General features: G+C 46.5%; 2 protein-coding genes, 1 long non-coding RNA gene and 2 pseudogenes across 4 annotated transcripts; 3 read left to right on the top strand and 2 right to left on the bottom strand.

Moving 5' to 3' along the window:
- The first annotated feature begins 26,944 nt into the window (after positions 1–26,944).
- On the top strand, positions 26,945–28,879 carry LOC123079644 (F-box/LRR-repeat protein At5g02910-like). The gene is made up of 4 exons (XM_044502445.1): positions 26,945–28,096; positions 28,176–28,310; positions 28,451–28,674; positions 28,777–28,879. Exons 1-4 carry the CDS (start codon positions 26,945–26,947, stop codon positions 28,877–28,879), a joined length of 1,614 nt encoding a protein of 537 aa, XP_044358380.1.
- A 1,424-nt stretch (positions 28,880–30,303) lies between these two features.
- LOC123151380 (uncharacterized) lies at positions 30,304–30,442 on the top strand (annotated as a pseudogene).
- Positions 30,443–37,665: 7,223 nt separating this feature from the next.
- On the top strand, positions 37,666–39,747 carry LOC123094555 (putative F-box/FBD/LRR-repeat protein At5g44950). The gene is made up of 3 exons (XM_044516534.1): positions 37,666–38,702; positions 38,787–38,921; positions 39,055–39,747. The coding sequence occupies exons 1-3, from the start codon at positions 37,767–37,769 to the stop codon at positions 39,478–39,480; spliced, it is 1,497 nt and encodes a 498-aa protein (XP_044372469.1). The 5' UTR covers positions 37,666–37,766; the 3' UTR covers positions 39,481–39,747.
- A 2,492-nt stretch (positions 39,748–42,239) lies between these two features.
- On the bottom strand, positions 42,240–46,774 carry LOC123094544 (uncharacterized). Of its 2 annotated transcripts, none has more exons than XR_006445871.1 (7): positions 46,595–46,774; positions 45,758–46,461; positions 44,486–44,642; positions 44,021–44,122; positions 43,563–43,936; positions 42,694–42,906; positions 42,240–42,573 (listed from the first exon to the last, which is right to left on the bottom strand). It is a non-coding gene; the product is annotated as an uncharacterized lncRNA (long non-coding RNA). The 2 variants fall into 2 exon arrangements; XR_006445873.1 differs by having other exon boundaries at positions 42,242–42,573; positions 43,720–43,936.
- A 9,698-nt stretch (positions 46,775–56,472) lies between these two features.
- LOC123079637 (patatin-like protein 3) lies at positions 56,473–61,986 on the bottom strand (annotated as a pseudogene).
- Between the last annotated feature and the right edge of the window lie 10,103 nt (positions 61,987–72,089).

The raw sequence follows: 72,089 nt of genomic DNA, 5'->3' as shown, positions 1-72,089 counted from the left end.
GCAGCCGATGTTGACTTCGACCACGGTGGGCCCTGGTTGACTCCGATGAGTCAATGACAGGTGGGGCCCAGCCCTGTTAACTAAATAGGTTTAGTTTTAATTAAACTTTAATTAAACTAATTACCCTGACACCCTGGACCCATAGTCAGGTTTGACCTGGACGTCTCCGTTGACCCTGACGTCATTCTGACGCATGGCTGACGCAATAAATTAATTTCTGGATTTATTCTAATATAGGAAATTCCAGAATATAGTTTAAACTTCAAAAATTCATAACTTTTAATCTGTAACTCCAAATCAAACAAGTTATATATGAAAAATGATCAGAAAAATCCAATCTATCCATCTGTACTGTTTTCATGCATGTTTAAACAAGTTAACTTGCTGTTTAGTGCAGAACAAGATAAAACACTTTAAAGGGCCATTTATGAGTTTGAAATTTGAATCTTTGGTTCAAATTGATTCAAACCCATCTGGTTTTAGTTGCATTAGCCCAACACACTCATATTGCCATGTTTCATGCATGCATCATATTGTCGCACATTGTTTGGTGATGGTTGTGTATCGGTGTTCTTTGCGGCAGGTTCTGCCTCCGAGGAGTACCGTGATTACCCTAGCGAAGAATCGTATCCGTGCATCGATCCATCAGGCAAGCAACCAACCATTTGATCATATCGATACAATCCCATGTTCTCGCTCTTGCTCTCTTTTACTGCATTAAGACAACGCGTTTCAAACTGCTCTGTGCTACGGTAGTTGAACCCATTTCCTCTGCATGACCTGTCATTGCCACAGTAACTAGATGAAACCCACTAGCATGTGTAGGAGTTGTTTGAGCCATATGTATGTGTTGTTCCTACCTTGCCATGCCTGCTATGCGTAGAGTCGTGTCAGGTCTGGTTCATCTGGGTGATGGGCTAGAGTGAAATGATTATGCCGGTATTGAGAGTGATGTGGTGAACACGATTTGGTAAAGGTATCGATGAGAGGCCATGTAGGAGTACATGGTGGGTTGTTTCATTGAAGTCGACCTTAAGCACTGAGATCTGTATGTGTGATCTAAGAATCAGCTACTACCATGCATTGGGCCCGAAACCAATGGACCCTCTCGGCTTCTTATTCACCCTAGTTCTCTGTCCAGGAGTTGCAAGTAGTTTCTGGTGTTTGTAGCCTACTGGAGGCCGTGGGCAGCGCTGACCGTAGGGGTGGGCTGTGATGCGGTAGGTACGTGGCACGGTGTATCGAATACCCGTTAGGTATCTCAAGAACCCTGTACACATCGTTCGGGGCCGTATGGGAAACCTCGGCCGGACTCCCTGCGGATGGAACCTGGATAGGCGATAAACCTGGATTGGAGGCTTAGGTGATTAGGTAGGTCGTGGCCGACACCCACATTGGGCTTCCGCTTGAAGGTTGCCGAGTACATGTCGTGTAAACGGCGGTAAGTGGTGAGAGCGTGTATGAAGAAGTACACCCCTGCAGGGTTAACATGATCTATTCGAATAGCCGCGTCCCGGTGAAGGACTACTTGGTTGCCTATACAGTTCATAGATAAGTAAACTGGAAACTACTAAAAGCTTCAAGATAAGCGTGAGTGCCGAGGATGGCCCCTCCGTAGGAAGACGGAGGTGGATTCTCGGTTGTGTATTGAAGTGGTGAGTAGTGGACTCGTGTGCGCAAAACCATTTCAAGTTGGAGTCTCGTAGGATAGTTTAGCCAAGAGTCAAAGCCGGCTTGCTGCAATAACTCCACCAACCCTTCTTGATAATGTGCATGTATGTAGGATCTGACGTAAGTCTTGCTGGGTACCTTTGTACTCATGTTGCTATAATTTACATTTTACAGAAGACGCTGCAACCCCTTCTGACGGGTTCTTCGTAGACATTGACATCGACGAGTAGACTAAGGCCCAAGTGGTGATCCTGAGCACGTGAAGGACCATGTAGTATAGCTAGGCTTTCCAAGCCTCTTTTATTTTACTAGTTGTCTGTACTCAGACAAATTACTTCCGCTGCTGGTTTGTATGACTGTATGACTTGAATGTGGGTCGTGTGACCCGTACTTGTATGTATGTTATGTATGGCTCTCTGAGCCTTTAAATAAAGTACTTGTGTCGTAGAGTCATGTTGTGATGCCTTGTTGTATTTGCACATATCGAGCATATTGTGTGTATGATTGAAATGCTTGGTATGTGTGGGATCTGACTATCTAGTTGTTTATCTTTAGTAGCCTCTCTTACCGGGAAATGTCTCCTAGTGTTTCCATTGAGCCATGGTAGCATGCTACTGCTCCGGAACACTTAGGCTGGCCGGCATGTGTCCTTCTTCATTCCTGTGTCTGTCCCTTTGGGGAAATGTCACACATTGAGTACCGGAGCCCTGTTAGCCCGCTACAGCCCGGTTTACTAGAGTCCTGCTAGCCCAGTGCTACAGCCCGGACCCACTTGCTGATGACCAACACGTTCGATGCTGGGTCATGGATGCCTGTCCCTGTAAGTCTGTGCCACTTTGGGTTTACGACTAGTCATGTCAGCCCGGGCTCCTTATCATATGGATGCTAGCGACATCATCATATACATGAGCCAAAAGGCGCAAACGGTCCCGGGCAAAGGTGAGGCGACACCCGTGGGAATACCGTGCGTGAGGCCGCAAAGTGATATGAGGTGTTACAGGCTAGATCGATGTGACACTGAGTCGGGGTCCTGACAGCGTTGGCATCAGAGCCGGACTGCCTGTAGGTTCTCCAAGCCAAACTGGTCGATGTTGAGTCTAGAAATGCTTTAGTTATATGTAGGGGAATTGATTGTGGGATGGTACGTAAGGCTCTTTTTACTTCTTTACCTCATGGCATTCTGATCTGAGTCAATCCATTCTTCTACCGGGGATTAAGGATTAGGATCTTCTCTCTCTATCAGGTTCACGTGTTACGAATCAGTAGTACCTTATAGGTTTGATGACTACAAGCCTAGTTCAGTTCTACTACCTTGTTATGTTGATAAGTTGAATCCTAGAACCTTGATATGATATTGTTGAGTGTCTATGCAACTTTTTTGATAAATGTCTCAAACCCTTCTTGAGCATTTACAGCCGTCATGCTGTCGAAATTTTGCTAGAAATTCTAATGCCTTTGCATTATGGTTGTGCTTTCATATGGCCACTCGCGACCAAAATCAAGTGGTTCTCCTGACCTGATGCATTGGTGTGACCGGTCATACGTCTATGTTAGTCCGAGTGATGATCGAGACGGGTTACCGTTGGTATCCCGAATACACGGTCGAAGAGCAGTTTCGAGATTTTAACCAAAGCTAGTATCTTTGCACCGTCCGGATATTTCCCTCTTATCCTGGTTCTACCGAGGCTCTTCACTGTTCCTATGGGCTCGGTGTTACTATTGAGATGGCTGTGCAAGATGCGGCTTATTCTATGATGACCATCATGCGAGTCAGGTCTGGCCTGCTTCGCAACACCGACTTTCGGTATATGCCAGCTTCACTTCCTGGAGCGCACGGTTATCTCCGGGCTATCTATGCTGACCCAGCCAAGAGGACTCACTAACTCGCACCACTGCTGAGTTGCTCGAGGATAAGGACCGAGAGAATCGGGCCTTGAGAATGGAGCTTTTCAACACCCGCGCTGATCATTGGGCCACCTTGACTCGGTTTGCACCGGCTGTGCAAGCTGGATGCATGGATATGAGAGATCTGTATCCTGTTAGGTCTGCTCTGCCGGACATGATGGATTGGCGTGATGTGGGAGGCATCACCCCACCTCGTGGTCCTCGCAGGCCACCGTTTGTTGGTCCAAGACCCCACCCTAGCCCTTTTGGTCCACAGGCTCCTCAGGACCGTTTGTTTCCGGATGCTCACGTTGAACTTCCAGGCTATGGAGGGGACTTCTATGAGAACTACTACGGAGATGACTGAGATAGTAGTAGTTCCACTAGGTATTGTAATAGTTGTATTTCCACCGTCCTGCGTGACTTGTGGAATATGACTTAGCATGTAGTAATCCCGGGGTGTAGGAAAAATAATGTATAGGAGCTTGGGATGCCTTTGGTGAGATGTAATCCTCTTTTCACCATAGTAGTACTTGTTGGTCTTGTACTAAACCTCGTATGGTGTGTATGACGATGGAATAAAAGAAGTAGTTTCTGTATCTACCATGTCATACGGATGATCATCTTGCATTCTGAGTTGTCCATTACATTCTACATTCTATGTCAGAATCTTGTCATGTTGGACTAAACCATTGTCTTGTTTTCCTAGGATGGTCAACACCCGCAACAACCCTGCTTCCCTAGAGCAGGCCGAAGGCAGCAGAGTTGGGGATACAAATCCGCCTCACCCTCCCTCTCTGGCAGAAGTTATGCTAGAGGCTGAGAGAAACAAGCGGGAGACCAACCGTTTGTTGGAGCGTATTGAACAGAACACAGCACACCATCAGAGGACTAACTTGGTGTCACTCAGTGATTTCATCAAGTTACATCCACCCACGTTCCACCACTCCGTCGAGCCTCTCGACGCTGATGACTGGCTTCGCAGTATTCCCACAAACTACGTTCTGCGCTAGTAGCTTTGGTTGACAAGGTCACCTTTGCTGCATATCATCTTGAAGGCCCCGCCAGTCTCTGGTGGGAGAATTATGGAGCTATGCGCCCAGCGGACCATGTCACTACTTGGGCTGAATTCAGCGAGGCTTTCCGTGAACACCACATTCCGGAGGGTCTCATGGACCGTAAACGTGAGGAATTTTGCAGTTTCACTCAAGGTCGACTCTCTGTTGACGCTTACAGCAGGGAGTTTGGTAACCTTGCCCGTTATGCGACGGAGGAAGTTTCTACTGATGCCAAGAAGCAAGCAAGGTTCCGTAAGGGACTTAGTCCTGAGCTTCGCCGCGACCTCCATCTGCATGAGTGCACCTCTTTTCAGAAGCTTGTTAACAAGGCCATCAGTGCTGAGACTGGTCAGACTGATTATGAAGCAACACGCAAGCATGGCCGTGACTTGGGTTCCTCATCCGGTGCTGGTCCTCAGAAGCGCCGCGTGTGGGTGCCTAATACTGCCCTGCCACCCAGGTTCACACCGAGGCCATCCTTCCAGGCACCTCGCCCAGCTCAGTCATATGCACCAGCCAAGCCCTATGGTGGTCCAACCAACAATGCTCCCTCACGCACCAGCTCCGTGACTTGTTTCAAGTGTGGGGAATCAGGCCACTATATGCGCGAGTGTCCCCAAACCAACCCCAACCAGACAGCAAAAACTGTTGGCCGCGGCAAGTCGACAGGGAAAGTGTTCCACGCCAAGCCGGCCACCGCTGCACGTGGCCATGTCAACTATATCTCTGCTGAGGAAGCTCAAGAGGATCCCAACGTCGTTCTCGGTACGCTCCTTGTTAATTGCCACCCGGCATCTGTTCTTTTCGATACAGGAGCATCTCATTCATTTATATCCAAGAGCTATGCTCGTCTGCATAACACCACATTCTGTGAGATGCCCACCTCTATGGTAATTCAAACTCCGGGATCCAAATGGCAAACCTCTAGAGTAAGCCATGGAAATGAAATTCAAGTCGACAAACTTGTTTTTCTCGCATCTTTGATAGCCCTCAAATCTTCGGATATTAATATCATCTTGGGTATGGACTGGATGTCAGCCCATCATGCCAAAATTGATTGCTTTTCTAGGACTGTTCAACTCACCCATCCTTCGGGGAAGATAGTTAATGTCTTGACCCGAGTAGCCAAGCGACAGCTATATTCTCTTAACGCCAGCCCATTGCCAGACCTCGAAGACGTTCCGGTAGTCCGTGACTTTCCGGATGTCTTTCCAGAGGAATTTCCAGGTGTTCCACCTGACAGAGATGTCGAGTTCGTAATAGATCTCATTCCAGGAACTGTCCCGATTTCCAGAAGACCCTACAAGATGGCACCTTTTGAACTAGCCGAGCTTAAGAAACAACTTGATGAGTCCTTGCAAAAGGGTTTCATCCGACCTAGTTCATCTCCTTGGGCTTGCCCCGTCCTCTTCGTCAAGAAGAAGGATGGTACGGACCGGATGGTTGTAGATTATCGACCTGTCAACTTGGTCACAATTAAGAACAAGTATCCGCTCCCCAGGATCAATGACCTGTATGACCAGCTCGCTGGATCCTCAGTCTTCTCTAAAATGGATTTGAGGTTGGGTTACCATCAAATCAAAATCAGAAATGGGGACATTCCGAAAACAGCCTTTGTTACTCGTTATGGCCAATACGAGTACACCGTCATGTCCTTTGGCCTAACCAACGCCCCAACCACATTCTCCCGCTTGATGAACTCGATCTTCATGGAGTACTTAGATAAGCTCGTCGTGGTTTACCTCGATGATATTCTTATTTACTCGAAGAACGAGGAAGAGCATGCCGAACATCTTAGACTTGTGTTGGAAAAACTCAGAGAGCACCGTCTTTATGCCAAGTTCTCCAAGTGCGAGTTTTGGTTGCCAGAAGTGACCTACCTAGGCCACGTAATTTCTGGTAAGGGCATTGCTGTCAATCCCGAGAGAGTCAAGGCTATTCTCGATTGGACTCCACCTGAGACCGTTAAACAAGTTAGGAGTTTCCTTGGTCTAGCCAGCTATTGTCGCCGCTTTGTTGAAAATTTCTCCAAAGTAGCCAAACCCCTCACGGAACTTCTCAAGAAAGATAAAAAGTTCGAGTGGACTCCACAATGTGAGCACAGCTTTCAGGAACTGAAAAGGCGTTTAACCTCTGCTCCCGTATTGGTACCGCCAGATTTCTCTAAGGACTTTGTTATCTACTGCGACGCCTCGCGACAAGGACTAGGTTGTATTCTCATGCAAGATCGACACGTAATTGCTTATGCCTCATGGCAATTGCACCCACATGAGGAGAATTATCCTACTCATGATCTAGAGCTTGCAGCTGTAGTCCATGCACTCAAAACATGGCGACATTACCTTCTCGGTAATCGTTGCGAAATCTACACTGATCATCAAAGTCTGAAGTACATATTCACCCAACCGGATTTAAATCTCAGGCAAAGACGTTGGGTTGAGTTGATCACAGATTTCGACTTAGGAATAACTTACACCCCAGGGAAGACCAACGTCATGGCTGATGCGCTAAGTCGTAAATCTTATTTTAACAACCTGATGTTACAACAAAGTCAACCGCTTCTCCATGAGGAATTTCGGAAGCTTAACCTTCACATTGTTCCTCAAGGATTTCTTTCCACCTTGGTGGCGAAACCTACCCTTACGGATCAGATCATCAAAGCACAGAAAGTAGATCCGGGAATTTCCTGCATTAAGAGAAACATCAAGAAAGGAGTTGCGAATTGTTTCTCCATCGATGATCAAGGAGTCGTATACTTCGGGAATCGGCTAGTGGTCCCCAAGGTGCGAAACCTGAGGTGATTGATCCTTAAGGAAGCTCATGAATCTCCTCTCACTATTCATCCCGGTAGCACTAAGATGTATCAGGACCTACGCCAGAGGTTCTGGTGGACTAGGATGAAGAGAGAAATTGCTCAGTATATTGCTAATTGCGACGTCTGCCGTCGTGTAAAAGCAGAGCATCAACGGCCTGCTGGCACCCTTCAACCCCTAGCTATTCCTGAATGGAAATGGGATAAAATTGGTATGGACTTCATTACCGGTTTTCCCAGGACCAAGAGAGGGAATAATGCTATCTTTGTCGTTATCGATCGTCTTTCCAAAGTAGCCCATTTCCTACCTGTTCGCGAGAATATAACCGCTAGTCAATTGGCAGACTTATACATCTCCCGAATAGTGTCTCTCCATGGTGTTCCTTTGGAAATCAACTCGGATCGAGGAAGTCTTTTCACCTCTTGATTTTGGGAAAGTTTCCAAAATGCTATGGGAACCCGCCTTTCTTTTAGTACCGCTTTCCACCCTCAATCAAGTGGTCAAGTGGAACGCGTCAACCAGATTCTAGAAGACATGCTTCGAGCTTCTGTTATCTCATTCGGAATGGAGTGGGAGAAATGCCTTCCATTTGCCGAATTTGCTTATAACAACAGCTATCAATCCAGCTTGGGCAAAGCCCCTTTTGAAGTTCTCTATGGATGAAGGTGTCGAACGCCTCTTAACTGGTCAGAAACCGGGGAAAGACAATTCTTTGGCCCGGATATGATTCAGGAAGCAGAAGAGCAAGTTCGCATAGTTCGTGAGAAGTTGAAAACAGCCCAATCTCGTCAAAAGAGTCAATATGACCGAAAACATAAGGCTATGACTTTTGAGGTTGACGAGAAGGCTTACCTTCGGGTTACTCCTCTGAAGGGAACCCATCGCTTCGGTATCAAGGGCAAATTGGCTCCTCGTTACATTGGACCCTTTCGCATTCTCGCAAAACAAGGAGAAGTTGCCTACCAATTGGAACTACCTCCGCATCTCTCCAGAGTCCACGATGTCTTCCACATTTCTCAACTCAGGCGTTGCTTCTCGGATCCTATCCATGGAGTGGACCACGAAACGCTTGATCTCCAAGATAATCTCACGTATCGAGAGTACCCCGTTCGTATCCTCGATCAAGCTGAGCGTACCACTCGACGTCATAATATCAAGTTTCTCAAGGTTCAATGGTCGCACCATTCTGAGAATGAAGCAACTTGGGAAAGGGAGGATCGTCTTCGACTCGAGTATCCCGCCTTCTTCCCGGAGGAACCCAAATCTCGGGACGAGATTCTTATGAGTGGGGGTGAGTTGTCACATCCTAGCTAGTCCCTGCATTAGTGTGTGCATCATGTTTAAATATCATTTGAATTTGAAATGGGGAAGGACAGAAACCCCCAGAATCCCTTTTAATCCAACTAGGGTTTACTAAAAATTATTTCAATGAACCTGAAAGGCCCTTAAAAATGCTCATCACCTTTGTTTTGGTTCAGAGCCTCTGCCAAAAGTGGTGCACCATTTTCTAGGTCATCCTAAGGTCTTTGAATTAATTCATTAGTATTTGAATTTGAGCAGTTCAAATTATATAAAATATTGCAAATGCCCAAATATTCCCAAACAGAAATGTTTCATGTTGGAAATAATCCAACTATGGACCAGGAGCAGTTTGGTGATTTTTGGAGCCATTTAAGTATTTTTAAAAACTCCACAAAGTTGCAGAAAAATAGAAAAGGGAAATAACAGAAAACTTACCTGGCGCCGCTAACCGGCCCACCTGCCGGCCCAGCCCAGCGCCGCGCCAGCGAGCTGCTTGCCGGCCAGGCAGGCAGGCAGGTGCCCAACGGCGGCCGCAGCGTGCGCCACGCAGCTGGCCGTCGCCCTGCTTCACCTCCTCGCCTCGTTGCTGGCTTGGATGAACTCCACGTCGAGCCGTGAACCCCCAGGACACCTCCATTCCCCCCCCCAACTCCTCTCCCTCGCTCTCCCACGCCATGGCCGACGCCATCGCCGCCACCCCCTCGCCGTAGCCACGCCCTCCGTCAACCCCACGCCGTGCCGCCGTGTCCAGGAGCTCCGCCACCCTCCTCTCCTTCGAGCAAGCCGAGCCCCGAGCGCTCGCAAGGCCCGAGTCCATCGCACCGACCTCGACCAAACCGCCGTCGCCGGAGATCCCCTTCAACACCGTCGTCGCTCCGGCCCGTCCCCGGCTGCACCAAGTGTTTCGTCGAGTTCCCTGTGAGCTTAACCATCTTCCCCTCCCTTCCTTTCTTGCCCCCGAGCTGTGTAGTGACCTCCCGGAGCTCAACCGCACCCACCGCCACGGAGCTCGTTGTCGACGTGCTCCCGGTCACCCTCCGGCCACCACTTGGTGTCCATCGTGCTCACCACGTCACGTAGCACCTAACCAACTACTCCCCGCACCTCACCGACCCCTCTAGCCTCAAGTTCGCCTTCGGCCGAACTCCGGCGGCCGCCTAGGTCGTCGCCGGCGCCGATTCCGGCCGCCCCGACCCCAACCGACTCCACCAGAAGCTGCGGCATGTTCCCAACTATTCATAGCCACCCTCCGCGGCTCGTTTGGTTGCCGAAACGGCCAAACTCACTTCCGCCGCCGCGTTGGGCTCGCCGGCGGCTAGACGCCGGTGCAGCCGACGTTGACTTCGACCACGGTGGGCCCTGGTTGACTCCGATGAGTCAATGACAGGTGGGGCCCAGCCCCGTTAACTAAATAGGTTTAGTTTTAATTAAACTTTAATTAAACTAATTACCCTGACACCCTGGACCCACAGTCAGATTTGACCTGGACGTCTCCGTTGACCCTGACGTCATTCTGACGCATGGCTGACGCAATAAATTAATTTCTGGATTTATTCTAATATAGGAAATTCCAGAATATAGTTTAAACTTCAAAAATTCATAACTTTTAATCTGTAACTCCAAATCAAACAAGTTATATATGAAAAATGATCAGAAAAATCCAATCTATCCATCTGTACTGTTTTCATGCATGTTTAAACAAGTTAACTTGCTGTTTAGTGCAGAACAAGATAAAACACTTTAAAGGGCCATTTATGAGTTTGAAATTTGAATCTTTGGTTCAAATTGATTCAAACCCATCTGGTTTTAGTTGCATTAGCCCAACACACTCATATTGCCATGTTTCATGCATGCATCATATTGTCGCACATTGTTTGGTGATGGTTGTGTATCGGTGTTCTTTGTGGCAGGTTCTGCCTCCGAGGAGTACCGTGATTACCCTAGCGAAGAATCGTATCCGTGCATCGATCCATCAGGCAAGCAACCAACCATTTGATCATATCGATACAATCCCATGTTCTCGCTCTTGCTCTCTTTTACTGCATTAAGACAACGCGTTTCAAACTGCTCTGTGCTACGGTAGTTGAACCCATTTCCTCTGCATGACCTGTCATTGCCACAGTAACTAGATGAAACCCACTAGCATGTGTAGGAGTTGTTTGAGCCATATGTATGTGTTGTTCCTACCTTGCCATGCCTGCTATGCGTAGAGTCGTGTCAGGTCTGGTTCATCTGGGTGATGGGCTAGAGTGAAATGATTATGCCGGTATTGAGAGTGATGTGGTGAACACGATTTGGTAAAGGTATCGATGAGAGGCCATGTAGGAGTACATGGTGGGTTGTTTCATTGAAGTCGACCTTAAGCACTGAGATCTGTATGTGTGATCTAAGAATCAGCTACTACCATGCATTGGGCCCGAAACCAATGGACCCTCTCGGCTTCTTATTCACCCTAGTTCTCTGTCCAGGAGTTGCAAGTAGTTTCTGGTGTTTGTAGCCTACTGGAGGCCGTGGGCAGCGCTGACCGTAGGGGTGGGCTGTGATGCGGTAGGTACGTGGCACGGTGTATCGAATACCCGTTAGGTATCTCGAGAACCCTGTACACATCGTTCGGGGCCGTATGGGAAACCTCGGCCGGACTCCCTGCGGATGGAACCTGGATAGGCGATAAACCTGGATTGGAGGCTTAGGTGATTAGGTAGGTCGTGGCCGACACCCACATTGGGCTTCCGCTTGAAGGTTGCCGAGTACATGTCGTGTAAACGGCGGTAAGTGGTGAGAGCGTGTATGAAGAAGTACACCCCTGCAGGGTTAACATGATCTATTCGAATAGCCGCGTCCCGGTGAAGGACTACTTGGTTGCCTATACAGTTCATAGACAAGTAAACTGGAAACTACTAAAAGCTTCAAGATAAGCGTGAGTGCCGAGGATGGCCCCTCCGTAGGAAGACGGAGGTGGATTCTCGGTTGTGTATTGAAGTGGTGAGTAGTGGACTCGTGTGCGCAAAACCATTTCAAGTTGGAGTCTCGTAGGATAGTTTAGCCAAGAGTCAAAGCTGGCTTGCTGCAATAACTCCACCAACCCTTCTTGATAATGTGCATGTATGTAGGATCTGACGTAAGTCTTGCTGGGTACCTTTGTACTCATGTTGCTATAATTTACATTTTACAGAAGACGCTGCAACCCCTTCTGATGGGTTCTTCGTAGACGTTGACATCGACGAGTAGACTAAGGCCCAGGTGGTGATCCTGAGCACGTGAAGGACCATGTAGTATAGCTAGGCTTTCCAAGCCTCTTTTATTTTACTAGTTGTCTGTACTCAGACAAATTACTTCCGCTGCTGGTTTGTATGACTGTATGACTTGAATGTGGGTCGTGTGACCCGTACTTGTATGTATGTTATGTATGGCTCTCTGAGCCTTTAAATAAAGTACTTGTGTCGTAGAGTCATGTTGTGATGCCTTGTTGTATTTGCACATATCGAGCATATTGTGTGTATGATTGAAATGCTTGGTATGTGTGGGATCTGACTATCTAGTTGTTTATCTTTAGTAGCCTCTCTTACCGGGAAATGTCTCCTAGTGTTTCCATTGAGCCATGGTAGCATGCTACTGCTCCGGAACACTTAGGCTGGCCGGCATGTGTCCTTCTTCGTTCCTGTGTCTGTCCCTTCGGGGAAATGTCACGCATTGAGTACCGGAGCCCTGTTAGCCCGCTACAGCCCGGTTTACCGGAGTCCTGCTAGCCCAGTGCTACAGCCCGGACCCACTTGCTAATGACCGACACGTTTGATGCTGGGTCATGGATGCCTGTCCCTGTAAGTCTGTGCCACTTTGGGTTTACGACTAGTCATGTCAGCCCGGGCTCCTTATCATATGGATGCTAGCGACATCATCATATACGTGAGCCAAAAGGCGCAAACGGTCCCGGGCAAAGATGAGGCGACACCCGTGGGAATACCGTGCGTGAGGCCGCAAAGTGATATGAGGTGTTACAGGCTAGATCGATGTGACACTGAGTCGGGGTCCTGACATTATGTTTATGCATCTTGTTTACTTAGAACAATGATAGTAAATAAGATGATCCCTCATAATAATTTCAAGAAAGTGTTCCCCCTAAATGTGCGCCGTTGCTAAAGTTCGTCGTTTCAAAGCACCACGTGATGATCGGGTGTGATAGATTCCTACGTTCACATACAACGGGTGTAAGACAGTTTTACACATGCAAAACACTTAGGTTAACTTGACGAGCCTAGCATGTACAGACATGGCCTCGGAACACAGAGACCGAAAGGTCGAACATGAGTCGTATGGAAGATACGATCAACATGGAGATGTTCACCGATGATGACTAGTCCGTCTCACGTGATGATCGGACACGGCCTAGTCGACTCAGATCGTGTAACACTTAGATGACTAGAGGGATGTCTAATCTGAGTGGGAGTTCATTAAATAATTTGATTAGATGAACTTAATTATCATGAACTTAGTCTAAAATCTTTGCAAAAATGTCTTGTAGATCAAATGGCCAACACTCATGTCAACATGAACTTCAACGCGTTCCTAGAGAAAACCAAGCTGAAAGATGATGGCAGCAACTATATGGACTGGGTCCGGAACCTGAGGATCATCCTCATAGCTGCCAAGAAAGCATATGTCCTAGAAGGACCGCTAGGTGAAGCACCCATCCCAGAGAACCAAGACGTTATGAACGCTTGGCAGTCACGTGCTGATGATTACTCCCTCGTTCAGTGCGGCATGCTTTACAACTTAGAACCGGGGCTCCAAAAGCGTTTTGAGCAACACGGAGCATATGAGATGTTCGAGGAGCTGAAAATGGTTTTCCAAGCTCATGCCTGGGTCGAGAGATATGAAGTCTCCGACATGTTCTATAGTTGTAAGATGGAGGAAAATAGTTCTGTTAGTGAGCACATACTCAAAATGTCTGGGTTGCACAACCGCCTGTCCCAGCTAGACATTAACCTCCCGGACGAGGCGGTCATTGACAGAATCCTTCAATCGTTCCCACCGAGCTACAAGAGCTTTTTGATGAACTACAATATGCAGGGGATGGTGAAAACTATTCCTGAAGTATTTTCAATGCTGAAGTCAGCAGAGGTAGAAATCAAGAAGGAACATCAAGTGTTGATGGTCAATAAAACCACCAAGTTCAAGAAGGGCAAGGGTAAGAAGAACTTCAAGAAGGACGACAAGGATGTTGCCGCGTCCGGTAAGCCAGTTGCCAGGAAGAAGTCAAAGAATGGACCCAAGCCTGAGACTGAGTGCTTTTATTGCAAAGGGAAGGGTCACTGGAAGCGGAACTGCCCCAAATACTTAGCGGACAAGAAGGCCGGCAACACTAAAGGTATATGTGATATACATGTAATTGATGTGTACCTTACCAGTACTCGTCGTAACTCCTGGGTATTTGATACCGGTGCCGTTGCTCATATTTGTAACTCACAGCAGGAGCTGCGGAATAAGCGGAGACTGGCGAAGGACTAGGTGACGATGCACGTCGGGAATGGTTCCAAGGTTGATGTGATCGCCGTCGGCACGCTACCTATACATTTACCCACGGGATTAGTTTTAAACCTCAATAATTGTTATTTAGTGCCAAGTTTGAGCATGAACATTCTATCTGGATCTCGTTTAATACGAGATGGCTACTCATTTAAATTTGAGAATAATGGTTATTCTATTTATACGAGAGATATGTTTTATGGTCATGCCCCGATGGTCAATGGTTTATTCTTAATGAATCTTGAACGTAATGTTACACATATTCATAGTGTGAATACCAAAAGATGTAAAGTTGATAACGATAGTCCCACATAGTTGTGGCACTGCCGCCTTGGTCACATTGGTGTCAAGCGCATGAAGAAGCTCCATGCTGATGGACTTTTAGAGTCTCTCGATTATGAATCATTTGACACATGTGAACCATGCCTCATGGGAAAAATGACCAAGACTCCGTTCTCCGGAACAATGGAGCGAGCAACCAACTTATTGGAAATCATACATACTGATGTGTGTGGTCCAATGAGCGTTGAGGCTCGCAGAGGATATCGTTATGTTCTCACTCTCACTGATGACTTAAGTAGATATGGGTATGTCTACTTGATGAAACACAAGTCTTAGACCTTTGAAAATGATACGACCAGGGCGAATGTGAGTGTTCTCAATGTTGTTGAAAGTTTTCCACATGTCAATGGTTTAGAGGCCAGAGATGTTTACGTAGCAAAATACAAGATTTGATGAGAACTACGAGGAGGAGGTTGCAACTCTAGCTGAAGATACGTGCATGCTTGTTTATCCCTTGCATGGCTCAGGTTCAAATCAAGGAAAGAAGGATCAGCTGGATGTATGCTTGTCAGTTAGCCAGAGAAAGAAATCACAAGACTCCCACACGTACAAATACTATTTTGGAGGGCTCAGTTTGCACGCTATTGATGTACTAGGAGATTCCTATTTTTTATTAGATGATCAAGGAGTTAAGGGAAAGGGTGCAGATTTCCTATTTCTGTTCTTGCCACGCAAAGAGATGTTCGTGAAAGGTGCATGCAGAACATGGGATGCATGGAGTCTATTAACCTTGAAGGAAATTGGCTGGGTCCCACCTACCATGCAAGCAGAAAATATGGCGCCCCCAATTCTATGGAGACAATCGGTTTGTTAGTTATAGAGATAGAGATAGAAGTAAATAAATTGCCGAGATGTAAAAGGCAAGTATGTTTTTAGTTTTAGCAGAGTCCAGATTTCTTTCAACTGATTGCTTTCCTTTTTATTCTATGCGTGAGTTTGGTTACTTAACAACCAAGTTATAGGAGGCCGGCTAATATATAAAGCTAGGTGCACCGTTGTAAAAGACATGTTATTTTATAAAATAGACACGATGTGTTTTCACGGGTAAACACCCGTATCAAGTTTTAGAGGGATCTTTAGAAAACCTCTGTGTTGCGATTTCTCTTTGTGGAAATTGTTTTGCGCGTGAGTACCTTTGTCGAGATTGGTTTTCTCGTGCTGGGCCGCAAGGTTCAAACCCTCTACTTCGTGTACATCGCGTGCGCATGCGAGAGGTTGCTACTGCTGGTGGTGGAGTGTCGTGAAAGGTCGGGCCTCAACAACAGGTCGGATCTCGCCGTGAGGTTCGGTCTACATCAGGTGGTATCAAAGCAAGGTTGTTCACGGCACTGTGCGGAAGATGACTGGATTATCATTGAAGCTAAGCTATGGATTTCAGTTGGAGGAGGAAGGCCGATGGGATGGACTTTTTCATACTCGTGTTGTGGTACAAGAGAGATCATCTGCTATGACAATCGACCACACGAGTTTGATCAACGGGACAAGCATCGAGATGGTGGAGAAGTTGGAACCGCCAATGACACAACGCCCACAACCATACTCATTCCGTTGGGGTCATGAAGAGCTCAGTGTTACACATCAAACCAAGGTATCGTTTTTGTTGGGAAAATATTATTGCACGGTTTTGTGTGACGTGATTCCTGCTCCGATGGTTTCATGTCACTTATTGTTGGGCAAGCCATGGTAGAAAGAACATGATGTTTCATATGATTGTCAAACACACGTATATACCGTCAAGATGGGTAAGAAGTACGACCTCGTGCCTATGGGTCGGGATCGTTTTATTGCTTGGAGGAGAGAACATCAGAAGAAGGTAAAAGAAGAAGATGCTAAAATGATATGGTCGAATCTACTGAAAATTGTGTGGTCGTTGCTCAATCCATACATCAAAATATTGCTGCAGAGATCGAGTCAAAACCGAGGACGGTTTCGTTTCAAGGGGGAGAGGATGATACGACCAGGGCGAATGTGAGTGTTCTCAATGTTGTTGAAAGTTTTCCACATGTCAATGGTTTAGAGGCCAGAGATGTTTACGTAGCAAAATACAAGATTTGATGAGAACTACGAGGAGGAGGTTGCAACTCTAGCTGAAGATACGTGCATGCTTGTTTATCCCTTGCATGGCTCAGGTTCAAATCAAGGAAAGAAGGATCAGCTGGATGTATGCTTGTCAGTTAGCCAGAGAAAGAAATCACAAGACTCCCACACGTACAAATACTATTTTGGAGGGCTCAGTTTGCACGCTATTGATGTACTAGGAGATTCCTATTTTTTATTAGATGATCAAGGAGTTAAGGGAAAGGGTGCAGATTTCCTATTTCTGTTCTTGCCACGCAAAGAGATGTTCGTGAAAGGTGCATGCAGAACATGGGATGCATGGAGTCTATTAACCTTGAAGGAAATTGGCTGGGTCCCACCTACCATGCAAGCAGAAAATATGGCGCCCCCAATTCTATGGAGACAATCGGTTTGTTAGTTATAGAGATAGAGATAGAAGTAAATAAATTGCCGAGATGTAAAAGGCAAGTATGTTTTTAGTTTTAGCAGAGTCCAGATTTCTTTCAACTGATTGCTTTCCTTTTTATTCTATGCGTGAGTTTGGTTACTTAACAACCAAGTTATAGGAGGCCGGCTAATATATAAAGCTAGGTGCACCGTTGTAAAAGACATGTTATTTTATAAAATAGACACGATGTGTTTTCACGGGTAAACACCCGTATCAAGTTTTAGAGGGATCTTTAGAAAACCTCTGTGTTGCGATTTCTCTTTGTGGAAATTGTTTTGCGCGTGAGTACCTTTGTCGAGATTGGTTTTCTCGTGCTGGGCCGCAAGGTTCAAACCCTCTACTTCGTGTACATCGCGTGCGCATGCGAGAGGTTGCTACTGCTGGTGGTGGAGTGTCGTGAAAGGTCGGGCCTCAACAACAGGTCGGATCTCGCCGTGAGGTTCGGTCTACATCAGGTGGTATCAAAGCAAGGTTGTTCACGGCACTGTGCGGAAGATGACTGGATTATCATTGAAGCTAAGCTATGGATTTCAGTTGGAGGAGGAAGGCCGATGGGATGGACTTTTTCATACTCGTGTTGTGGTACAAGAGAGATCATCTGCTATGACAATCGACCACACGAGTTTGATCAACGGGACAAGCATCGAGATGGTGGAGAAGTTGGAACCGCCAATGACACAACGCCCACAACCATACTCATTCCGTTGGGGTCATGAAGAGCTCAGTGTTACACATCAAACCAAGGTATCGTTTTTGTTGGGAAAATATTATTGCACGGTTTTGTGTGACGTGATTCCTGCTCCGATGGTTTCATGTCACTTATTGTTGGGCAAGCCATGGTAGAAAGAACATGATGTTTCATATGATTGTCAAACACACGTATATACCGTCAAGATGGGTAAGAAGTACGACCTCGTGCCTATGGGTCGGGATCGTTTTATTGCTTGGAGGAGAGAACATCAGAAGAAGGTAAAAGAAGAAGATGCTAAAAATGATATGGTCGAATCTACTGAAAATTGTGTGGTCGTTGCTCAATCCATACATCAAAATATTGCTGCAGAGATCGAGTCAAAACCGAGGACGGTTTCGTTTCAAGGGGGAGAGGATGATACGACCAGGGCGAATGTGAGTGTTCTCAATGTTCTTGAAACTTTTCCACATGTCAATGGTTTAGAGGCCAGAGATGTTTACGTAGCAAAATACATTAGATTTGATGAGAACTACGAGGAGGAGGTTGCAACTCTAGCTGAAGATACGTGCATGCTTGTTTATCCCTTGCATGGCTCAGGTTCAAATCAAGGAAAGAAGGATCAGTTGGATGTATGCTTGTCAGTTAGCCAGAGAAAGAAATCACAAGACTCCCACACGTACAAATACTATTTTGGAGGGCTCAGTTTGCACGCTATTGATGTACTAGGAGATTCCTATTTTTTATTAGATGATCAAGGAGTTAAGGGAAAGGGTGCAGATTTCCTATTTCTGTTCTTGCCACGCAAAGAGATGTTCGTGAAAGGTGCATGCAGAACATGGGATGCATGGAGTCTATTAACCTTGAAGGAAATTGGCTGGGTCCCACCTACCATGCAAGCAGAAAATATGGCGCACCCAATTCTATGGAGACAATCGGTTTGTTAGTTATAGAGATAGAGATAGAAGTAAATAAATTGCCGAGATGTAAAAGGCAAGTATGTTTTTAGTTTTAGCAGAGTCCAGATTTCTTTCAACCGATTGTTTTCCTTTTCATTCTATGCGTGAGTTTGGTTACTTAACAACCAAGTTATAGGAGGCCGGCTAATATATAAAGCTAGGTGCACCGTTGTAAAAGACAGGTTATTTTATAAAATAGACACGATGTGTTTTCATGGGTAGACACCCGTATCAAGTTTTAGAGGGATCTTTAGAAAACCTCTGTGTTGCGATTTCTCTTTGTGGAAATTGTTTTGCGCGTGAGTACCTTCATCGAGATTCGTTTTCTCATGCTGGGCCGCAAGGTTCAAACCCTCTACTTCGTGTACATAGCGTGCACGGGTGAGAGGTTGCTACTGCTGGTGGTGGAGTGTCGTGAAAGGTCAGGCCTCAACAACAGGTCGGATCTCGCCGTGAGGTTCGGTCTACATCAGAAAAGTTCAAGGAATTTCAGAATGAGGTAGAGAATCAACGTGACCGAAAGATAAAGTTCTTACGATCAGATCGTGGATGAGAATATTTAAGTCACGAATTTGGTACGCACTTAAGGAAATGTGGAATCATTTCACAACTCACGCCGCCTGGAACACCTCAGCGTAACGGTGTGTCCGAACATCGTAATCGCACTCTATTGGATATGGTGCGATCTATGATGTTTCTTACCGATTTACCGCTATCATTTTGGGGATACGCTCTAGAGACAACTACATTCACTTTAAATAGGGCACCGTCTAAATCCGTTGAGACGACACCGTATGAATTATGGTTTGGGAAGAAACCTAAGCTGTTGTTTCTAAAAGTTTGGGGATGCGATGCTTATGTCAAGAAACTTCAACCTGAAAAGCTCGAACCCAAGTCGGAAAAATGCGTATTCATAGGATACCCCAAGGAAACCATTGGGTATACCTTCTACCTTAGATCCAAAGGCAAGATCTTTGTTGCCAAGAACGGATCCTTTCTGGAAAAAGAGTTTCTCTCGAAAGGAGTAAGTGGGAGGAAAGTAGAACTCGATGAAGTACTACCTCTTGAACCGGAAAGTAGTGCAGCTCAGGAAAATGTTCCCGTGGTGCCTACACCGACTGGAGAGGAAATTAATGATGATGATCAAGATACTTCAGATCAAGTTGCTACTGAACTTCGTAGGTCCACAAGGACACGTTCCACACGAGAGTGGTATGGTAACCCTGTCCTGGAAATCATGTTGTTAGACAACGGTGAACCTTCGAACTATGAAGAAGCGATGGCGGGCCCAGATTCCAACAAATGGCTTGAAGCCATGCAATCCGAAATAGAATCCATGTATGAAAACAAAGTATGGACTTTGACTGACTTGCCCGATGATCGGCGAGCGATAGAAAACAAATGGATCTTTAAGAAGAAGAAGGACGCGGATGGTAATGTTACCATCTATAAAGCTCGACTTGTCGCTAAGGGTTATCGGCAAGTTCAAGGGGTTGGCTACGATGGGACTTTCTCTCCCGTAGCGAAGCTAAAGTCCGTCCGAATCATGTTAGCAATTGCCGCATACTATGATTATGAGATATGGCAGATGGACGTCAAAACGGCATTCCTTAACGGCTATCTTAAGGAAGAGCTGTATATGATGCAGCCGGAAGGTTTTGTCGATCCTAAGAATGCTAACAAGGTATGCAAGCTCCAGCGATCCATTTATGGGCTGGTGCAAGCATCTCGGAGTTGGAACATTCGCTTTGTTGAGATGATCAAAGCGTTTGGGTTTATGCAGACTTATGGAGAAGCCTGCGTTTACAAGAAAGTGAGTAGGAGCTCTGTAGCATTTCTCATATTATATGTAGATGACATACTTTTGATGGGAAATGATATAGAACTTTTGGACATCATTAAGGCCTACTTGAATAAGTGTTTTTCAACGAAGGACCTTGGAGAAGCTGCTTACATATTAGGCATCAAGATCTATAGGGATAGATCGAGACGCCTCATAGGTCTTTCACAAAGCACATACCTTGATAAGATATTGAAGAAGTTCAATATGGATCAGTCCAAGAAATCGTTCTTGCCTGTATTGCAAGGTGTGAGATTGAGCTCGGCTCAATGCCCGACCACGGCAGAAGATAAAGAAGAGATGAGTGTCATCCCCTATGCCTCAGCCATAGGATCTATTATGTATGCCATGCTATGTACCAGACCTGATGTAAACCTCGCCGTAAGTTGTTGGGAAACGTAGTAATTTCAAAATTTTCCTATGTACACGCAAGATCATGGTGATGGCATAGCAACGAGAGGGGAGAGTGTTGTCCACGTACCCTCGTAGACCATAAGCGGAAGCGTTATGATAACACGGTTGATGTAGTCGTATGTCTTCACGATCCGACCGATCCAAGTACCGAACGTATGACACCTCCGAGTTCAGCACACGTTCAGCTCGATGACGATCCCTGGACTCCGATCGAGCAAAGTGTCGGGGATGAGTTCCGTCAGCACGAAAGCGTGGTGACGATTATGATGCTCTATCGGTGCAGGGCTTCGCCTAAACTCCGCGACGATATGACCGAGGTGGAATATGGTGGAGGGGGGCACCGCACACGGCTAAGGAACGATCCGTAGATCAACTTGTGTGTCTAGGGTGCCCCCCTGCCCCTGTATATAAAGGAGCAACGGGGGGTGCAGCCGGCCCTAGGAGGAGGCGCGCAGGAGGAGTCCTACTCCCACCGGGAGTAGGACTCCCCCCCTTCCCTAGTTGGACTAGGACTTGGGGGGAAGGAGGAGAGGGGGGAAAGGAAAGGGGGGGCGCCGCCCCCCCCCCTCCTTGTCCTACTCGGACTTGGGGGGGAGGGGCGCGCGGCTGCCCCTTGGCCCCTTCTCCTCTTCCTCCACTAGGCCCACTAAGGCCCATTAGGTCACCGGGGGGTTCCGGTAACCTCCCGGTACTCCGGTAAAATGCCGATTTCACCCGGAACACTTCCGATGTCCAAACATAGGCTTCCAATATATCAATCTTTATGTCTCGACCATTTGGAGACTCCTCGTCATGTCCGTGATCACATCCGGGACTCCGAACAAACTTCGGTACATCAAAACTTATAAACTCATAATAAAACTGTCATCGTAACGTTAAGCGTGCCGACCCTACGGGTTCGAGAACTATGTAGACATGACCTAGAACTATTCTCGGTCAATAACCAATAGCGGAACCTGGATGCTCATATTGGCTCCTACATATTCTACGAAGATCTTTATCTGTCAAACCGCATAACAACATACGTTGTTCCCTTTGTCATCGGTATGTTACTTGCCCGAGATTCGATCATCGGTATCCAATACCTAGTTCAATCTCGTTACCGGCAAGTCTCTTTACTCGTTTCGTAATACATCATCCCGCAACTAACTCATTAGCTACATTGCTTGCAAGGCTTATAGTGACGTGCATTATCGAGAGGGCCCAGAGATACCTCTCCGACAATCGGAGTGACAAAACCTAATCTCGAAATACGCCAACCCAACATGTACCTTTGGAGACACCTGTAGTACTCCTTTATAATCACCCAGTTACGTTGTGACGTTTGGTAGCACCCAAAGTGTTCCTCCGGTAAACGGGAGTTGCATAATCTCATAGTTACAGGAACATGTATAAGTCATGAAGAAAGCAATAGCAATATACTAAACGATCAAGTGCTAGGCTAACGGAATGGGTCATGTCAATCACATCATTCTACTAATGATGTGATCCCATTAATCAAATGACAACACATGTCTATGGTTAGGAAACATAACCATCTTTGATTAATGAGCTAGTCAAGTAGAGGCATACTAGTGACGTTATGTTGGTCTATGTATTCACACATGTATAATGTTTCCGGTTAATACAATTCTAGCATGAATAATAAACATTTATCATGATATGAGGAAATAAACAATAACTTTATTATTGCCTCTAGGGCATATTTCCTTCATAAGTTTGGTAGGAAGGTACCAAAGTAATCCCGGCAAGGAACACTGGACAGCGGTCAAGAATATCCTGAAGTACCTGAAAAGGACAAAGGACATGTTTCTCGTCTATGGAGGTGACGAAGAGCTCGTCGTAAAGGGTTACGTCGACGCTAGCTTCGACACAGATCTGGATGACTCTAAGTCACAAACCGGATACGTTTATATGTTGAATCGTTGCGCAGTAAGCTGGTGCAGTTGCAAGCAGAGCGTCGTGGCGGGATCTACATGTGAAGCAGAGTACATGGCAGCCTCGGAGGCAGCGCATGAAACAATATGGATGAAGGAGTTCATCACCGACCTAGGAGTCATACCCAATGCGTCGGGGCCGATCACTCTCTTCTGTGACAACACTGGAGCTATTGCCCTTGCCAAGGAGCCCAGGTTTCACAAGAAGACCAGGCACATCAAGCGTCGTTTCAACTCCATCCGTGAAAATGTTCAAGATGGAGACATAGATATTTGCAAAGTACATATGGATCTGAATGTCGCAGATCCGTTGACTAAACATCTTCCGCGAGCAAAACATGATCAACACCAGAACTCTATGGGTGTTCGATTCATCACAATGTAACTAGATTATTGACTCTAGTGCAAGTGGGAGACTGTTGGAAATATGCCCTAGAGGCAATAATAAAAGGATTATTATTATATTTCCTTGTTCATGATAATTGTCTTTTATTCATGCTATAATTGTATTATCCGGAAATCGTAATACACGTGTGAATACATAGACCACAACATGTCCCTAGTGAGCCTCTAGTTGACTAGCTCGTTGATCAACAGATAGTCATGGTTTCCTGACTATGGACACTAGATGTCATTGCTAATGGGATCACATCATTAGGAGAATGATGTGATGGACAAGACCCAATCCTAAGCATAGCACAAGATCGTGTAGTTCATTTGCTAGAGCTTTTCCAATGTCAAGTATCTTTTCCTTAGACCATGATATCATGTAACTCCCGGATACCGTAGGAGTGCTTTGGGTGTACCAAACGTCACAACGTAACTGGGTGAATATAAAGGTATGCTACGGGTATCTCCGAAAGTGTCTGTTGGGTTGACACCGATCGAGACTGGGATTTGTCACTCCGTATGATGGAGAGGTATCTCTGGGACCACTCGGTAATGCATCATCATAATGAGCTCAAAGTGACCAAGTGTCTGGTCACGGGATCATGCATTACGGTACGAGTAAAGTGACTTGCCGGTAACGAGATTGAACGAGGTATTGGGATACCGACGATCGAATCTCGGGCAAGTAACGTACCGATTGACAAAGGGAATTGTATACGGGGTTGCTTGAATCCTCGACATCGTGGTTCATCCGATGAGATCATCGAGGAGCATGTGGGAGCCAACATGGGTATCCAGATCCCGCTGTTGGTTATTGACCGGAGAGCCGTCTCGGTCATGTCTACGTGTCTCCCGAACCCGTAGGGTCTACACACTTAAGGTTCGGTGACGCTAGGGTTGTAAAGATATGAGTATGCAGCAAACTGAAAGTTGTTCGGAGTCCCGGATGAGATCCCGGACGTCACGAGGAGTTCCGGAATGGTCCGGAGGTAAAGAATTATATATGGGAAGTCAAGTTTCGGCCATCGAGAAAGTTTCGGGGGTCACCGGTATTGTACCGGGACCACCGGAAGGGTCCCGGGGGTCCATCGGGTGAGGCCACCCATCCCGGAGGGCCCCATGGGCTGAAGTGGGAGGGGAACCAGCCCCTGGTGGGATGGTGCGCCCCCCTGGGCCCCCCTCTGTGCCTAGGGTTGGGAACCCTAGGGGAGGGGGCGCCTCCACTTGCCTTGGGGGGCAAGTCTCCCCCCTTGGCCGCCGCTCCGCCTAGGAGATCCCATCTCCTAGGGGCGGCGCCCCCCTGGGGTCCCTATATAAAGAGGGGGGGTGGGAGGGCAGCTGCACCCTGACACCTGGCGCCTCCCTTCCCCCTTGCTACACCTCTCCCTCCCGTAGTCGCTTGGCGAAGCCCTGCCGAATCCCTGTTGCATCCACCACCACGCCGTCGTGCTGCTGGATCTTCATCAACCTCTCCTTCCCCCTTGCTGGATCAAGAAGGAGGATACGTCACGCTGACCGTACGTGTGTTGAACGCGGAGGTGCCGTCCGTTCGGCGCTAGGATCTCCGGTGATTTGGATCACGACGAGTACGACTCCCTCAACCCCGTTCTCTTGAACGCTTCCGCTCGCGATCTACAAGGGTATGTAGATGCACCCCTCTCTCTCGTTGCTAGATGAACTCATAGATTGATCTTGGTGAACGTAGGAATTTTTTTATTTTATGCAACGTTGCCCAACAGAAAGGCTGTGGCAAACTTGCTCAAGTGAAAAATCTGTGACCCCCATGAACTTTGGTTGACACACCCGCTCCCAGTTAATCATGCATTTACCACCGGTCACCTTATCGCAACCCTCCCAAAGGGAAGCACTTATTAGAGCATCAATCCTTTTCATCACCTCTACTATGAGGACAAGGAGGTGAGGTGGTAGATGGCCATAGCTGTGAGCACCGCCTTCGCCAGGACAACCCTTCCAGGAGTCGTGAGCACCACCTTCAACAGGACATCCCTCCCAGGAGCCGCCATGTGCTTTCCCACCCAGGGTGCTAGCTTGCAAGCAATTTTATGTTCAAGGAGCGATAGGTTCACCCTTTTGAGCCTCATGATCGAGAGGGGTAATACCACATGTGAAAGGATGAGAGCTTTGTCGAGAAGTGGTGGAGAATGTCATGTAGGTCCATGGCAGCAAGTCAATGTGCCACCTCCCATGCATCTAGAAGAAGTCGGCGAGTGGACGATCGTACCTGAAGAAGGCGTCATCGAGGAAGCACCAACGATGATGTACGTTGTGCACCGAAGGGCTACACCCTGAACAACGGACAAACTCAACTCCAGCAATCACCATGGGACTTCACGAGAGCATCCTAGACGACACCTCCAAGGAGGGGACAATGCGGTGGCGTCTCCGGCTCTCCGCCCCCCTGGTCTTGAGAGTCGGAGCTAGGGTTTCCTCGATGCACAAGGGGAAGGAGCCATTGTCAGGGTCATGACAACAACTCCAAGGAGAGGGGTGGCACCCACATGCGGCAGGAACAACAACATCGACCATCTTGAAGTAGCCCATGACCATTGCCCCCTAGTCCGCCGGAGCTAGAGCAAACTGGAGTATGCCAACGAGGCCAGCGACTTCAGGTAGAGAAGTCACATCTTGTCGCATCGCTCTTCCCAACCATGTTGACACGAGCTCCGCCAGCACCAAGCTATGAGACCTTGGGGAACAAACGCACCTGTTGCCGAGCATTGTAATGTCGATGCCAGGGCCACCACAACCACAACCAGTTGCAGTGCCATCAACCCTCCCCCTTCCTTGCCTACCATCTCTTCACCATGACCGCGAAGCCACAACGCCGCCAGGTGTGGTGAGAATGAGGGCCGCCGGATCTTCTCGACATCGTTTTGTAGGTCGCTCTATCACCATGCATAACCGTCACGCCATTCATCTTCATGGCCTAGGTCAACCATTGCCACATAAGAGCCCACCAGGACAACCGTCGAGCCCCCGTCCATTTGGGAACATGGACCGCCGCCACCATGGCCGAAGCCGACGACAACGAAGGTGTTGCATGGAGGGGCCGACTGTGGACTAGGGTTTCAGTCCCCGGGCCACATAAGAGGCGCGGCATGAGAGGGGTACTTCTGTGATCAAAGAAAAATTATAAAATGATCTGTTCACACGGAAAAAAAAGTATGAAAACTCTCTTTCCATCACTATTTATTTCCAAAAAAATGCAAATGCTAAAGGTAGGAGTCCAACAAGCCGCGAAAACAACATTGAACTTCATTTAAATCATTAAATGTAAACATCTTCTACTTTTCTTTGGTTTCTTTGCTGCGCCCGCGTAGGAGAGTAAGTTGGCGCGAAAACGCCATGTGTTGCGCGCGAAATCTTCCATTTCGTTTCTTTTCCTCTCACGAGATAGACGAGTCCAAACCGTTGATTTAATTGGACGGTGGCCAAACACGACGATGGTGATAAAAACCCTCGAGTCTCGGTTCCCACTTCCCAGCACTCTAGTCGTTCCCAATTCCCCCACTACACCAACATCCCTAAAAAAATTCTTTTAAAAAAAAAACATCCCTAAAAAAATCATTCCAAAGCGTCCGGGCAAGCCGCTAGCCATGGATGCGGCGGCCTCAGCTGCTGTCGCGGCTGCCAAGGAGGCGGCGCTGGCCGCGTCTGCCGCGGCATCTGCTGCTGCCAAGGAGGCGGCAGTGGCGGCTTCGACTGCGGTGGAGGCGGCGGCTGCCAAGGAGGCGGCGCTGCTCGCGTCTGCCGCCGCAACGGCTGCCGCGAAGGAGGCAGCGGCGGCGGCTGCGACCGCGACGGAGGCGGCCGTGAAGGCTTCGGCTGCGGCCTTAAATGCGAAGGAGGCAGCGGATGCGGCGGCGGCCGCAGGGGAGGCTGCGACGGTGGCGATTCAGGCTTTCAAGAAGCGCAAGTTCCATCTTATCGACGGTGACGACGACGATCTCATCAGCCGCCTCCCCGACGCCGTCCTCGGCAGCGTCGTGTCTCTTCTCCCCACCAAGGAAGGCGCCCGCACGCAGGTCCTCTCCCGCCGGTGGCGCCCGCTCTGGCGCTCCGCTCCTCTGAACCTCGTGGTGGACTCTGAACTCAAGACCATCGACTTGGTTTCGAAGATCCTCTCCGAGCATGATGGACCGGCGCGCTGCTTCTCGCTCCGCCTCCATATCGACGACTGTTACGACAGGATCGAAGGCTGGCTTAGTTCCCGGGCGCTGTACAGCCTAGAGGAGCTCGAGCTCGCCCCCAAGCTCTTGTTCGCCAAGACGGAGAAGTTGTGCCTGCTGCCATCGTCGGCGTACCGCTTCTCGCCCACGCTCCGCGTGGCCAAATTCCACGGCTTCCATTTCCCCGACTTGATTGTGCAGCTGTCCCTCAAGTTTCCGCGCCTCGAGCAGCTGACCCTGGCTAGCGTCACCATCTCAGAGGACGCCCTCCAGAGCATGCTCTCTGGCTGCCCTGCCTTGGAAAGCCTTGAGCTGAAGAGAAATTCGGGCATTGGTCGCCTCTGCATCAGCTCCCAGACCATTAGGAGTTTAGGCTTTTGCGCTGACCGGTGGAGTGGTGGAGGTGTCTTTCTGCAAGAGCTGGTCATCGAGGACGCCCCGTGCCTTGAGAGATTGCTACCGCTCGATCCAAAGGGTGGTACAGAGATCATACGCGTAATCCGGGCACCTAAACTGCAGATACTGGGCATGCTCTCTGAAGACATATCCGAATTCCACCTTGGAAGTACAATTTTTAAGGTAACAGCGGCCTTCAGCAATTGCATTTGATATTCTTACCGTGCAGCTACTATTCTTATATTTGCACTTTGTTCTGCAGAAAATGGTTGCTGTCAGTTTGACAACCAAAATGCACACCATGAGGGTTTTGGTTCTCTGCTCTGCTGGCCCTAATATTGACGAAGTGGTTAACTTCCTCAAGTGCTTCCCCTGCTTGGAGAAGCTGTATGTCATTGTGAGTATAGAACATAGTTGCATGCCTTAATTAAATGTCAAAACAAGCATTTCATGGATGTGTAATCTAGCCAACAATTGTAATGCTAACTTGTTGACAATTTCTTTTGTATTGTTTGTTCTCTCTGTCTCCAGTTCCAGTCACTCTCAGGCACATGGAGCTCATTGAAGGTTATGAATAATGCTCGGAAGTATGACCCACTGGACCCAATGGAATGCTTTGAGCTCCATCTCAAAAAAGTAGTGTTGAAGAATTATGACGGCAACAAGAATTTATCTGTTGACTTTGCAAAGTTCTTTGTTCAGAATGCGAAAGGGCTAAATGAAATGAAAATCACATTGCCTTACCACCGCCAGCATGAATGGTGCACTAATAAACTCAATATGCTACGACGCAGCGGTAGAGCTTCTCGAGATGCTCGAATTGAACTGACATGTGGCTCTAAGGACCATTTCACGCACAACAGGCATACCCATGATTTGTCAATGGATGACCCCTTCGACTTGCCCTCCAGAGGATGCTCAAAGTGTATAGAGAAGGGTCTAGGAGATGCTATATACCAAACTTAATTAGAGCTTGAGATGCCAAGACCACTAACCTGTGGTGCTAGCCAGTAAGCCTCCAAGCCTTTCTCGGGTGTAGTTGATGCCCATCTTGAACAATGAACATTGACTTGCCTTCTTTTGAAAGCTCAAGCTTTTATTCCTAGCCTTTAATGTTGTCCCAGCCTTCTGATGCTGTAAGAAAGGATGTACTCCCTCCGATTCATATCAATTGACGTACACTGAGTATAACTTTGTACTACTAAAGTTGTACTAAGTGTGTATCAATTAATATGGATCAGAGGGAGTACTTCATTTAGTGATGGAATGTTTTGTGACTGACTCAAAATTGTACCATGCAAAGGAGGTGGTGTGTGTCTAAGCCCAGGCTTGAAATCTGAAGTTGCATAATGTATTTTCTGTTCTATCGTGCTTGAAGCGTTTCGTCAGTAGTTTATTTTCTGTTCTGTTGCGCCTGAAGGGGTTCCTTAGTGGTTTATTTTCTGGTCTATTGGGCTTGGATGCTACTTCCTCCGATCCAGATTAATTGTGACAGATTTAGTACAAGGTTGCACCAAGTTTGCGAGAATTAATATGGATTGGAGGGAGTAGTTTTCAATCTGTTATGTCTAGGTAGTAATCCTTGTTCCTTTGCTGTTTGGTCTGTTAAGCGACAGATGACGCGTACACAAGTCTGGTTCAACCAGGACTCCTACACCGCACCTTAGACTAGGGTAGTTGTGATTTCATCTTATCTCATGTAACTATCTCTATCTCTTTAGTCTATCTCTTGGGTTCCAAGCTAAGGATCCTAACCGTGTAATCTCTCCTCTGTACGCTATACGGGAAGTTGCGCCCCGCTCTGTATAACACGCAGCCGTCGCCCTAGGCAGGGTACGACGTTCTCTCACATGGTAATCAGAGCCTACCTCTTCCATCTCATCTAGTTCCTCCATTGCCACAAACCTCCTACCATGGCCTCCTCCGGCTCCTCCAACTCAACCCTCTCCGGCCAGATCACCGAGCGCCTCACCCGCACCAACTACATCCTTTGGCGCACCCAGATCACGCCGCAGCTCCGAGGTGCTGGTTTCTTCGGGTATGTTGATGGAAGCATACCCGAGCCGGCCAAAGTCGTCGTCACCAAGGACAAGGATGGCAAGGAGGAGTCCATCCCAAATCCGCTCCACCACGTGTGGATCCGGGAGGATCAACAGGTATTGGGATATCTCCTGAATAACCTCTCAAAGGAAGTGCTCGTGCAGGTCACGTCGATCGTCCATGCACACGAGCTGTGGTCGGCGCTGGCGAAGATGTTCTCGTCGACCTCGCTGTCCCGCGTCAACAACATCCGGGCGGCGCTCACCAACGCGCAGAAGGGCACACAATCCGTGGCCACCTTCTTCGCACACATGCGATCTCTCGCCGACGAGCTCGCGGCGGCCGGCAAACCCCTGGACGACGACGAGCTCATCTCCTACATCATCAACGCCCTGGACATGGAATATCAGCCACTGGTCTCTGCCCTTGATGCTCGTGTCATCCCGGTCACTCTTGACGAACTGTTCGCTCAGATGAGCAACTTCGATCAACGAGTGGCCCTCTTCCAAGGGGCTGGGACCGGTGGCGGCTTCAAGTCTTCGGCAAATGTCGCCACCCGCGGGCGTGGCGGTGCCTCTCGTCCTCATGGCCCTCCTCGCGGGAAGAGCAGGGGCCCTGGCGGGGGCAACACCAGCAGCAACAACAACGCACGCAGCGGTGGCCGACCCTCCTACTCCAACACCAAGGGCGGCCGCCGATCTAATGGCTCCACCAACAAGTCTCGGCCTGATGCTATCCGCTGCCAAATCTGCGGTAAGCTGGGCCACTCTGCAAAAGATTGTTGGTACCGGTTTGATGAAGATGAAGAATCATCTCAAGATGAAAAGGTGGCCGGGGCTGCTGAAGCTTCCTACGGCGTCGACACAAATTGGTACGTCGACAGCGGTGCCACAAACCACATCACCGGTGAGCTAGAGAAGGTGACCATGCGGGAGAAGTACCGCGGCCAAGATCACATCCACACTGCTAGTGGAGAAGGTATGAAGATTGGTCATATTGGTCACTCAATTATTAAAACCCCTCATAGAAAAATTCATCTCAAACGCATCTTGCATGTCCCTAGTGCCAACAAAAATCTTCTTTCTGTCCACCGCATTGCCATTGATAATCATGTCTTTCTTGAATTTCACCCCTTCTTCTTTTTGATCAAGGATCAGGCAACGAGGAGGGTGCTGTATCGAGGTAGATGCGTTCGTGGGCTTTACCCATTGATTCCGGAGATTAGAAGATCCAATAAACAAGTTCTTAGTGCCACCAAAGTGTCTTCAACATGGTGGCACGATCGATTAGGTCATGCAAGTTTCTCTTTAGTTGAGCGTTTGCTTAGGAAAAATAAACTCCCATATGTTGGGGATCGTGATGTTGAAACAATTTGTGATTCGTGTCAAAGGGCCAAGAGCCACCAATTGCCTTATCCAATTTCTACAAGTATTTCTACCAAACCTTTACAGCTCATTTTTTCTGATGTCTGGGGGCCTGCTCCCTCCTCTGTTGGTAGACATACATATTATGTGAGTTTCATTGATGACTATAGCAAGTTCACGTGGATCTATCTCCTTAAGAAACGTTCGGGTGTTTGCCAAGTTTTTCTCAATTTCCAAGCTCTTGTAGAAAGAAAATTTGACAGTAAAATTCTTTCTCTCCAATCTGATTGGGGAGGGGAATATGAGAAGCTAAACTCATTTTTCAGAAACTTGGCATATCCCATCATGTTTCATGTCCTCATGCCCATCAACAGAATGGGTCAGCCGAGCGCAAGCATCGACATATTGTAGATGTTGGTTTTTCCCTTCTAGCCGGCGCCTCCATGCCCCTTAAATTTTGGGACGAGGCATTCCTCACTGCTGTCCACATTATAAACATGCTACCTAGTCGTGTGATTAACAATGAAACTCCCATGGAAAGGCTTCTTCACACCAAACCAGACTACACGTCACTTCGTGTGTTTGGATGCGCCTGTTGGCCAAATCTTCGCCCTTACAATGATCGCAAACTCATGCTTAGATCCAAACAGTGTGCATTTATTGGTTATAGTGCTCAACACAAGGGCGTTAAGTGCCTTGACATTCCCACGGGTCGTGTCTATATCTCCCGAGATGTAGTGTTTGATGAAACAAAATTTCCCTTCGCACATCTCCACCCCAATGCCGGAGCTCTCCTACGTCAAGAAATACTTCTTCTTCCATCTAGTCTTACCGGCGTGCATCAAGGGGGAAATGATTGTGATGATCCACTATTGACTAATCCTCATAATCTTGCTCTTGAGTCTTGTACTGATGCAGATGCAAACGTTGAGAAAAATGGCGAAGGAAACACTCAGAACGGTGCACAATACGCTCCAAGCGAGCGATATTTCATGTGCCACCGAACGGGGGACATATCCGGCTCGGGATCGGCGCCCCAGCAGCGTGCCCGCGAATCCCCCTCGGGATCTGTGCTGCAGCAGGGCGTCAGCGCGTCGGGCTCCGCATCAATCACCGGGCGCGGCAGCAGCCAGCCAGAAACTGCCACGCGGGCATCTCCAACTGGGCCGGGCGCGCCATCCGCTCCGCGCCAACCAGCTGGCGACACATGTCAGCCTCCGCCTCGCTAGCCAGCGGGCGGACCCCGCCACTACGTGCGCCGCCAGTCAGGTGGGCCTCCAGGCGCGGAAACTGGTGCAAGCACGGGATCCGGTGCTGATCCTGCCGCCAGTCCTGCCGCGGGTGCGCGATCCGGTGCGGATTCTGCCGGGCCCGCGCAATCATTGTGTCATGATGGGTCTGGTGCGGACTGCATGCATGGCTCGGGATCTTCTGCTCCGCCCGACACGACCACACCGACCGATGGCGCCGTAGAAAATCCTGCTGCTCCAGAAAACGCGTCGGAGCCAGGAGTATCTGCCTCGGGATCGCTTCGACCAGAGGCTGGATCCTCTGCGGAAGGCAACAGTGCAGCTCCTCCTGTTCCTTCGCGTACAAGGTTGCAAAGAGGGGTAATTAAACCTCTTAACTATAAGCAAATAACCAAATTTGGCCTAGCTTGTTCTACAGGTGAGCCAGACACTCTTGATGAGGCACTTAGTGATGAAAAGTGGAAAAAGGGCCATGGAAGAAGAATACATGGCACTTCAGAAAAATAGAACATGGTGTTTAGTTCCCCCACGGCAAGGTAAAAATTTAATTGATTGCAAGTGGGTTAGAGAATAAAGAGAAAATCAGATGGAACTATAGATCGCTACAAGGCCAGGTTGGTTGCGAAAGGCTTCAAACAACGGTATGACATTGACTATGAGGACACATTTAGTCCTGTTGTTAAAGCTGCAACTATTCGTCTTGTGCTGTCTATTGCTGTATCCAGGGGATGGAATCTTAGACAACTGGATGTCAAGAATGCGTTCCTTCATGTCGTTCTGGAAGAGGAAGTATACATGAAACAGCCTCCTGGGTTTGAAAATAAGAGTAAGCCTTCCTATGTGTGCAAGCTTGATAAAGCCATATGTGGACTAAAGCAGGCTCCCAGAGCATGGTACTCACGTCTGAGTCAGAAATTGCAAGCACTTGGTTTTACTCCCTCCAAGTCTGACACATCTCTGTTTATTTACAATAAGTCAAATACATCAATATTTGTGTTGATTTATGTGGATGATATCATTGTCACAAGTTCATCAAATGAAGCAGTGACAGGGCTGTTAAAAGACTTAAATGATGAGTTTGCTCTCAAGGATTTGGGAGACCTGCATTACTTTCTAGGTATTGAGGTAAAGAAACATGAAGATGGCCTCCACCTATCTCAAGAAAAATATGCTGCTGACCTGGTAAGAAGGGTTGGTTTACAAGGATGCAAACCATCGTTGACCCCCCTCTCAAGTACTGAAAAATTATCACTTGAAGAGGGAGTTCTCTTGAATCAAGAAGATAGTACTAGATACAGAAGTTTAGTTGGGGCTCTTCAGTATTTAACCTTGACTAGACCTGATTTATCTTTTGCTGTCAACAAAGTATGCCAGTTTCTTCATGCACCCACCACAGTTCACTGGACTGCTGCAAAGCGCATTGTGAGATATGTTAAACATACTATGAAGCTTGGTCTCTTTTTCAGCAAGTCATCATCAAATCTTGTCAGTGCATTTTCTGATTCTGATTGGGCAGGATGTGTGGATGATAGACGATCCACAGGTGGTTTTGCAGTGTTCTTTGGACCAAACTTGATATCATGGTGTGCTAAGAAACAGGCTACTGTATCTAGGTCAAGCACTGAAGCAGAGTATAAAGCATTAGCAAATGCTACAACAGAAATTATCTGGGTTCAGTCTATGTTAAGAGAACTTGGTGTGAAGCATACCAAAGTTCCATGTTTGTGGTGTGACAACTTGGGTGCTACCTATCTATCTGCTAACCTAGTGTTCCATGCAAGAACAAAGCATATTGAGATAGATTTCCACTTTGTCAGAGAAAGAGTTGCAAACAGGCAATTGAAAATCAGATTTGTTCATTCACGAGACCAAGTTGCAGATGGCTTTACAAAAGCGTTGCCCACAAGAAATTTTGAAGAATTCAAGCGTAATCTCAACTTGATACAGTTGTGATTAAGGGAGGGTGTTAAGCGACAGATGACGCGTACACAAGTCCGGTTCAACCAGGACTCCTACACCGCACCTTAGACTAGGGTAGTTGTGACTTCATCTTATCTCATGTAACTATCTCTATCTCTCTAGTCTATCTCTTGGGTTCTAAGCTAAGGATCCTAACCGTGTAATCTCTCCTCTGTACGCTATACGGGAAGTTGCGCCCCGCTCTATATAAACACGCAGCCGTCGCCCTAGGCAGGGTACGACGTTCTCTCACATGGTCTTGTATCATAAGCTAGTAACACCAGCAGTTACTATCTTTATGTATCATATACTGTAACTGTCTTTTTAGTGAAAAAGGATGGCAGTGTCATTTAACTTGCATCATCCTTTAAGCAGTGTACGACATGTGTATGGTCTGGAAGTCGCAAAGCAGAGTACCGCCTCCTTCCTATAAGCAGAGATCCATAAATTGGCATGAAAACCTATATAAGATGGTACCAAAGATACTGATCAGCATCAATCTTTTCGTATGGATGATGTTTTGTGATAGTTGTTTGTTTACATGCTGAACTAATTTTGCAATTCTACGGTGAAACGTAAGTCTGAAACAACTCCCAGTCTACCACTGAAATGAGATACAGCGAGTTGATCGGCAAACTCTTAGCAAGGAAATTCCCAGGTTCCCAAAATGACATTCCATTCCTAAAACGCAAAAAAATAGCGAGCTATCATCCGGAACGTCTTTATTTCTATCCAAGTCTTGAGAATCATCAAGCTAAAAATAGTTATTTTCTGTTTCCTTGTATTAACAGCAGCAAGAGAATAACAAGTGTACAATGTTGCATCATCTTCAGACTTGTGATAGGTAAGAGTACCCATGAGATGCGGCAATGACTGCCGGGGCGTTTGTGTTATTTCCTGTATTTGCTTTGTGATCACTGATCAGATGAGTAAAGTTTCTTGTTGCCGTGTGCATCACCAGGGAAGGCATTATGATGCAGCAGCTAGTGTCAGTCAGCTGCTTAGTTCATACTATTAGTAAGTTTGATGTGCCACAGTTGGAGCTGTTGTCTCCAGGAGAGGATATGTATTAGTGTTCGCAGTAGGAACGGGCTAGTTAGTTATTCTATAGATACAACTCAGAATTTGCAGCAGCCTACTATAATTATTCTCAACTCAAATCATGTTTATGCCAACAAGTGAGGTACCTACATCCTGTTTGTTCACCCAACCAAATATTGTTGTCTGGTTTATGTACAAGTGCAGTAGAAGTAGGGACTTGTAAAGATTGCACACGCAAGGCTTCAGCCTTTTTTGGCCAAATGCTCTGTCAGCTCAGCATCGAGAATTGAACTCTCTAGTTCCCGGTTTGCTTAATCTGTCTCTGGTTAGTCATCCCCTTTTCTTCTGTTGTTGTTCCCCTTTCATATATAGACCAGTGAGTTTAGATCATCTTGTCTGCGAAAATCTCCTACTATTCCCTCGTATTCAAAATGTAATGTGCATCAGTTTTTCCAGAAGTCAATTTTTCTGTGTTTGGTTAAGTTTATAGCAAAACATATCAACGTCTACAATACGTTTATAGCAAAACATATCAACATCTACAATATATTCAAAATATGGAATATATATCACGACCAATTTAATGGTACTGATTTGATGTTGCATGTATTAGTATTTTTCTCAATAAAATTGATCGAAATTTAAGAAGTTTGATTTTTTGATAAATTAGGAAACCTTGTATTTTGGAAGGGAAAGCGTATTTTCTTCTGAAAAATCCAGCTATTGTACATTTATTCAAACAAGTTGCGAAAATAACACGATATAAAACAGAAGCGGTAAATTAAAAGCCGAGAGATGACACCTATGGGCCACGGATCCGGCTCGCCTTGGAAGTCGTAGGATTACCTACAATGTAAACATTGGATCTTGTACATGCAAACAATAGCACCTGCGGCTCACAGCTTCCTCCCCGCTTAAAATGCAACGCCGTTACCCATGCCCCGCTGCGCAACCTAATGACTTGCCACACCGCCGCCTGGCTGCTGCAAATGCAATATCATCGGTTGCGGCGCTTGCAGCATCTAGTGGACAAAGTTGCAACACCCTAGTCTCGCCTTCGCAGCATCAATGCAAATCAGCGCCATTGCATCCTGGCTAGCCGCTCGCTGCATAGTCACGAACCGGCCGCAGCATCGTCCACTGGGTCACGCGTCGCCATTGACCGATCACAACATCGTTAGTTGGGGTTGCAACATCGCCTTTGTGACTCGTGACACCAACAATCAAGTTTGTCTGCTGGGCTCCGCTGTAGTGGACGTTAGTCGACTCTCAACAAGTCTGGGTGTCGTATGCAACACCAAGCATCTCTGCAGCATGCGCCGCTGCTCCCAGTGCATCGCTAGCCTGCCTTCGATGAGGACGCAGTGGTCCAGTGGGTTGTAGCCAGTGGCGGAGACAACGGGGACTAGGAGCCCCCCCCCCCCCTAAAATCAGAATTTTACTGCTAATTTGCTATGAACAATGACATGATTAGTAATTTTTTGCTGCTGGAAAACTTTTTTTCAATAGTTTGGCCCTCCTTGACTTGTTTTAGCAGCACTCCCCCTACTTACTTTCTGGCTCCGCCACTGGTTGCAGCAGTAGGCAACCCCTTACAACACGTTGGTCCGAGAGTGCGGCAACACGGCAACGCCCTTGCAACAGCTTGTGGTGCTGATATTAGCGGGTGCTGGTCAACCGACGCCCTAGAGATGAGGAGGTGAGTGGCACGAACGAGATTTCACAGGTGGCGACGGCGTGGAGTGCGAGGAAGGAGAGATGATGGATGGGGATCAGCCAGGGAGACGAAGAGATATAATGACAAGGCAAGGGGAGTGATTTGTGTGGGGTCCATAAGGGCACATGGCGAGCAGTCGAGGCGGCCGATGCGAGCGCGCAATTGGCCACTCGATTGAAACATTTTATACCTAAATTAAATTTAAAAAATAAAAAATAATAAAAGATCAAGCCTTCTGTTTTCTTTGTGAAAGAAAAACTCCTATGTCCCTCATTCTATTTTTTTGTAAAAGTAAAATTTAACACTAAATACGAAGGGGCTAATAAACTAGGAGGCAAGTAGAAGGATGATGTTGTGTAAACCCCTTGGTTATTTCTCAAGAAAAAAAAGAGAGGGTATACGGGAGAGTTCCCGATCCCTGGATTCGTTCCCGATCCCCCCACCACACCAACTTCCCACGGCGTCTCGGCAAGCCGCCAGCCATGGCTTCGCGGCTGCGGCGGCGGGCAAGGAGGCTGCTGCGGCTGCTGCGGCATCGACTGCAAGCTTCCAAGAAGCGTAAGATCGACGACCAAGATCCATCGGGGAGTGGCAACTGCGACCATGTCGATGGGGGAAGCGTCGATCACATCAGCCGAGTCCCCGACGCCGTCCTCGGCACCGTCGTGTCTCTTCTCCCCACCAAGGAAGGTGCCCGCACGCAGGTCCTCTCCCGCCGGTGGCGTCCGATCTGGCGCTCCGCTCCTCTGAATCTCGCGCTGGACTGTGAACTCAAGAACCTGGACTCGATCCCAAAGATCCTCTCTGAGCATACTGGCCCCGCGCAACGCTTCTCCGTCCGCCTCTTCACCGACTGCGGCGACGAGATCGATGGCTGGCTTAGCTCCCAATCCCTGGACATGCTACAGGAGCTCGAGCTCACCTGCATGTTCTGGCTCGGCCGGCGTCCATTGTCCTTGTCGGCGTTCCGATTTTCGCCCACTCTCCGCGTGGCCAAATTCCACGGGTTCCATTTCCCCAACTCGATCTCGCAGCTGTCCCTCAAGTTCCCCTGCCTCAAGCAGCTGACCCTGAAAAAGGTCGTCATCTCGGAGGACGTTCTCCAGAGCATGCTCTCTGGCTGCTCTGCCTTGGAAAGCCTCGAGCTAAAGGAAAGTCGGGGCATCAGTCGCCTCTGCATCAGCTCCCAAACTCTTAGGAGTTTGGGATTTTTCGTTGACTGGTGGAATGGAAGTAATCATATCTTTTTGCAAGAGTTAGTCATCGAGGACGCCCCGTGCCTTGAGAGATTGCTACCACTTAATTCAACGGGCAGCAAAGTGGTCATACGGATAATCTGCGCGCCTAAACTGGAGATATTCGGTATGCTCCTGTCTGAAGTCATACCCGAATTCCAACTTGGGAGTTCAATTATTCAGGTAGCAGCAGGCAGCCTTCATCAATTGCGTTTGGCATTCTTATGTGCAGGCTACTAATCTTATATTTTGCACTTTGTTCTGCAGGAAGGGGTTGCTGTCAGTTTGACAACCAAAATGCACACCATGAGGGTTTTGGCTCTCAGCTCTACTGGCCCTAATCTGGATGCAGTGGTTAACTTCCTCAAGTGCTTCCCTTGCTTGGAGAGGTTGTATGCCATTGTGAGTATAAAACATGCTTGCTTGCTTTAAATGTCACTATAAACATTTGATTGGCATGCAATCTAGCCAACTATTGTATTGCTAACCAGTCGGCAATTTTTTTTGTATTGTTTTTTTCTCTCTCTGTCTCCAGTTCCGGTTACCCTCATACGACCCAGGGGAGTATATGAATGCCCGGAAGTATGACCCACTGGACCCAATTGAATGTCTTGAGCTTCATCTCAAAAAAGTAGTGTTGAAGAATTATGTCGGCAGCAAGACTTCATATATTGACTTTGCCAGGTTCTTTGTTCTGAATACAAAAGGGCTAGAGGAAATGAAAATCACATTGCGTTACCACCGCCAGCACGGATGGTTTTCTCATCAACTCAGCCTGCTACGAGTCACAAGTAGAGCTTCTCGAGATGCTCGAATTGAAATGAGATGTGGCACTAACGATGATTTCACACACAACAGGGATGCCCATGATTTCTCAATGGGTGACCCCTTTGACTTGCCCTCCAGCGGATGCTCAGCGTGTGAAGAGGAGGGTCTAGGAGATGCTGTATACCAAATTTAATTAGAACTTGGGCTGCCAAGACCACCAACCTGTGGTGCAGTAAAGCCTTCAAGCCTTTCTATGATGTAGTTGATGCCCATCTTGAAAATTGACTTTGCCTTCTTTTTAAAGCCCAAGCTTTTGTATCTAGCCTATAATGTTGTCCCGGCGTTCTACTTCATTTAGTGATGGAATGTTTTGTGGCCCACTCAGGATTTTACCGGGACAAAGGAGGTGGTGTCTACGCTCATGCTTTATATCTGAACTTGCATGATGTATTTTCTGTTCTATCGTGTTTGAAGTGGTTCGGTATTTTATTTTCTGTTCTTTTTTTTGTGAACTATTTTATTTTCTGTTCTATTGGGCTTGGATGCTAGTTTTAGTCTGTTATGTTTAGTTGGTTGTCCTTGTTTCTTTGCTGTTTGGCCTTGTATCGTAAGATGGTAACACCAGCAGTTACTATATGTATGTGATCATATAACTTGCTTTAGTGACAACTGACAAAGGATGGCTGTGGCGCTGTGCCATTTAAGTTGTGGCCGTCCTTCAAGCAGTGTACGCCATGCATGGTCTGGAAGTCCCAAATCAGAGTACTCCTTCCCGTAAGCAGAGATCCATAAATTGGCATGAAAACTTATGTAGTACTGTATATGATGGCAGCGAATACTGATCCGTTCGAACACATCCCCAATGCAGCGTGCCGATAACATAAAGCAGAGATATTTATAGTATAAGATTTCTCATAAGAGTTAGTTTTGAGAAACCAGTCAAAGGAAATTCTGGGGTGAACAGAAAGAAAAAGCTACTATGATAGTCCATCTATATCTCTTTCTAAAACTCAAATAAAATATTGAGTTATCATCTAGATAACATGTTTATTTATATTCAAGTCTTGGAACATCATGAGGCTGAAAATTGGTTTTTCCTTGTATTAACAGCAGCAAGAGAATAACAGGTGTACAATGTTGCCTCATCTTCAGACTTGTGATAGGTCATGAGATGCGGCACCGGGTCGTTTCAGCCATTTCCTGTAATCACCTTGTTGCTATGATCAGCCGGGTAAGGTTTCTCATTGCCGTGTGCATGACCAGTAACATTATGATGCAGCAGCGAGTGTCAGTCAGCTGATTTGTTCCACAAAAGTTGGAGTTGAGAAGACATGTATTGCTGCTGGCAACTCAGAATTTGCAGCACCTTATTATTCTCAACAAGTGAGGTACTACAGCCTGATATGTTTATCACAGTACCCGGCTATAAATACTAGTATAATGCCCGTGCGTTGCCACGGGCCAAAATTATATAGAGAGAGATAGTATCATCCAAATAAACTGTAATTCATCATGTGGATGTTGCATACGACTTATAGTTGTATTGCTATAAATTTCTGTCCTTCTAATACATATTTTCTGGTCCCATATATAAACACACTGCATGAGTTCAGCGTGTATAAAAAAGACGGTGACATAAAATTCTGCAATTAACAAAAATGCACTTCGTTTGAAGTGTATGCATCTCAATGAGTTTTTTTTACTCTCTCAACATATTAGGGAAATGAAGATGTTCTCCCCCACGCAGCCAACAACCCCCCCCCCCCCACACCCACCCACCGTGGTGTCGGCATAGATGCAGATGTCCTCCTTCGGCTTGGATTGTTTTCAACCAGCTCACGTCCCTCCCGCACTAGTGTATGGGGAGGCGCAGGAGCAATGCGTCATGTAAAGTTTGATGTACTCGGTGGAGGGCCGGCTAGAGGATGAGGTGCTGACCGTGACACGAGAGGTGGGCATCTCTAAGCCGGCCAAGATGCGGTGCGTTGTCGGTGTGCCTCATGTGCTCGCCGGCACCAGTGGCGTGCTTGGCTCCCGCATTGGCTTTGGGAAGACTCTTGTTCAGTTGCTCCCTCTAGTTTAGGTACTTCGACTGACTTGGGCATTCGGAATCAAATGGTGATAGTATGGGGCCTATGTTTGATCAGATGGTGGATGTTGTCATATTTGGATGAGGAATCCACCAAGAAGGTTGCGACCTCATCGTCCTAGTAGATCTCCTATTCACAGGCGAGTTTGTTCCCTTTACAAACCAATTCTTTCTCACAGGTAATGGCAGATCAGTGATTGTTTTCTGTTTAGTTCTTTGCCTTGTTGGTGAAGGAAGTGAAAACAATATGATCATACAGGGAAAAATCTTCTTCAATGTGGATGTTCTAGAAGATTTTGATATACATATTGGTCAATACATGTATATACAAGTACAGAACCCACTCCATCTTCAGCTATAATATAATGTAACTGCAGTTCAACACTTCTGTTAGAGATGTATGATATGACTACTGCACCTTTGTGGTTTGCACACTTTTTTTGTTGTTTAATTTGCAAGACCTATGTCAAATTCCTCGAGAATTTAGCTTAGTCTGTTTGCCAATATGATCTATATAGTCGGCTGCATGTGCCTTGCCAATGTTCGTGTAGTTATACTTGTCATGGGATTAATTTATGCAGTTATTACCTGATACAATATTTTACTCTTGACTTATTCAATTCACTGATCAATTGGTTAGATAGAGAGATGGTTATTTTGCCCATTAATTGCTTAAATAAAGGCTAAACCCACAAGTTCACCCTTGAAATTGAAGTTATAGTTGAATGTCGTGTGTTGCCACATACTCCCTCCGTCCAGAAATACTTGTCATCAAAATGAATAAAAGGGGATGTATCTAGATGTATTTTAGTTCTAGATACACACCTTTTTGTCCATTTTGATGACAAGTTTTTTCGGACGGAGGGAGTATTTTTTTAGAAATAAATTCAATGATCAAATAACATAGTAATTCACAACGTACATGTGGCATACAGTTTTTGACTATATACTGAGAATATGATATGATAAGTATCGTCTAGGAGCCCATGCTCACTGTCTTCACTGGTCTGATGTCCATCATCACTTCTCCTCTGCTCTGATGTCCATAGACGATGATGGAGGTCTTGTATCCATGCTCTAGGTTCTGATCACATGAGCATAACGGTGAACTCTCATTTATGTTGCGCCCTTTGACATTCTCCCTCGTGCTCTCTTGCCCTGCCATGTCTAGCGCCGCCTGCCCGCTCACCAACATATCTAACAATTCCTCAAAAGTTCAAGGATGACACAAAATTTAAAACATATGATGATAACAAATTTAGCCCACGGATTGGAAGGAAGAAATGATTTCCCCCCATGACATGCTGTCCAACTCACCTAGCTCAGAAATGTGGAGAATAGGTCCAAGATGTCCCAGTGCAGTTTGCTATTGAGAATTGAGATCCTTTCCTTCAACAATCCAAATCAGTCTCTATAAGGATAATTAGAGAAATGCTACGGATGACCCATCTACACAATTGGAAGTGTTCTTTCCTGCTCCTAAACCATGAACCTGAGAGTTATAATTTGCTTCGTGTTCATTCCTTGGTCCTGCATGGAACCAAACATTACTCATAATCAGCTCAAAAAAACATTACCCACAATGCTTTTTTACGCAACTAAAAGAAACATTCAAAGAAAAGTCCGAACAACTTCACTTTAATGAAACAAATTCAGTCAAAAATTTGTTCTCGCTGGCGATCACATCAATATAAAATAGAAAGTATCTTTCAATTTTTAAGTTGTAAGGTGCAGAATCATCCTTTGTCGTCTACTTTGATGCCCAATCTGCATACCTTCTTGAAGAAAACTGAATAAATTGTCTAGTCCACACCCTATATCAGCTTCATCGTGCATAGTTGAATAATGCAGTAGAACAGTTGTACTAATGCCAAAAAAATGCAGGGTTCAATTGTCAGAAGTCTCCCTAATGACATGTTATTTATTGTTGTTGTTGCACACACTGAATCTTGTTATTCCACCTGCAGCTAGATGCCTAGATGAACAAATACATATCAGATTTGATTATAGAAGGGATTAATAAGAGGACATCACTAAAACGTGAAAAAATGTAGGTAATATTAATGTATTTTACCAGAAAATATCATTGTGCAAATTAGCAAACACCTTCCGTGCATAGTGGCTAGAGAGGTGAAAATAATTGAACTGTAACATCACGACATATTGGAGATAAGAACTCAGTTAACCTTTTATGTGGCATCAGCTTCGCATCAGATCAATTCCATGGATAAAAAACAACTTGTTCGTAATGTGGTACTACCCTCTTAGGCTCTCATGCTCTTTCTCTTGCAGATGCACGTGATCCCAAATTCAAAGGACGACAGTAAAGGCTTGATCATATACCTTGGCTGCCGTTCTGATCTGAGTGCGGCCACTACAGTCATCGTGGTGATTCTGCCTTCAAGCATAGCCACGGCGGTCGTAACCAGCAGAGGCGGTTCCAGCACCGTTGCACCGGAGTCAAGATTACCTAGCATGCATGTCACACGCATGGCCCACGGACGCTATGTAGCTACCCGCACCGAAATCACAGGAAACCCAACATAACATGACACACACCCTGCAAGAACAAAGGAGTCTAGTGAAGAATCAGCAAATATTAATATATTATAACCCAAGAAGAAACATAACATTTTGAGCTAACCTGAGATATCAAAGGCCCCGGAGGTCGATGGGACGACGCGGTCGCGTCCGTCTCCTCGTCGTGGCCAACCTGACGCAGTAGATGAATACAGACCGACGTTGGCTGCACCAATAAAAGTTTGTATAAACAGGATAATCATATATCTAATACAACATCAAGGTTCAGGATTCACGATTGCATTCAGTACATGAATTCTAGATGTGTTATGACTTATGGCTAATGTGTCATTCTACAGTCGAAATTACTCGAATGAAATATAAGAAATCAGTTGGTCTTTCACAAACACGATTTTGAGTCAACATTATGTCCACTTTTACAACAGATGGCAAGTCATATCCTAGTTTAAATTGAAGGGTTTCATTAGAACTGAGAGCTTCTAGGATACTTCAGAAGATTTTTCTACTTTTATTTGCATCCAGATAATCGAAAGGTATGGTGACAAGACAACATATTAATTTGGCATACCTTTGGAGAGCAGCTATTGACATTTCCCTTGAATGCAGAGAATTGCTTAATCTGAAGACCAAAGCGAAGCGGGCTGCTAGCATAACACCTGCCCAAAAATTAGGTGCCCAAAGAGAATCCAGGTACACATTGAGGAATGGCATATCCAACGCATCCGCTGCAAGAAGAAGAGTTCAAGATACATATATATATATATATATATATATATATATATATATATTTCAGATTCCAGACTGATCTTGCTGTATTTATTTTTTACGGAAGCTAGAAAATGTGCTTGTTAGCCAATAAAGAAAGACAGAAGCAAACATTCCCAGTTCCTCTTAAAATAAGCTAAGAAGGAGAAACATGACCTTAGGTTAGTGTTCAGGCTTAGGTATCGTACATTGGCAACTAACAAAATATGATGTTCCCTTTGGTTGGATACATTTTCTTCCTGCCTAGATTGAGTCAAAATTAGATGATGCATACACTCAGAGTAAAGTACATGTACACATCCAGTGGCACATGCAAATAAAACAAAGAGCCACCTCTCCAAATCATAGCCTGAATGCCTGATACAATCAAGATCTTCATCAGTCTTCTTCTCAGGCTACATGTAAATCTTCTCTAGTAGTCCTATGAGCATAAACAACTGCTCGAATCTACAAAATTGAGGAGCAATTCGGTAAAGAGACAACCACCTTTACAATGACAGTTTATAATACTATAAGTCAATAAGCGTCCAAGGCAAGTTGTGTGATTTACAAGCCTTCAGAAATGTAACTGTGTTCTACGTGTACAGAAATAATTCTCTCGTGAGGTTGTACCATATAACATAATTTTTCAGTCACTTGGTTCAGTTACGCAGAGATGGTGTTCTCATTTCTAGTTTCTAGTGGAGACAGAAGAAACAACTTTCTTAGGTTCTCCAAGTAGTATGATTGGTACCAGGCTCTTGTAGGTTCAGCGATGGATGGTTGAAAAAATGCAAACAACACACTCAAGTGGTTGTTAGAAAAAACAAGCAACACAAATAGAAGTTCCCTCGGTTAGCAATATATAGTGTACCGCTTAAAAAGAAACTTCGATCATTAACTGAATTTTTGTCTATGCTTCAGTTTTAGAAGACTAATTGGTGTTAGGCATTTGAGAAGCTTACCCCAACTGATGCACAGGATTTACAACTATAAGAAGAGATGGTAATACAAATATTCATTCTACTCTAATGCAGAAAAGAACAATAAAATTGGAACATAAGAAGAAAGATAAAATGAGCACCTACTGACTCACCTGTATGCTATGGATCTTCCGCCTCACAGACTCTGTTGACCTTCTTAGTGCACGGCAACGACGCTGCTTCTTCTGCTGCATCCGGTCTTGGGCTCCATGACCTCATAAACGACTGATTACTCCACCACTGGCTGCCCTGCTAGCCTTTAAAACCAACATCTTCCACATTGCGCCAAAGAGGAGCAGAAAACACAGACTGGAAAATTACATATGTATATAGCAGAGGCAAATATATATTCTGCATATATTTTCGAACTCAGTTTGGGCTCTCAGGGGTATTCTTCCTTCATCCCGACCCACCAGGCTCTCAGTTGCTCTTTTACAAGTAAATACTACATGTTTCGATACAACATTCGGTTTAACCTATTTGGGTTACATATCAACAATATAAGGCAAGACTAAAATGGGAAGCATATTTTAGTACACTGGGAAAGAGTAATATATGAGGAAGTATGGCAAATCATCTTACATTCCGAGGTGAACAATGAACTATATCCACAACTTCCTGATTGTTCAAGTGCTCCCATAGTTCATTTGATGCAAATATAACAAACTGATATTCTGCACAGTCTATGTTCTTCAATGGATGGTTCGGGACAAAGAATTGGATTATGGAAGGGCCTTGGAATATGGAACCAGGCCAGAAGGGGCTCATGGTTAAATTCCGAACTTTTTAGGTAGGTGTGGCCAATCATTCTGGAAACCTGAATACAAAGAAAAAAACAGAGCACAAGTAGTTATTATGTGAGATATGTGAGAAGACATCGATCTTGGGACTTTGTATAAATGGTATGCTCTTGGCATCGTTAATCCATGAAATGGGGCGCAAATTGAAACCTTTATCAAATAAACTCCTGGCCCAGGTTTACACAAACTCCCGGCCCGGTCTTGTGGCCCCTTGGACCTCCTGACCCTGAGGCAAGCGAGGTCTGAGTTGGTCCTCCAGCCGCCATACACAAAAGCTATGCAAAAATCACCTGTACACATGTGGTCCGACACATGAATGAATATCCGCGAATGAGACGAGCAGGTTAACCCTAAAATCAAATTCTTCGCCCAAAAAATCAATTTGACAAATCCAGCGATGGTAGGAGAGGGGGAGGGCTGGGCATCTTACTTGTGGACGTTGGTCTCAATGACCTGGCAGACGAAGAGGGAGATCATGGAGGTCTTGCCGGCCCCTGACTGGGCCTGGGCGATGACGCTGTGGACGGTGATGATTGGGATGACGTGTTGGGGAACGTAGTAATTTCAAAAAAAAATCCTACGCACACGCAAGATCATGGTGATGACATAGCAACGAGAGGGGAGAGTGTTGTCCACGTACCCTCGTAGACCGTAAGCGGAAGCGTTAGCACAACGCGGTTGATGTAGTCGTACGTCTTCACGATCCGACCGATCCAAGCACCGAACGTACGGCACCTCCGAGTTCAGCACACGTTCAGCTCGATGACGATCCCCGGGCTCCGATCCAGCAAAGCTTCGGGGATGAGTTCCGTCAGCACGACGGTGTGGTAACGATGATGATGTTCTACCGGCGCAGGGCTTCGCCTAAGCTTCGCGATGATATGACCGAGGTGGAATATGGTGGAGGGGGGCACCGCACACGGCTAAGGAACGATCCGTAGATCAACTTGTGTGTTCTGGGGTGCCCCCTTGCCCCCGTATATAAAGGAGGGAGGGGGAGGTGCGGCCGGCCCCTTTGGGGTGCGCCTGGAGGAGTCCTACTCCCACCGGGAGTAGGACTCCCCCCTCTTGCCTTGGTGGAGAAGGAAAGGGGGGAGGGGAAAGAGGAAAGGGGGGTGCCGCCCCCCTTCCTTGTCCTATTCGGACTAGGGGGGAGGGGGCGTGCGGCCTGCCCTGGCCGGCCCTCCTCTTCTCCCTCATGGCCCACTAAGGCCCATTAACCCCCGGGAGGGTTCCGGTAACCCCCCGGTGTTCCGGTAAAATCCCGATTTCACCTGGAACCTTTCCGATGTCCAAATATAGGCTTCCAATATATCAATCTTTATGTCTCGGCCATTTCAAGACTCCTCGTCATGTCCGTGATCACATCCGGGACTCCGAACAAACTTCGGTACATCAAAACTTATAAACTCATAATAAAACTGTCATCGTAACGTTAAGCGTGCGGACCCTACGGGTTCGAGAACTATGTAGACATGACCTAGAACCATTCTTGGTCAATAACCAATAGCGGAACCTGGATGCCCATATTGGTTCCTACATATTCTACGAAGATCTTTATCGGTCAAACCGCATAACAACATACGTTGTTCCCTTTGTCATCGGTATGTTACTTGCCCGAGATTTGATCGTCGGTATCCGATACCTAGTTCAATCTCGTTACTGGCAAGTCTCTTTACTCGTTCTGTAACACATCATCTTATTACTAACTCATTAGTTATAATGCTTGCAAGGCTTAAGTGATGAGTATTACCGAGAGGGCCCAGAGATACCTCCGACAATCGGAGTGACAAAACCTAATCTCGAATTATGCCAACTCAACATGTACCTTCGGAAACACCTGTAGAGCACCTTTATAATCACCCAGTTATGTTGTGACGTTTGGTAGCACACAAAGTGTTCTTCCGGTAAACGTGAGTTGTACAATCTCATAGTTGCAGGAACTTTGTATAAGTCATGAAGAAAGCAATAGCAACATACTAAACGATCAAGTGCTAGGCTAACGGAATGGGTCATGTCAATCACATCATTCTTCTAATGATGTAATCCCATTAATCAAATGACAACACATGTCTATGGTTAGGAAACATAACCATCTTTGATTAATGAGCTAGTCAAGTAGAGGCATACTAGTGACTATATGTTTGTCTATGTATTCACACATGTATCATGTTTCCGGTTAATACAATTGTAGCATGAATAATAAACATTTATCATGATATGAGGAAATAAATAATAACTTTATTATTGCCTCTAGGGCATATTTCCTTCAGTCTCCCACTTGCACTAGAGTCAATAATCTAGATTACATAGTAATGATTCTAACACCCATGGAGTCTTGGTGTTGATCATGTTTTGCTCGTGAGAGAGGCTTAGTCAACGGGTCTGCAACATTCAGATCCGTATGTATTTTGCAAATCTCTATGTCTCCCACTTGGACTTGGTCCCGAATGGAATTGAAGCGTCTCTTGATGTGCTTGGTCCTCTTGTGAAATCTGGATTCCTTTGCCAAGGCAATTGCACCAGTATTGTCACAGAAGATCTTCATTGGTCCCGATGCACTAGGTATGACACCTAGATCAGAAATGAACTCCTTCATCCAGACTCCTTCATTTGCTGCTTCCGAAGCAGCTATGTACTCCGCTTCACATGTAGATCCTGCTACGACGCTTTGTTTAGAACTGCACCAACTTACAGCTCCACCGTTTAATAAAAACACGTATCCAGTTTGCGATTTAGAATCGTCCGGATCAGTGTCAAAGCTTGCATCGACGTAACCATTTACGACTAGCTCTTTGTCACCTCCATATACGAGAAACATATCCTTAGTCCTTTTCAGGTATTTCAGGATGTTCTTGACCGCTGTCCAGTGATCCACTCCTGGATTACTTTGGTACCTTCCTGCCAAGCTTATTGCTAAGCATACGTCAGGTCTGGTACACAGCATTGCATACATGATAGAGCCTATGGCTGAAGCATAGGGAACATTTTTCATTTTCTCTCTATCTTCTGTTGTGGTCGGGCATTGAGTTTGACTCAACTTCACACCTTGTAGCACAGGCAAGAATCCTTTCTTTGCCTGATCCATTTTGAACTTTTTCAAAATTTTGTCAAGGTATGTGCTTTGTGAAAGTCCTATTAAGCGTCTTGATCTATCTCTATAGATCTTGATGCCCAATATGTAAGCAGCTTCACCGAGGTCTTTCATTGAAAAACTTTTATTCAAGTATCCTTTTATGCTATCCAGAAATTCTATATCATTTCCAATTAATAATATGTCATCTACATATAAAATTAGAAATGCTACAGAGCTCCCACTCACTTTCTTGTAAATACAGGATTCTCCAAAAGTCTGTATAAAACCATATGCTTTGATCACACTATCAAAGCGTTTATTCCAACTCCGAGATGCTTGCACCAGTCCATAAATGGAACGCTGGAGCTTGCACACTTTGTCAGCACCTTTTGGATCAATAAAACCTTCCGGCTGCATCATATACAACTCTTTTTCTAGAAATCCATTCAAGAATGCAGTCTTGACATCCATTTGCCAAATTTCATAATTATAAAATGCAGCAATAGCTAACATGATTCGGACGGACTTAAGCATCGCTACGGGTGAGAAAGTCTCATCGTAATCAACCCCTTGAACTTGTCGAAAACCTTTTGCAACAAGTCGAGCTTTATAGACAGTTATATTACCATCAGCGTCAGTCTTCTTCTTAAAGATCCATTTATTCTCAATGGCTTGCCGATCATCGGGCAAGTCAACCAAAGTCCATACTTTGTTTTCATACATGGATCCAATCTCAGATTTCATGGCTTCTAGTCATTTTGCGGAATCCGGGCTCATCATCTCTTCCCAATAGTTCGTAGGTTCATCATGGTCAAGTAACATGACTTCCAGAATAGGATTACCGTACCACTCTGGCGCGGATCTTACTCTGGTAGACCTATGAAGTTCAGTAGAAACTTGATCTGAAGTTTCATGATCATTATCATTAGCTTCCTCACTAATTGGTGTAGTTGTCACAGGAACCGGTTCTCGTGATGAACTACTTTCCAATAATGGAGTACATACAGTTATCTCATCAAGTTCTACTTTCCTCCCACTCACTTCTTTCGAAAGAAACTCCTTCTCTAGAAATGATCCATTCTTAGCAACGAATGTCTTGCCTTCGGATCTGTGATAGAAGGTGTAACCAATAGTCTCTTTTGGATATCCTATGAAGACACATTTCTCCGATTTAGGTTCGAGCTTATCTGGTTGAAGATTCTTCACATAAGCATCACAGCCCCAAACTTTAAGAAACAACAACTTTGGTTTCTTGCCAAACCACAGTTCATAAGGCGTCGTCTCAACGGATTTTGATGGTGCCCTATTTAACGTGAATGCGGCCGTCTCTAAAGCATAACCCAAAAATGATAGCGGTAAATCAGTAAGAGACATCATAGATCGCACCATATCCAGTAAAGTACGATTACGACGTTCGGACACACCATTTCGTTGTGGTGTTCCAGGTGGCGTGAGTTGCGAAACTATTCCACATTGTTTCAAGTGTAGGCCAAACTCATAAGTCAAATATTCTCCTCCACAATTAGATCGTAGAAACTTTATTTTCTTGTTACGATGATTTTCCACTTCATTCTGAAATTCTTTAAACTTTTCAAATGTTTCAGACTTGTGTTTCATCAAGTAGATATACCCATATCTGCTCAAATCATCTGTGAAGGTGAGAAAATAACGATACCCGCTGCGAGCCTCAACATTCATTGGGCCACAAACATCAGTATGTATGATTTCCAACAAATCAGTTGCTCGCTCTATAGTTCCGGAGAACGGCGTTTTAGTCATCTTACCCATAAGGCACGGTTCACAAGTACCAAGTGATTCATAATCAAGTGATTCCAAAAGTCCATCAGTATGGAGTTTCTTCATGCGTTTTACACCGATATGACGCAAACGGCAGTGCCACAAATAAGTTGCACTATCATTATTAACTCTTCATCTTTTGGTTTGAACACTATGAATATGTGTATCACTACTATCGAGATTCAATAAAAATAGACCACTCTTCAAGGGTGCATGACCATAAAAGATATTACTCATATAAATAGAACAACCATTATTCTCTGATTTAAATGAATAACCGTCTCTCATCAAACAAGATCCAGATATAATGTTCATGCTCAACGCTAGCACCAAATAACAATTATTCAGGTCTAAAACTAATCCCGAAGGTAGATGTAGAGGTAGCGTGCCGACTGCGATCACATCGACTTTGGAACCGTTTCCCACGCGCATCGTCACCTCGTCCTTGGCCAGTGCTCGCTTATTCTGTAGTCCCTGTTTCGAGTTGCAAATATTAGCAACAGAACCAGTATGAAATACCCAGGTGCTACTACGAGCTCTAGTTAGGTACACATCAATAACATGTATATCACATATACCTTTGTTTACTTTGCCATCCTTCTTATCCGCCAAATACTTGGGGCAGTTCCGCTTCCAGTGACCAGTCTGCTTGCAGTAGAAGCACTCAATTTCAGGCTTAGGTCCAGACTTGGGTTTCTTCTGTTGAGTAGCAACTTGCTTGCTGTTTTTCTTAAAGTTCCCCTTCTTCTTCCCTTTGCCCTTTTTCTTGAAACTAGTGGTCTTGTTGACCATCAACACTTGATGCTCCTTCTTGATTTCTACCTCTGCAGCTTTTAGCATTGCGAAAAGCTCGGGAATAGTCTTGTTCATCCCTTGCATATTATAGTTCATCACAAAGCTCTTGTAGCTTGGTGGCAGTGATTGGAGAATTCTGTCAATGACGCTATCATCCGGAAGATTAACTCCCAGTTAAATCAAGTGATTATTATACCCAGACATTTTGAGTATATGCTCACTAACAGAACTATTCTCCTCCATCTTGCAGCTGTAGAACTTATTGGAGACTTCATATCTCTCAATCCGGGCATTTGCTTGAAATATTAACTTCAACTCCTGGAACATCTCATATGCTCCATGACGTTCAAAACGTCGTTGAAGACCCGGTTCTAAGCCGTAAAGCATGTCACACTGAACTATAGAGTAGTCATCAGCTTTGCTCTGCCAGACGTTCTTAACGTTGTCAGTTGCATCAGCAGCAGGCCTGGCACCCAGCGGTGCTTCCAGGACGTAACTTTTCTGTGCAGCAATGAGAATAATCCTTAGGTTACGGACCCAGTCCGTGTAATTGCTACCATCATCTTTCAACTTTGCTTTCTTAAGGAACGCATTAAAATTCAACAGAGCAACAACACGAGCCATCTATCTACAAAGAAACATAGACAAGCAAAATACTATCAGGTGCTAAGTTCATGATAAATTTAGGTTCAATTAATCATATTACTTAAGAACTCCCACTTAGACAGACATCTCTCTAGTCATCTAAGTGATCACGTGATCCAAATCAACTAAACCATAACCGATCATCACGTGAGATGAGGTAGTTTACAATGGTGAACATCTTTATGTTGATCATATCTACTATATGATTCATGCTCGACCTTTCGGTCTCCGTGTTCCGAGGCCATATCTGCATATGCTAGGCTCGTCAAGTTTAACCTGAGTATTCCGCGTGTGCAAAACTGTCTTGCACCCGTTGTAGATGGACGTAAAGCTTATCACACCCGATCATCACGTGGTGTCTGGGCACGACGAACTTTGGCAATGATGCATACTCAGGGAGAACACTTCTTGATAATTTTTAGTGAGAGATCATCTTAAAATGCTACCGTCAATCAAAGCAAGATAAGATGCATAAAGGATAAACATCACATGCAATCAATATAAGTGATATGATATGGCCATCACCATCTTGTGCTTTTGATCTCCATCTCCGAAGCACCGTCATGATCACCATCGTCACCGGCGCGACACCTTGATCTCCATCGTAGCATCGTTGTCGTCTCGCCAACTATTGCTTCTACGACTATCGCTACCGCTTACTGATAAAGTAAAGCAATTACAGGGCGTTTGCATTTCATACAATAAAGCGACAACCATATGGCTCCTGCCAGTTGCCGATAACTTCGGTTACAAAACATGATAATCTCATACAATAAAATATAGCATCACGTCTTAACCATATCACATCACAACATGCCCTGCAAAAACAAGTTAGACGTCCTCTACTTTGTTGTTGCAAAATTTTACGTGGCTGCTACGGGCTTAGCAAGAACCGTTCTTACCTACGCATCAAAACCACAACGATAGTTTGTCAAGTTGGTGTTGTTTTAACCTTCGCAAGGACCGGGCGTAGCCACACTCGATTCAGCTAAAGTAAGAGAGACAGACACCCGCCAGCCACCTTTAAGCACGAGTGCTCGCAACGGTGAAACCAGTCTCGCGTAAGCGTACGCGTAATGTCGGTCCGGGCCGCTTCATCTCACAATACCGCCGAACCAAAGTATGACATGCTGGTAAGCAGTATGACTTGTATCGCCCACAACTCACTTGTGTTCTGCTCGTGCATATAACATCAACGTATAAAACCTAGGCTCGGATGCCACTGTTGGGGAACGTAGTAATTTCAAAAAAAATTCCTACGCACACGCAAGATCATGGTGATGACATAACAACGAGAGGGGAGAGTGTTGTCCATGTACCCTCGTAGACCGTAAGCGGAAGCGTTAGCACAACGCGGTTGATGTAGTCGTACGTCTTCAAGATCCGACCGATCCAAGCACCGAACATACAGCACCTCCGAGTTCAGCACACGTTCAGCTCGATGACGATCCCCGGGCTCCGATCCAGCAAAGCTTCGGGGATGAGTTCCGTCAGCATGACGGCGTGGTGACGATGATGATGTTCTACCGGCGCAGGGCTTCGCCTAAGCTTCGCGACGATATGACCGAGGTGGAATATGGTGGAGGGGGGCACCGCACACGGCTAAGGAACGATCCGTAGATCAACTTGTGTGTTATGGGGTGCCCCCTTGCCCCCGTATATAAAGGAGGGAGGGGGAGGTGCGGTCGGCCCCTTTGGGGTGCGCCTGGAGGAGTCCTACTCCCATCGGGAGTAGGACTCCCCCCTCTTGCCTTGGTGGAGAAGGAAAGGGGGAGGGGAAAGAGGAAAGGGGGGCGCCACCCCCCCTTCCTTGTCCTATTCGGACTAGGGGGGGAGGGGGCGCGCGGCCTGCCCTGGCCGGCCCTCCTCTTCTCCCTCATGGCCCACTAAGGCCCATTAACCCCCGGGAGGGTTCCGGTAACCCCCCGGTGTTCCGGTAAAATCCCGATTTCACCCGGAACCTTTCCGATGTCCAAATATAGGCTTCCAATATATCAATCTTTATGTCTCGGCCATTTCAAGACTCCTCGTCATGTTCGTGATCACATCCGGGACTCCGAACAAACTTCGGTACATCAAAACTTATAAACTCATAATAAAACTGTCATCGTAACGTTAAGCGTGCGGACCCTACGGGTTCGAGAACTATGTAGACATGACCTAGAATCATTCTCGGTCAATAACCAATAGCGAAACCTGGATGCCCATATTGGTTCCTACATATTCTACGAAGATCTTTATCGGTCAAACCGCATAACAACATACGTTGTTCCCTTTGTCATCGGTATGTTACTTGCCCGAGATTTGATCGTCGGTATCCGATACCTAGTTCAATCTCGTTACTGGCAAGTCTCTTTACTCGTTCTGTAACACATCATCTTATTACTAACTCATTAGTTATAATGCTTGCAAGGCTTAAGTGATGAGTATTACCGAGAGGGCCCAGAGATACCTCTCCGACAATCGGAGTGACAAAACCTAATCTCGAATTATGCCAACTCAACATGTACCTTCGGAAACACCTGTAGAGCACCTTTATAATCACCCAGTTACGTTGTGACGTTTGGTAGAACACAAAGTGTTCTTCCGGTAAGCATGAGTTGCACAATCTCATAGTTGCAGGAACTTTGTATAAGTCATGAAGAAAGCAATAGCAACATACTAAACGATCAAGTGCTAGGCTAACGGAATGGGTCATGTCAATCACATCATTCTTCTAATGATGTGATCCCATTAATCAAATGACAACACATGTCTATGGTTAGGAAACATGACCATCTTTGATTAATGAGCTAGTCAAGTAGAGGCATACTAGTGACTATATATTTGTCTATGTATTCACACATGTATCATGTTTCCGGTTAATACAATTCTAGCATGAATAATAAACATTTATCATGATATGAGGAAATAAATAATAACTTTATTATTGCCTCTAGGGCATATTTCCTTCATGACGGCGCGCTGCTGGATGGACACGCCCTTGACGACGGCTGGATCTGGAGGGGAGGTGACGCCGCACTGCTGGATGGATATGCCCTCGACGACGGCCGAATCTGGAGGGGAGCTGACGGCGCGTGCAGAGGCCACGCCCGACGTGGTGCTGGTGGAGACTGCCGGGCGGCGGTGTCATAGGAGTGGCGGCGCATGGAGAGATGCAGCCGGCAAGGGCGTCCATGGCGTGGGTTGGTGCTACATCTCGTGGAGGAAACGGAGTCAGGGAGAGATGCGATGAATAGGAGGGGTTGGCCTCGAGGAGAGAGGACCCGACGCGCTCGGTCAGGAGCCTGGCAGCGTGAGCTGCTCCCTCCATCATCGCCGCTGTTTGGAGAGGGGGCGTGGCCGCAGCCGACGCATTCATCGGCCACGGCGAGGCAAACGAGCCCGGCGACGGGATTTGATTCAGTGGGCGACTGCGTCCTAGAGGGAGACGAGAGCGGGTTAGGGATAGGGCACAGATGGGTCACTCGGTTTTTTTTGTGTCACTCGGGTTTTTTTTGTGCGCGTGCGTGGGAAAGGATGATGTAAAAAAACCAAGGTGAAAGAGCGTGGTGGAAGAGGAGGACGGAAAAAAACCGGACGAAAATGGTGGGACAAAAATAAACCCGGAACGCGACCTACCAACTGAGACATTAGGAGTAGAGACTTTTGAGCTCTAACCCTCTACACTCTCGATGTTCTGAATCACAAATGTCTTTGATTGAATAGGAAATACGATGAATAACAATTAGCAATTAAATCTATGACCCGAAATTTTGATAATAAATAACAATTAGCAATGATCACAGCAGAATTCTTTCAGAATTGATCATCGCAGGAGATCACAAAAGAAGAACATATGTGCATCCTTTTCGTAACATACATGTGCGAAAAAAATTCAAAATGATACAATTGTATCTTATTTACCTTGCAAGAAAATGGAGTTCCCATATTTTGCTGAAAAGAAATCCGAAGTAGTCCCTCCATATCAGTTCAAATAATACCCTGAAACCATTGTCATGTCAGGAATAGCAGTTCAGTATGGATTAGAGCATTCTATATAGAAGACTTCAAACATGGAATTGGGCCAGAAAAGGCACACTAACCAGTATGTGGATTCATTTTATCCCCTTTGCTTCTCATATGTCTTTACCTGCAAAATGACTGGACATTTAGCATAGGCAAGCTGATAATGTGTGCAGACAACACAAAATATAACCTTTTCACAAATATACCACAATGAAAGACTGTCCGAAGCAAGACAACAAACGGTTGTAGTCTAGACCAAGCATACCATATCTATGATTTTGTTTCCTGGTCCAATTGTTGGCCTTCTTAAGATCTGGATGCATTAAATTTTTCAGTACATGCAATTGTCGACTGTAAAATTTGTGCATGCATGTAGTCAAATAAATGCAATAATATGGCAGGATTTAGAAACTTACTGTCTGACAATTTGCTCTTCAGAAGACATAGACCTCTCGTTTCAGGAAGGTAATGTCCCTGAGATGAAAGAATATAAGAACAGACAAGTTGGGAGTATGCAAAGCATTGTCCGCATAAAATTACCAAATTATCATCCTAATTAGACTTTTCTCAGCTTCCAATGCATCATTCAGGGCCGGACACTTTTCCCAAAGTAATGGAACTTGTTGTTCTACTTTCATATTCTAACCTTAAAAAATATCCTGAATATCCATGTAAAGGTGTTGGCACTTCAGGGAGTCCATTGTTGCAGAACTGAAGCACTGCAAGTACAGTTTCCCCCATCATCTAATGTAATATATTTGATGTCCGTTCGCTGAATTTCAGGATGAACGAAAATGAATTACTCTAAATGATCTTCAATGTCAAAAAAGAAGATGAGATAGTTAAGCATATGAGGAATACATCACTAAATAAAAGGAGTAATTGTAGAATTTATTGGGAAAAACAATAGCAACAGAGAGCATATTTTCGGTCTGAGATCAGGAAGCCAGGTATTTTTAATGGTTCAGTAGAGACCATATTGTCAATCAACAATGCAAATCAAGCATGAGTATATTTATTTATCAGATAAGCACTTCCTTACAAGCCCAATGTTATTAGAAGTTAAGTAACTGGACAGGGCAAACATGATCCATTATACGAAGCTTTATGTTACACGTAAATGCACTACGTTCAACTTGCTATGAGAAAAATTCACAACCATGTAAACACTCCATCCTTCATGTTACATTAACCGAGGATTCCCATGAAATGCTTAATTTGCCTACCAATTAATCAACACCTTCCTCTGCCATGTTCCTAAGATGGTGTAAGCAGGACACATGCTTCAACTCCACCAATTTGGCATGCCCCCATTGTATGTTTTTTTCTCACCTCACCAAGTCATCTTATTTTCTCAATTGCACCAAGCAAACCAATTCAGCAGGACCCAAAACAAGAAGTCACGAAAAGATAAAAGGGAGAGATAAATTTTACCTGCACAGACCAAGAGGCTCACCGGCCACCTTTGGTCGGACAGGCCTGGGTCACCCTCCGTCCACGCCAGCACAGACCAAAATGGAGTGAGAAGCAACCCTTATTCCTCCTTCATGTCATTCAAAGGGAACCATATCGATCAACAAAGGGCCAATTTGTCAGCATTAAAATAGAATAAATATTCACCAGGCAATAAAACATGGAATTGTCAGTTATGATGGTGGGTTTTGTAGCTTCACTAAACAGAGCATTGTGTTGGTATGCCTCTGACCTTATCTTTACAATAGAACATGTTCAGGAAAAATAATGTAATCTTCATGCAACTTCCTAATTGTGTATGAACTATTAAATTTTGCTAATAAAACGCGATGCTCACTATTTAATTGTGTATGCAAAACAGTTGATTTCAACCTTTTTGGGTGAAAAAATCAATTCATGTTATTGGGCAGATAAACCTGTAGCAACAAGGGCCGGGGACTCAGGTATTAAGCAAGATGTTCTGCAGTATGAAGTAATTATTCAGTTACCATTTCTGCGAATGCATAGAAAATATGTTGCAGGCCAAACACGGAACAAAGCATGATCAACCAAGGTCAAAACCGGCATCTGCCATGAAATCAATTAATCCAGTTATTCAGTCAAATACAACTGTCAGTCAATTAAGCGAAGCTACAGTCCATTCAAGCTAAAAAATAATAAAATTCATAAACCCCACTTCGTTGAGATTGGGAACTCTAATTGAGGGCAAGATCCAAATCCCTTAATTAGCAAGTACATGCATCACATCCCAATCCATGTCTGCATCGAAATTGAGGTCAAACCTACTCTTTGCTACTTGACAGATTGGTGGAGAGTAGAAGCAACCCAGCAGCGAATGGAAAATAGCAGCACCGAACAATATGCTCGTCGCACATGATCACAAAGCATGGCCGACAGTTCGAGTAGTCTAAGGTGATGATATATGAAATTAAGAATAATATAGAGCAATTATAATGCCTTGGGTATAACATCCAAACTATCCCCAAAACTTTAACTCTGAAAGCATGAAATGAAGTTGTGGAAGAATACGTAAACTGCACTAAGTAGGCAAATTACCATCAGACTACACCGTGATTAATCCAAACATGAGACATGAACTTCAGTTTTGCAGGGAAAACCTGAGACAAATGATTCGTTAGTACACATGCCATTGCAAACCTAGCTAGATCCCTTCTCTGTAGTTAATGCCATCTAGACTCAAAGTAGCATTAACAGAGCAGAGCTCTAAACAGCAGCGATCCACCAAGTGGTGGTTCATATTTATACTGTATAGGATATCCACAAGGACTTCTGCAACCGTAATACTATGTAGGCAAATAAATTTTTGTTGGTATCTGAAATCACCAAGTTATCAATATAACTACAACAGCAGCAAGTTACCAAATATCATGAATTAGAGCCAAAGGGAAACCTACTTTGCAGAAAAATCTTCAGATTCCAAGCTCTCCTTATGAGGAATAGAGGGGTTAAGAGTCCTGCTTATGTTGTATCAAAAAAGCATTAGCGACCAACCAAGTACAACAACAGTAAAAATATATTAGAGAGGATAAACAGAAACCTTCTTTTAGCACCAGCTTGATATACTTCACTATCATCGTGAGTAGATGTGTCAGGCGAACTGCAAATACAGAAACCATGGACCAGATCATGAAACGATGAACAGATGGACACAGCCCGATATCAGACGTGTATATGGATCTTGTGATCAACTTACGATCTTTTAGGACCGATTTTCTTTTTTGGTCCCTTGGAGGTAGACTTTCCATCGTCACAAGAGCTTTTAGATGCACTGTAATACGAGGGTACGAATGAAAGAAATGCAAACAGCAAGAATACATTAGAAATCAGAAGCACACGGTCAGTAAACTTACAACAGTTCAGGGCAGACATTGATGTTAGTGCAGTTCACCTCGACCACGGAGGCCTGGACAGAGACGGCCTTGGACTCGCCAACCATGGACTTGGCAGAGACGCCCTGCGGCTTCAGCAGGGTGGGATGGTCGGCCACTCCCTGCACCAGCCCCGCGGTGGGGTTTCCTACGACGCCAGAGATGCCCTGTGCCAACCGCAAGGTAGGGTTTCCTGCGACACCAAAGACGCCCTATGCGACGCCGGCGAACAACTTTAGTTTGCCGCGTTGCCACGGGCTCTTGCGTTGTGGAACCGGCAGCATCGGCACCTCCACCAGGAGACCCGACCATGGAGGAAAACGAGGAGAAGGCCGGGGTGAGCTCCTCCATGGAACCGGCAGCGTCGGTTGTGGCCACGGCCAGATCCGTCGAGAATGGCAATGGCCGAATCACGGAGGATCCCGCACCAGCTGCTCCACCACGCCATCCAGCCGCTCGTCGTTGGTCTGCGGCATCAGCTTCTTCCCCCGGAACAGGACCGACTCCACCCCCCGCTCCGCCATGGCCGCCTCCGTCGTCGCTCCAGCGGTAATGCCGTTACCCTGAGGACAGGAACAATTGGGACAGTAAGCTTTGGTTGACTCACATTTCACAGTGGTAATAATAATTCAGCATCCGTGAAGAAAATTACAGTACAAGATAAATTATTTACCTGGATGCGAATGTAGTTGGTTGCTCCATTCTCTCCGAACGCCATTGATACGGCTTGGTCCACCTGAAAAGCACAGACACCCACAGTCCTGTTTAGCCCCGCGTACGTGACGATGGTACGATTATTTTTTGACGAACTGCAGCAGGTGCTGCTTTTCATTCATTAAGAGGGAAACCACAGGTTACAGGGCAGGAACGTAATCAGGTGGCATAACTACAAAAATGAAGGAAAAATACTAAGAACTAATTACAGATGTATAGAAACATGGTAGCTCACATGTCGACTACTCAATCCATTTCACTCCTTTGATGCCTGTGTGCAGCAAGGTTCGAAGTTCTTCAGTAACCGAATTGCATGTGCCCAGAAAATCACAAGCCCTCTGGTTGATGATCCTACTGTTTCTCTCTTTCCATGTCATCCACCAAATCGTCATGCACATGGAGGAGAACTCTTTGTGGCGCTGCACAGGAAGTAATTCAAGGGCTTCTAGCCACCACTCAATCAGGCAATTTACATTGAATCCCGGTCTTAGTCCCAATGGGTAATCAAATTTATACGATTATGTCCGTGCAATGAATGCTCAAGAAGCAATCGGGACGTACCATGTCGGCCTGGCACGTGCCGGCGATGCGCAGGAGGCTGGAGGACGACCGCGGGCGCCCGACCCGGCGGCGGCGTTCCCGCCAAGAGACAGCAGGACGAGGTCGCAGGTGCCGGCGGTGAAGGGGAACTCGTGCTTGTTGTGGAGCACGTGGGTGACGGCCACGGCCGTGGGGTTGGCCACGCCGGCGCCGGTCCTGCCAGCCGCCGCGGCGGCGCGCAGCCTGGTGTGCCCGTCGAGGGACGCCACCTCGGCCGGCCCCACCCCGCACGCGGTCGCGCAGACCTGCCAGAGCGGGAAGTCGAACGCCTCGGCCTCGACGACATCGGCGCGGGAGAAGATGAACGCCCCGCACGCGGCCGCGCAGACCTGCCAGAGCAGGAAGTGGAACGACTCGGCCTCGACGGCGCCGGCGCGGGAGAAGACGAACGGAGGCGATGGTGACGTCTTGAGGAGGAGGATGGAGAGGGCATGAGGGGGGGGGTCAGATCGGGGATTGGGGTCCGGCGGCGGGTGCGGCTGGAGGCAGGGAGACGAGGGGAAGCTAGGGTTCGAGGGAGGAAGGGAGACCGGTGGGGTGGGGAGGGGGTGGGAGGGGACGAAAAAAACCGGCGGAAAAAAACCAACGAAAAAAAATCAGACGAAAATGGTGGGACGAAAATAAAACCCGGAACGCGACCTACCAACTGAGACATTAGAAGTAGAGATATACACGGGAAACCTGCAAGGCTTCAACTTTTTGCCAAATGCTTTGTCAGCTCAGCTGATCCTATCAAGCTCAAGAATTGAACTCTCCGGTTCCCGGCTTGCTCCTTTGCTTCTGCCTCTAAGCAGGCCGTCCCCTTTTCTTCTGCTGTTGATCTCTCTAGCTCCCTAGTTCCCAAACCGTATATCGTTTCTTATGTGGATTCATCTCACGCCCACCATCCCGTATCGGATAGACAGGTGAGCTTAGGTCAAAGGGATTGTTTGCGGAATCCTGCTTCCTATAATTTCTTTCTGAAAAAAAACCCATCTACTGTATTTATTGAAAAAGGCTTTCGACCCGTTTTATATATAAAGCACCAAACCACAAGGATCCAGTATAACCACACGCCACGCCACCGCAACACATGCACACATTCAAGACATGATACATAGGCGCTGAGCGCAGCAACACCACTCCTAGCACTACCGCCCCGAAGATATGAAGCTAAATATGACGAACCATGCGCTTCAAGGCGGCTCCTTCAGGAAGGATACGATGCCGGAGCGCCGCCACCGCCCGATCCAAGGATCAGAGTTTCCTTCGGAGCCGCATGACGGGCAATGAGAGCCGCGACGACACCTTCAAGAAGGGAACGATTTCGCCGCCGCCGGTCCGTCCGAAGATAGAGCAGGTTTTCACCTCGGCCAACAATCACCGCCACCAAACGCCATACCCCGGCAACCATGCCGCCCACACGACCATGATGACCGGGTAGCACCAAGGCACGGGCTTTGTCCAAGAGCACCGTGCAACCACCACCACCAGGGCCGCCGCCCCAGCATCCAAGACCTCGACACCACCTCACCGTGACCCGCCGCCCCCAACGAAAGAGACGAGCGGAAAGCTCCCACCTTTCGCGCCCCTGGGCGACCCCCAGCGTCGAGACCCAATAGGTCAGCTAGAACTGGCATCCACCAACCCATCCTGCTGCCCCAAGCGCGAGATGAGCTCGGTCCTGCAGCAACGAGAGGGGGACGAGGTCAGTCCTGCTGCATCGTGCACGAGACGAGCTCGGTCCTGCTGCATCGTGCACGAGACGAGCTTTGTCCTGCTGCATCGGGCGCGAGACGAGCGGTGGACCGCAGCTGGGAGAGGACCAGCCCTTTGATGGGAGTAGCGACCAGGCGACGAGGAGATGGGGTGAAGGTCGAGACGGTCCGAACGCAGACAAACCGACGCCGGAGAAGCCGACCGTTGCCGCGGACAGATACATTGAGCCACCGTGAAGCCGCCATGACACCGGTAGGCCACCGAGACCTGCCCATGCCACCGCCCACGGCCGGAGCAGCAGCCACGCCCGGCCGCTGCCCATCCGCGTCGCGCGGCGAGCTCCAAGCGTCGGAGCCGTCGGGCACGCACCACCGGAGCCACCGCCACTGCGCCGCCACCCCGACCACCCTTCAGCACCACGACCAGGAGCAGCCCGACGCGCCACCACCTTCACCCTCCAATGCCCGACCAGCAGCAACCCGACGCACCACCACCACCACCCTCCAGCGCCGCCGGTCGCCCAAGACGCCATCAACCACCACCGACCGGATCTGGGCATGACCCCAGATCTGCAGCCTACACGCCTCGCCTCGGCCACGGGCACACAGCAGCAGCGAGCCAGGGCGCAACGGAAGTGAGGCCACGCCAGGAGAGGCCCTCAGCTGCCGGGGAGGAGGTCGGAGCCAGGGACGATTGCGGCACCACGCCATGGCGAGGAGGGCGAGCCCCACGACACACCACGCCAGCCAGGGAGGGAAAGCAGACCCGCCGCCGTCGACACCGCACGGGCTTTGCCTGGCGGCGGCGAGGGGAGGAGGGGCGGGAGGAGAGGCCTTTGGCCGGCGGCGGAGAGGGGCTCTCCCGGGTCGCCCGCGGGGGGAGCAACACGGGAGGAGGGATTAGGAGTTCTATTGTATTTACAAGCATGCACTAGTAGAACTACAAACAAGCTGCGAAGACACAACAATGAGATAAGAGAAAGTTTCTTATTTGACACTACCTTAAAATGTGGTTCCCTATTTGGTCCTGGAGAAAATTTTCTTCCCTGTTTGACATCTGGCCTTAATTTCTTTCCCAGTATGACACTCTAGTGCATTTTGTTCACTAATAGTGTTAAAGACGGAAAGGAGCAGACGGAAAGGGTGGTGAGCTTGGCGGTCCTTGAGTGTTCGAGAAAAAAAGCAATGTGCTCGTATTGCAAACTTGAAAGGGGGAGACGCGAACACCAAATACTCACATAGATGAATTAATGTGAGTAGAAGAAAAACATCACATACACCAGTTGAAGCATAACAATGGTTGGGTTACCGTACATACGAAGAAAAAAAGGGAATTATTCATGATCACTTCTTTAATAGGGAAAAGCGAGTGCTAGATTTTTTAAAATTGTGACCTAACTAACATCGATGCTCCCTTCACCATGGAGGAAGTGCACAATGCCAACAGTTGTGAAAGAATGAAGATCCATGCCCATCAGGGCCCGGACTTGCATCTGGACATTGTAGAAGGAGGTGTACCGACCTGAACATTGTAGCCACCTCAAAAAAAAACATGAACATTGTAGTGACCTAGAATACACACACGATTTTTGTATCAGCTTTTAAAAACAATTTTGTAAATTTAGATTGTTTTTGAAAATGCAAACATTTTTTATTTTTTGAACCATTTTCAAACTTGGCAATACTTTTTTGAGTTTTGATTCATTTTTAAAATGCCAGTTTTTTCTGATTTTGTATGAAATTCTGAACATTTAATAAAAACGTAAAAAATAAAAATATTAACATTTTACGAAAACGCAAACATTATTTTGAAAAGGTGAAAAAATTGAAGTTCAAAATATTTTATAAAAAATTCATACTTTTCTTGGAAAAATGTGAATGTTTTTTGAAATTCCGAATAATTTTTTAAACTCTGAATATATTTTTAAACAGAGTCAAAATTTGAAATTTCTGAATATTTTTTAAATTTGGATCCTTTTGTTGAAAATTGTGAGATCCTGCACATCTTTTGAAAATTTTCAATGCATGAAAAACAAGAAAACAAGAAAACCAGAATAAACCACTAAAAAGTACTCCATCCATCCCATAATATAAGAGCGTTATTTACAGTACACTAGTGTAAAAGCGCTATTATATTATGGGACAGAGGGAGTAGTTCTGGAACCTCTAGAAGGTTCTCAAAACCGGGATTTTGTTGAACCACAATAACTTAAATGGACCGGCCCATAACACGATTGCACATCGATCTCCTAAGCAAAGGGACGGCAATTTTCTCAACGCGGGTCAAATAGAGAATTTTGGCTGTCAGATCATTAACTAACTGCTCTGTGAGCGCATTCTCTAAAAAAAAAACTGCTCTGTGAGCGCATTTTGCCTAGGGCGCAGGGTGGTTGCGTGCTGCAAAATATTAGTGACTCTAGAATTACAGGCCGGGGAGAAGGTCCGGAATTTTTCAAATCATAAAAGGCGGAAAGACAACATTTTAAACATGATCCGAGACAAAAGCCGGGAGGAGAAGAAAGATTAGTATTACCTTCATCCGAACTTACTTGTATTAAATTTGTCTCGGTACGAATATATCTAGAACATTAAGATAATTAATTTGGAACGGACGTTTTGCTTGACCAAGCAAGGGTGATAAAAACTTGGTATGGCCTTTCGAATGTTGGGTTAGATCGTTTGCTTGACCAAGTAAATTGTCTGTCGATTAAGGACAGTTCTACAAGAGCTAGTTGATCAATGGTGTCGTTTCTTTTTGTGTGGGTTGATCAATGGTGCTGTAAAGGAATCAGCGCCGTCCCCATGAAAATTAGAGTTATTTTTTTATAAGCGTATCGGATAAGGTCGAAATCCCCAACCAAGAGCCACGAAGTGGCATGTGGAAGTTCAACACTTTTTAGCTCATCTTGCAAATTTTATTTTTGCGCTCGGGTAGACGGAGCGCATACATTGGCGATAATTAAGATTTGGGAAACGTTTGGAGCCGGCAGGCCAGCCGGCGTGTGTGACCCACTCGTGAGCAACCACGTGGCATGGTAGATCCGAGACGACTAGTCCTTCTGCGTTATCCCTTCTTCTCTCCCACGCCGCTCGCTTTTATCCCCTTCTCTCGTATCTTTTTTTCTTCGAGCTCGTGCGCCTCCGCCTGCACATCCTCCTCTAACTGGCCTGCCTCTATTCTTCTTCCTCACATCCTCCCTCGCCGTGCGTGACCTACCCCCTCGTCCTCATGGCGCACTCCTAGGTCCCAGCTCCCTGGTCGTGCTATTACCGGCGACCGGCCATGCTACAACCGGCTGCAACCAGCGGTGGTGAGGTTTGTGGAGGTGACGACAATGCGCGGTTTTTGCTACAACCAGCACACGAAAAAGCTACCATAGGCGACAGGATTTGCTGCAACGGAGACGGCGAAGTTTGTCGCGGCAACGGCGGTGCTGTGATTTTTTGCTGCAACCGCCAGCGGAAAAAGCTACCACTGGCGGTCATTTTTGCTACAAATCACAGAAATTAATTTTTGCCACAATCTGGCATTTGCCCAATGAAAAAAGCTGCAACCGTATACATGGAAGCTTCAACCCTACACTTGAAAGGCTTCAACAGGGGAGACACTGGTGCTTGAACCGTCTTTCTTCCTCAACGGCAGCCATGGCGTCTCTCTGTTTTTTGCTGCAACCATAGAGTTAAAAGTTGTAACCCGGCAATGTAGAAAGCTTCAACCGGCCTTGCAAAAAGCTTCAACGGCGAGGCTATGACGGCGAGGTTGCAAAGCTGCAACGGTGAGGCTGCTACCCGATGACGGCGAGGGGGGCTGCGACCACGGAAGCATGCCATGATGCAACCACATGACCTGGTGCTACAGCCGCGTTCAGTGGTGCGACAAGCAGTGGCGGCGAAGCTGCATTGGCGCATGGTGGTCGACAAATTTTTCGGCTACACCGGTGGTCGGGGATGCTACCATCGACGACAGTTTTGCTAACACCGAAGAAAAACAAAGGTGCAACGGGTGGCCACGAGTGTTGCATGCTAGCAGCGATGGCCGACATTGAACTGTAACCGGGGACGACAAGAGCACCCGAGGAGGAGTGGGAGGAAGGGGAGCGCCGACCACTGGGCCATGAGGAGCGGAGGACCAGTCGTTGAGAGGAGGGGCAGTGGGGAGTTGCAGATGATGAGGGGCGGGGGACAAAGAGGGACGTGAACACGAAAGGAGAAAGACGACGTAGCTTCGAGTGGGAGGGGGAGATCCAACGGCGATGCATGCGCAATCATGCGGCTGCGGGCCGATCGACCCACATTTGGGTCGGCACGCCGGCGCAGATCAGTGCCCTTACGATTTTCTGTGAGACCAAGCATGATACTATAAGCATGCAGGTAAGGGCATCTCGAAGGCTAACCCTCAAACATACACTATATGTCCGGGCCATAGTGTGCGGATCGGCTTGCTCTCTGCCAACATGTACTCTCGGCCATGCCCGTCATGATTGCGACGTCCATCAATTCGCAGACCCTTAAGCAAATCAACCGTCTTATCCGTAGTTTTCTCCAGTATGGTCACAAGAACGCGAGCAGCGGCCACTGCCTCGTCAGCTGGCATCGGGTTTGCTGGCCGGTCTCCCTCGACGGCCTTGGCATCCCGGACCTCCAACGCGCCGGCATTTCTCTGCGTGCCCGGTGGTTGTGGCTGCAGAAAACGGACGCTTCACGCCCGTGGCAGAACTTTCACATCCCGCGCTACCCTGAGGTTCGAGCCATCTTTAGAACATCGACCATTTGGTCCATCGACAATGGCCAGACATGTAGATCCTGGGAGTACCACTGGCTTGACGGCCAAACCATGTCTGAGATTGCACCCTTGGTCTACAGCAGAGTGCCCAAGCATCGGCGCAAGACGCGCACGGTGCATGACGGGCTCCTCAATCGGGCGAGGACATCCAGGGCGCCATGGGTGCGACCATGGCTATACAATACGTCTCTCTCTGGCGTCGCCTACGCCTACTGACCCTGACCGACGAGTTAGACCAGTTGTCCTCGCAGTGGACTGACACGGGGGTCTCGTTGGAAATATGCCCTAGAGGCAATAATAAAAATGGTTACTATTATATTTCATTGTTCATGGTAATTGTCTATTGTTCATGCTATAATTGTATTAACTGGAAACCGTAATACATGTGTGAATACATAGACCACAACATGTCCCTAGTGAGCCTCTAGTTGACTAGCTCGTTGATCAATAGATGGTTATGTTTCCTGACCAAGGACATTGGATGTCATTGATAACGGGATCACATCATTAAGAGAATGATGTGATGGACAAGACCCAATCCTAAGCATAGCACAAGATCGTGTAGTTCGTTTGCTAAAAGCTTTTCTAATGTCAAGTATCATTTCCTTAGACCATGAGATTGTGCAACTCCCGGATACCATAGGAATGCTTTGGGTGTACTAAACGTCACAACGTAATTGGGTGGCTATAAAGGTACACTACAGGTATCTCCGAAAGTGTCTGTTTTGTTGGCATGAACCAAGACTGGGATTTGTAACTCCGTATGACGGAGAGGTATCTCTAAGCCCACTCGGTAATGCATCATCATAATGAGCTCAATGTGACTAAGTAGTGAGCCGCGGGATCACACATTATGGAACGAGTAAAGTGACTTTCCGGTAACGAGATTGAACGAGGTACTGGGATACCGACGATCGAATCTCGGGCAAGTAACGTACCGATTGACAAAGGGAATTATATACGGGATTGATTAAATCCCCGACATCGTGGTTCATCCGATGAGATCATCGTGGAACATGTGGGAGCCAACATGGGTATCCAGATCCCGTTGTTGGTTATTGGCCAGAGAGCTGTCTCGGTCATGTCTGCATGATTCCCGAACCCGTAGGGTCTACACACTTAAGGTTCGATGACGCTAGAGTTGTTATGGGAATTAGTGTGCAGTTACCGAATGTTTTTCAGAGTCCCGGATGAGATCCCGGACGTCACGAGGAGTTCTGAAATGGTCTGGAGGTAAAGATTTATATATGGGAAGTCCTATTTTGACCACCAAAAATGTTCGGGATTTTTCGGTATTGTACCGGAAAGGTTCTAGAAGGTTCCGGAGTGGGGCCCACCTGCATGGGGGGACCCACATGAACGTGGGTAGTGGGGGCAAGGCCCCACACCCCTGGTCAAGGCGCACCAAGATCCCCCCTTAGAAGGAATAAGATCATATCCCGAAGGGATAAGATCAAGATCCCTAAAAAGGGGGATAACAATCGGTGGAGAAGGGAAATGATGTGATTTCTTTCCTCCCACCTTTGCCAACGCCTCAATGGACTTGGAGGGCAAGAAACCAGCCCCCTCCACCCCTATATATAGTGGGGAGGCGCATGGGAGCTACACGCCTTGCCCCTGGCGCAGCCCTCCCCCTCTCCGACTCCACCTCCTCCTTAGTAGTGCTTGGCGAAGCCCTGCCGGAGAACTGCAAGCTCCACCACCATGCCGTCGTGCTGCCGGAGCTCTCCCTCAACTTCTCCTCTCCCCTTGCTAGATCAAGAAGGAGGATATGTCCCCGGGATGTACGTGTGTTGAACGCGGATGTGCCGTCCGTTCGGCATTAGATCAGATCTTTCGCGATTTGAATCGTCGCGAGTACGACTCCCTCATCGGCGTTCTTGTGACGCTTCCGCTTAGAGATCTTTAAAGGTATGAATATGCTCATCCTCTCCCTCTCTTATTGCTAGAATCTCCATAGATTGATCTTGGTGATGCGTAGAATATTTTGAATTCTTGCTACGTTCCCCAACAGTGGCATCATGAGCTAGGTCTATGCGTAGATTCTATGCACGAGTAGAACACAAGTAGTTTTGGGTGTTGGTTTGTTCAATATGCTTACCGCTACTAGTATTATCTTGACTTGGCGGCATTGTGGGATGAAGCGGCCCGGACCGACCTTACATGTATGCTTACGTGAGACAGGTTCCGCTGACTGACATGCACTTGTTGCATAAGGTGGCTAGCGGGTGTCTCTCTCTCCCACTTTAGTCGGATCGGATTTGATGAAAAGGGTCCTTATGAAGGGTAAATAGCAATTGGCATATCACCATGGTGGCTTTTGGTAGGTAAGAAACGTTCTTGCTAGAAACCCATAGCAGCCACGTAAAACATGCAACAACAATTAGAGGACGTCTAACTTGTTTTTGTAGGGTATGCTATGTGATGTGATATGGCCAAAAGAATGTGATGAATGATATATGTGATGTATGAGATTGATCATGTTCTTGTAATAGGAATCACGACTTGCATGTCGATGAGTATGACAACCGGCAGGAGCCATATGAGTTGTCTTAATTTATTGTATGACCTGCATGTCATTGAGAACGCCATGTAATTACTTTACTTTATTGCTAACCATTAGCCATAGTAGTAGAAGTAATAGTTGGCGAGACAACTTCATGAAGACACGATGATGGGGATCATGATGATGGAGATCATGGTGTCATGCCGGTGACGAAGGTGATCATGCCGCGCCTCAAAGATGAAGATCAAAGGCGCAAAATGATATTGGCCATATCATGTCACTTTATGATTTGCATGTGATGTTTGTCATGTTTACATATTATTTGCTTAGAACGACGGTAGCACAAATAAGATGACCCCTCACTGAAATTTCAAGAAAGTGTTCCCCCTAACTGTGCACCGTTGCGAAAGTTCGTTGCTTCGAAGCACCACTTGATGATCGGGTGTGATAGATTCTAACGTTCACATACAACGGGTGTAAGCCAGATTTACACATGCAAAACACTTAGGTTGACTTGACGAGCCTAGCATGTACAGACATGGCCTCGGTACACAAGAGACCGAAAGGTCGAACATGAGTCGTATAGTAGATACGATCAACATGAAGATGTTCACCGATGATGACTAGTCCGTCTCACGTGATGATCGGACACGACCTAGTTGACTCGGATCATGTATCACTTAGATGACTAGAGGGATGTCTATCTGAGTGGGAGTTCATTAAATAATTTGATTAGATGAACTTAATTATCATGAACATAGTCAAAAGGTCTTTGCAAATTATGTCGTAGCTCACGCTTTGGTTCTACCGTTTTAGATATGTTCCTAGAGAAAATTTAGTTGAGAGTTGACAGTAGCAATTATGCGGACTGGGTCCGTAAACTGAGGATTGTCCTCATTGCTGCGCAGAAGGATTATGTCCTTAATGCACTGCTCAGTGTGCTGAACCTCGAGCATTGTTTGTGGATGTTGCGAATATCTGACATACACGTTTTTATGACTACGTGATAGTTCAGTGCGTAATGATAAACGGTTTAGAATTGAGGCGCCAAAGACGTTTTGAAACGTCACAGAACATATGAGATGTTCCAAGGACTGAAATTGGGATTTCAGGCTAGTGCCCACGTCAAGAGGTATGATACCTCTGACAAGTTTATTAATCCTGCAAACTAAGGGATAAAAGCTCAATCGTTGAGCATGTGCTCAGATTGTCTGAGTACTACAATCGCTTGAATCGAGTGGGAGTTAATCTTCCAGATGAGATAGTGATGGTTCTCCAAAGTCACTGCCACCAAGCTACTAGAGCTTCGTGATGAACTATAACATATCAAGGACAGATATGATGATCCTTGAGCTATTCGCGACACCGCGAAAGTAGAAATCAAATAGGAGCATCAATTGTTGATGGTTAGTAAAACCACTAGTTTCAAGAAGGGCAAGGGCAAGAAGGGATACTTCATGAAAGGACAAATCAGTTGCTGCTCTAGTGAAGAAACCCAAGGTTGAACCCAAACCCGAGACTAAGTGCTTCTGTAATGAGGGGAACAGTCACTGAAGCAGAACTACCCTAGATACTTGGTAGATGATAAGGCTGGCAAGGTCGACAGAAGTATATTGGATATACATTATATTAATGTGTACTTTACTAGTACTCCTAGTAGCA

The sequence above is a fragment of the Triticum aestivum genome, chromosome 1B (genome assembly GCF_018294505.1).
Source record: "Triticum aestivum cultivar Chinese Spring chromosome 1B, IWGSC CS RefSeq v2.1, whole genome shotgun sequence".
NCBI classification, from domain to species: Eukaryota; Viridiplantae; Streptophyta; class Magnoliopsida; order Poales; family Poaceae; genus Triticum; species Triticum aestivum.
This window is presented reverse-complemented; position numbering and strand designations above follow the sequence as displayed.

Excerpts from the sequence above, each read along its gene's own strand:
- LOC123094555 (XM_044516534.1), top strand. The coding sequence starts at position 37,767 with ATGGCTTCGCGGCTGCGGCGGCGGGCAAGGAGGCTGCTGCGGCTGCTG. Across the intron at positions 38,703-38,786 it reads TTGGGAGTTCAATTATTCAG|GAAGGGGTTGCTGTCAGTTT; the intron begins GTAGCAGCAGGC and ends TTTGTTCTGCAG. Across the intron at positions 38,922-39,054 it reads TGGAGAGGTTGTATGCCATT|TTCCGGTTACCCTCATACGA; the intron begins GTGAGTATAAAA and ends CTCTGTCTCCAG.
- LOC123079644 (XM_044502445.1), top strand. The coding sequence starts at position 26,945 with ATGGATGCGGCGGCCTCAGCTGCTGTCGCGGCTGCCAAGGAGGCGGCG. Across the intron at positions 28,311-28,450 it reads TGGAGAAGCTGTATGTCATT|TCACTCTCAGGCACATGGAG; the intron begins GTGAGTATAGAA and ends CTCCAGTTCCAG. Across the intron at positions 28,675-28,776 it reads TACCACCGCCAGCATGAATG|GCATACCCATGATTTGTCAA; the intron begins GTGCACTAATAA and ends CACGCACAACAG.